Source organism: Garra rufa, chromosome 16, assembly GCF_049309525.1.
Source record: "Garra rufa chromosome 16, GarRuf1.0, whole genome shotgun sequence".
NCBI lineage: Eukaryota > Metazoa > Chordata > Actinopteri > Cypriniformes > Cyprinidae > Garra > Garra rufa.
The window spans coordinates 42,290,463-42,362,551 of NC_133376.1; the positions used below are offsets into that span (position 1 = coordinate 42,290,463).

Sequence of the window (72,089 nt, forward strand, 5' to 3'; positions counted from 1 at the left end):
TGTTACATTGGCCATTCCAATTGAATCCATGTTTTTTTTCCCTTTTCTTTTGAACGCACTATTTTCAACATTTCTCTAAATATGATCACTGAAGTCCAGTCAAATTTCTCTTGAACTCCAGGGGCCTCATTTATTAACAGTGCATCGAAAAGGTTTTTATGCACGGTTGATTTTTTCCAAGATTTGTATTTTATCCTTATATTTACACACATTCCTTATATACTTTGCGTGAAACTGTTCTTATGCACTCAGTTGATAGCCCAGGTGAAAAAAAGTACACTTCCATAATGTACTTAAAGTGCTGTTTGCATCTGAGCAGACGTCTTTAAAAAAAATTAGGGAGTTGAAATGGCAGCTGCAGCCAATGATTGATCCTCTGCTGCCATCTTCTGGTCATATGGGTCATTTCATGTCATTTTTAGATTAAAAAATATGCTGTTTTCAGTGAAAAGACTTTTTTTTTTTCATGTTGTCTTTTTGAAGTGAATTTTATTGCACAGCTGTGGAGTTTAAAAATAAAAAAGGCTTTAAAATATTACAAGATTTAAAAAATGTGTTCATGACTATGAAGGCAAGATACTTAGGATGTCCTTGAAGTGAAGTATCGCTAGCTAGCTAATGTTAGACTAAACACGTTATGATAGTGTTTAGCTGTCAGCATTTAAATGCACAACTATGCAGGTCTCCTGGGATCAACAGACTCTGCATTGAAATGATATGTTGTTAAATAATATGAAACTGAATGTTCATGCCGCTTTCATTATTTACGATGTTGCAATGATAATTTTTCTCCGTTTTTGAAAAGAATGGGGCAGTAGAAGAGCCTCGAGTGTCCAAATATATATAGCACATATAAAATGAGCCTCAGCGGAAGTTTATGAACTGCTTATCATTTTGCGGAAGTTGTAAAGAACTGTCATATGGTCAGTTTTCTTTTATAGCATTTGTAAGGAAGTGCAATGACCAAATCTATTCAGCATATATAACACAATCTACAAATCTTAATTTTAAAGCATATTAATAAGTACTACAGAATAATTTTAGTGCATCAAGTACAAAATTAGTGCATGAAAATGGAGTACTTTAAGTACATTATGGAAGTGAACTTTTTTTCACCTGGGAAATGAGAGCCCAGGAGATTGAGATCAGACATGAAGCAGAGACTGATGGAGACCTCGTGTGGTGAACTTGAGTAATGACAATGATCTCTTCAGTGTATAATCTTAATCCTTTCACAACAATGAAAAAAAAAACACCAGCTTGCTCTAATATTTTTCTAAAAACCTTGCTACGTAAACTGCATTAATCTGAGACTTGTCATAGCACTTATCATAACTTTGCTCTTTTGTCGATTTTGATTGCTTACATTGTCCACATTTTTTAAATTAAATTGTAACTTTGGATAAAAGCATCTTTCAAAAGACACATACAGGTTTTAAAACTGACATTTAGCTGTTTTTTACTGTATATTTGACTCAGCACAGGTCACTTTGTCCCATGTATTTCCACAATACTCAAACACTTTAAAGATCCTAGATAAAATCTCTAATTTTCATTTTTTTTACTTGGTGGTCGATGCTTGTTAAATGTTCTTTTTGAGCCCTGCTGTTATAAAAACAGCCAAGGATGACAAAAAAAAACAAACAAACAAAAAAAAAACACTTATTAACATAGTAAATAATGTCTTTATCCCTCTATGGTACGCATTATGTTCTAACCATGAATATTTTTTTCACATAAGTTTTTATTACATGAAACAGCTTCAATTATACAAATCAAAACAAATTTTTGAAAAAAAAAAAAATAATAATAATAATTTTAGGGGGTATTTAGAAAAACGTTGCCATATGGCAACAGTGTACCACAATGGAAAATGGTCAAAATTTTGTTTTTCTACTAAATTATGATTTTATTTTCAATTCAAATGCACATTTGTTTTAGAAATCAATGCATCCAATCTTAATTTTCGTTAAAATTGTCACATACACATGCATTAACACACTCATCATTATGGTCACTGAAGATTAACTCCTCTTCATTGACATTACATGACATTAATATTGCTGTATCCATTTATTGAAAATAATAAATAAATGTATTTTTCATACACAAATACAACTCTACTACAATAAACACTTCAAATAAATAAATAACTACAATCAAATTATTGATGTTACCATCTATTAAAAAGAATACTTCAATTCCACTGTGGTACAACATATCAATATTGATATTTTCTTATTTTACAGTAAAACTATGTTAGATAATGTTGATTTGTGAATTAACATGTGTAATTTACTAACCAAATATGATGCAAAACAAATCCCCTTGAGAAGAAATGTTAAAAAATTAGTTTAACACAGCCATTTCTGGAGCACATCAACAGGTGTCTTCCATGTGAGGGTGACGGTGGGGAAAAGGTGTTTTAGAAGAACATTCAAATGTCTTTTGACTTAAAAACAGCACATCATTAACTACCAAAGGGCTGGACCTTTTAATTACCATATTCCAATATGTTGTAATTTTTTCAGAATAACAAGGAAATCAGTAGAAATGAATTGTTACCATATGGCAACTTCGTACTATAGAGAGTTATGAAAATTTAAAACTGTAGTAAATGGAAAGTTCACAACGATATAAAGTTTGCAGCATCAGTTCACATGCTGTTAGCAAAATAAACTGATCTCTGGCTAACAAGATTCCCTTGCTTCATATTTTATCCCAGCGCCTTTTTCTAACTTGTAAAACCTCAACTCTTTAGCTTATCAAATATTCTTACAATGAAACTCACAATATTGACGTTTGACAACATCTAAGACGTAAAATATTAAGAACAACTATACTTAAAGTCCCCCTGAAATCAAAATTAAAAGTTTTTTGGCTTTTAGTATGAATATATTAGCCTTAAGATTATCTATAGTCTAGTGTGCTTCAAAACAACGACAAAATTCGCGTTTACAAGATATGGGCATTCAAAACTTACAGTCTCGTCACTTCCGCCAATATGAATCAAGGATTTGGATGATATCACCGTGCACTTCAGTTTCTCATCAAACGTTCTGTCCAATCAAATGCTCCCTAGAGTCCGTAGTGTCCCGCCCCCTACACAGAGACGCGGAGCAGATCATAAGCGCTCATATGTGCGGTCAGCATGTATTAAACTACACAGCCTCAGCATGATAATGATCACTATTTCGTTTTAGCAAGTTTCATATTGAATCTGTGGGGTAATTTATTAGTCTGTGGCGGTCATAAGCTTACAAATGCGGCTTTACCGAGCTCAACGGCTCTGGCCCGAGCAGATAGAAATGGAACGCTATTGGCTATTCAAAATAAGTGGGCGGGGCTGGGCGATATGTTTTTGTTTCAGTTAAAAGCACGTAAACGCATAGAATAACGCTGCGTGTTTCAAGGCACTTCAGTGGACCTTTAAATGATTCTTAAAAATTTACTTTAAGATTTACTAATCTTAAGAATTTATACAAATAGCATTTCGCTTTCAATAGCTTTTAATTAACTCATTTGAACCTCAAATCAAACTCACCTGCCAGTAACTAACGTTAATCCCGAAGAGCTTGATTAACGCTTGCTTGTTCAGGTGTGATCGATAAGGGCTGGAGCTCAACTCTGCAGGAAAATAGACCTTGAGGGCCAGAGGCAAGAACTGATTATGTAATATTTTTGCACGACTGCGAGGAACACGGAAATTAAAGCTGTTTTTCAGCTCGTTGCAAATTTAAAAGTTCTTCTTCTTCTTATATTTTTACGGCGGTTGGCATCCAGCGTTTTTAAATTTGAAAGTTGCCGCTTTTGAATTAAAACGCTCATTGGCTCTCGCCTACTTCGTCACAGATTGAGACACGCCCACTGGACGAGACGTTTCGGGTCACGTGTTGAATGAGAAATACGCTCTGGATAATATTTTTAGCGTTTAACGATTTATATTTTGCTCTATTTCTCACACAAAACTGTTTTGACATTTGTTTGCAATAAATAAATTGTGTTTGCACTTGTCTGTTATTTTTTTCTTTGTGCTGTATGGCAGTTTAATCTCGGTCTACTCAATTTTATACTTGCTATAATATGTTTAGGTTAGGGATTCAATACTCAAAAAAAAGTAATTATCTTAATATCATATTTTTTTGTTAAATATCACCAAAAAAACTGAGTAATCCAAGACCATTTTGAATATATGTGACCCTGGACCACAAAACCACAATAAGGGGGTATTTTTTGAAATTGAGATTTCTACAAAATCTGAAAGATAAATAAATAAGCTTTCCATTGATGTATTGACAATATTTGCCCGAGGTACAATTATTTGAAAATTTGGAATCTGATAAAGCATGCAAAAAAAATCTAAATCTTGAGAAAATCACTTTTAAAGTTTAATCAAAAATAAGTTTTGATATGTTTATGGTAGGAAATTAAGTATCTTAATGGAACATGATCTTAATATCCTAATGATTTTTGTCATAAAAGAATCAATGTATTTTTGACTTTTGCTACAAACATACCCGTACTACTTAAGCCTGCTTTATGATCCAGGGTCACATATATTGGCCTTTAATTAAAAATTCCAAAATGTCTCTCTTTGATTAAGCTCAATTTCTCCATTACCTTTCCTAAATAATAATATTCACATGATCAATACATTGTATTCTAAAGCATCTTCATTCAATTCAAAGGTACTAGTACCTAAAGAATAAGCACTATATTTAATAGGATTAAGTAATATTACCTAATGGAATAGAAATCTAAAAATAGATTCTAGTAAGTTTTATAGAATTTTAAAATGGCTTGCCATACAAGTTTACATCCCTGATTTAACAGCTTTAACAATATTTTAATGATTACAGATTGACTATATACTTCTGTTGAACGTGCTTTACTAATTAAAAATTAATGATGCCACAATTGCAAATCAGCTGAGCTTAACTTATATTGTCCTCACTTCCTTGCATTGTTCTCTACTATTATGCTTCCTCATCTTCTTTTTTCTCCCAGAAGAGTGGGCACAGCAGTTTGTAAATTTTATGGGTCAGGCTTCTGATCTCATCCTCATCCAGCAGTTTTCATCTGTATTAACCCTCTGGGCCTCTTCGGTCATTTTTGACCGAAAAATTTTATGTTTTGAATTTTTAAAAATCGTAGCTTCATCAGAATGAGATGATACTTGGTGACTTTTGTTGCATTATCTATGTGAGTACACAAAAAAAAAAAAAATCGGATATGTTAAAGTGTCAAAAAATAATTAGTCACACTTGGCTCCTTCGCGGTCAGAAATGACCGACAAAGGAAATGAATGGGAAATACGAAAAAATGTGATAATTCAGATAATCTTTTGGTAGTACAAGCTACAAATCAGCCACTGTGCTGAAAAGAAGTGTTCAGCAAGCAAGGACTGACACTCTAAAATAACAAAAGTACAGAACTGACAAACACACGCACACACACGCGCACACACAGACACACACACAGACACAGAAATGAGCAGAAAAATGCAAAACCTGACACTTATCCAATCAAAAAAAAAAAATCTAAACCTTGCCAAAAGTAATCTTTTAGAATGTCTGAAAATATTTCTAAATGCAAAGCCTATTAAAATGAAGAAACAGTAAAAAAAACAAAAAAAACAATAGGAATCCCAAAGCCCCTTTATATATGTATATAGGGAGATACAGGAGGTTACATGACATTACACAAGTTTTTATTTTTTATGCCACTAGATGGTGCAATTTTCACTTAAAAAAATGGATTTTAAATGCTTTTACTCTATTTTAATGTGAAATGTTGTATTTATTGAAAAATAATAAATACATAGTTAAATTAAAAAATATAAAATATAATTCTAGAGGGAAGAAATTGCTCATTAAAACTGTATAAATATTGCATAGATTCATAAATGCTCAATTCTAAATAATAATTATTTATTGAACAAATGTATTTAATTGATTTTCCTGAAGAAAAAAAAGTTACTTAAGGCTTCGGTCACTTTTGACCGTGAGGGAGCCAAGTGTGAGCCCTAAATGAGGAGGCCCAGAGGGTTAAACTGCTTGATATTGCAAATTGGTGTTTTACCATGTTATTGTAATGTATTATCTTCATTATTAGTTTGTAGTGCACACTGTAGTATTAGTGTTTGCTGCATGTTATTCTTTGTTATTTTCCTAAAGAGGAGAATGAACCGGAAGACTCACCCATAAAACAGGTGGATAAAGACACTCTTCAGTCAGGATGTCACATGATAAGCCACACAAACACAGGGGCACTGAATCACTCACTGAACTTTTATTGCAATACAGTGATGAACATTTTGATAGCTTTAAGTACAAAACATGTTATCGAAATCAAAACATTTACCGAAGTGCAGTCTTACCATTTTGAAAAAATTGAAAACAAGAGGGCAAAACACTCTACAAGTAGATCTATCCACACTTCCCTGAATCATGTCTACCAAAACTGAAAAAAAAAAAAAAAAATTGAGAGCTTTACTGATGACACTCTCAAAGAAGGGAAAAATGTTACCCGTCTATTTCCAAGTTCTCAGTCTGAATGGAAAAATGCATGTGAAAGTGTGCTTGCAGGCACAGAAGTAGAAAGTCTTGGTCCGAGTAACCATCAGTTATTCAGTGTGAAACCTGAGATGTGGAAATGTCTCTGTGCTGTCAGTGTGACTTCAGTCAGATCCTGACTCCTCCTCTGAGCTGGCGGGTGTGGACGCCGCTTCCTCTTCCTCTTCCTCATCAGAAGCCTGTGATGGATAAAGCTGGTTAAATGATGCACTAGGGCTGTGCAATTAATCACAATTCAGTTTGGATTTCGATTTCGGCTTCAAACGATCATGAAAATACAGTAGATCAGGGTTGGGGTCAATTCAGGAATGAACTCAATTCCAATTCAAAGAAGGAAATGGAATTGGAATTCAACAACAATTACAGGAAACAGAGTTGGAATTAAAATTACAGGAAGTGGAATTCAATTCAGGGAAATTCCAATGAATTCCGTTTATTGCCATTTGAGCATTTATTTGTGATTACATTTAGAGACATAAATTTGAACTTTATTTATGATGCTTTACAAATACCATGTATGAAATAGAGTTGATCAAATGCAAGTAAATACAAATGAGAACTGTACATTATGAATTAATAATTGAATGACAGTGGTGATAAGTTTGTGGATGTACTATACATTCAATATTTGATTAGCACATAATATATGTCTCAACTCAAAAAATGAGTCATGTTCATTCATGCATTTCATTCACTTTTTATTGCATCGAATTATCATAATTTCCTGAAATTTGGCATGTGAAATGATCACGCTTAACATGCTAAACATACAGTACTTTGTGTTTCTTTTATATGTTTGTTGTTTATGTGATTTACAATATTACTATATAGTACTATAAACTATTAAGCAAATCAAGTCAAATTATTTTATTTAGCAACTCAAGTGGAATTTATTTGAATTAAATTCTGTTTCCTGACATTCCAATTCAATTCCAATTCCATTTCCTGTCAGCTGCATGCAATTCCAATTCCATTCCAGGAAGTGAATTGGAATTTACCATTCATTCTCAATTCAATTCATGAACGGCCCCAACCCTGATGGAGATGAAACGATTATTCCGTCCCCTTACCATTGGTGCAATTTCTTTTCTCCATAAAAGCCTAATTTCACAGGCAATGCAGCAAAAACATGTAACGTGACTTTTATAAAACAGGACGTGCTTGATTTATTAATGTTTCTTTGATGTTGTGTTTTAAATAGCGCTTAAAAAAAAAACTATTCTGTGTGTGCACTCAGAGACGGAGCAGAACACGGACTTGTAAAGTTATCTTTTAACTCAAGGTGACCCTAAACGGTGAAATACACACAAGAATATTTCTAAATGAGGCGCTTGGTGATTATCCACGTAAACCCTTGTCAGTTATGTCTTAAATTAGGGCTGCACGATATTGGGAAAAAATTACATTGCGATATTTTTTTTCATGCGATATATATTGCGATGTGTACAAATTCATTTATGTTCATCAGGTGTTTTGAACTGCTTAATCAAATAATAATTCAAAAATAATTGGGATAATTTTGTAAGCGTTTTCAAAGAATAAAAAAATTTAAAAGTATAATCAAAACCCTGAAATAAAATACTTTTTAAAGCTTATTTTGGGTTGTTTCAAAAACAGTTTGACTCACCTTATTCACTGTCAATTCAGGCAAATCAAGGCTCTAATATGTTATGAAAGTAATAATGTTGCTTTTACCCTGATGAAAGGAAACTCATTTTGAGAATGAAAAGAGGACACTTCATTATCACACTAAGGAATTAACATGAGTGACAAAATAATTTAACATTTTATTCAACTTCTTTTTTGAAAACAGATTAGTAAATATATTTGTCACAAAAAAAAAAAAAAAAAATATATATATATATATATATATATATATAGGCCTATGTCAGAAGATTCTTTTTTTTTTGTGCGTTTTACATACTTTGTTTAGCCAAAGTAAAACAAGTGTTGCTTATCAGCTAACAAAGATTAAACTTTTCAACAACTGGCTTCTTTCTCAGATCTGTTGCATAAAGTAAATATAAATATTCAAATACACCAATTTGGTGCTTCTGTATGCATTAATTTTTTCATTGAAGCGGTTGCATGCATGAAGTAAGTGAAGCAATGTGTGCTTTGTAGTTTTTAAAGAACCCTTAAATATGAGTTAGTTTATATTAGACAAATATAGGTCCGTGAATAGAAAGTTTAGAGATATAGAAAGTAAATTTTTAAACCAGACACACATAATTTAATTTTTATTTTGCCTAGCATCGTGACTGCCGCGATGTGACTATCGCACATGCGTACATCGCGATGACGATGCTGAAACGATGTATCGTGCAGCCGTATCTTAAATGATCATAAACAGTTGAGAATGAAAATACGTGTTTAACAGTATATTGGATCCGTGTGGCTCTTAAAGCGGCAACAAATACTATTCCTTCTGCCATCTCTGCTTAATATTAATAAAACGTAAAAATACAAATCACTCACTGCTCTTGAATGAAGTACTTTTGAAGTTTTAAAAAGAAACAAAGCATGTTTAACTATTACAGTGAAGACACTGTTTTATTTTACATTCAAATAATTACATTTAATTTATGTAGTATTGTTAGACTACTTTAGACTTGAATAAAAGTATTCAGTTTTTTATTTTATTCTTATAAAAATGTATCTTTTTTCAGCTGCATTGCTATCTTTAAATGAATCACTAATATAAAGTTTTAGACCCTGTCATAATCGTGTTAAATAATCGTGATTACAATATTGACCAAAATAATCATGATGATAATAATAATAAATCCAAGAAAAAGTGCATCAGTCACAAACCTTGCGTTTGCTGCCTCTGTCGTGGTCAGATTCAGATGAGCTCTCTTCGCTGGAGATGAACTCTTTACTCTTAAAGCTCTCGTTTCCTCCCTCCTTCTTTTTCTCCTTTTCTCCTCCACTCTTCCTCTTAGCTTCCACCTTCCCTCCTTTCTTTTTCTTTTCTCTGAAAGCACAAGGAACGACTGTGTCAACATAAACCAGAACTGCAAATAACTGCAATTTTCAAGTTTGAGGTGAGTGATAAACCATGTACAGCAAGGATGCATTAAATTGCTCAAAAGTGACAGTAATACATTGTTACATGTGGTTAAAAAAGATATTTTAAATAAATGCTGTTCTTTTGAGCTTTCTTTTCATCTGTGAATCATGAAAAATAAAACGCATCTCAGTTTGCACAAAAAAAAAAATAATGTGCAGAACCGTTTTTAACATTTATAATGTTTGTTGAGCAGGAAATCAGCATATTACAATGATTTCTGAAGGATCATGTGACTCTTTGATCACAGGAATAAATCACATTTTAACAGATATTCACACAGTATATGGTTATTTGGTAACACTTTACAATAAGGTTCATTAGTTAACATTAGTTAACCATATTAGTTAACATGAACTAATAATGAACTGGACTTACACAGCATTTATTAATCTTTGTTAATGTTAATTTCAACATTTACTAATACATTATTAAAATTTTGTTAACATTAGTTAATGCAGTGTGAACTAACATGAACAAACAATGAACAACTGTATTTCCGTTAACTAACGTTAATAAAGATTAGTAAATACATTAACAGATGTATTGCTCATGGTTAGTTCATGTTAGTTAATACATTAACTAATGTTTAACTAATGAACCTTATTGTAAAGTGTTACCGGTTATTTTAAATTGTAATAATTTGAGACATTCAAAAACGAAGTTTGAAAAAATTGATTATTTCCTTGATGTTCTCTGATATCTTGCCCACCGCCTGATTCCAAACAATGTGCAAACTGACATTTATATAAATGGTCACACAGTGTACAAAAATGTTTTAAATCAAAACAGTTGTAATATAAAGAGTGCGTCTGATGGATCAGTTTGCTCACTTAGTATTAGATGCTGCTGCTGCCGCCGCTCCTCCTCCACTCTCTCTGTACTCTTTCATGGCTTTCTCATATTGTCTCTTGGCCTCTTCAGCCTTTTTGTCCCACTCCTGCAAAACACATGAGACACATTGAGCTGAACGTACTGCTGAATCAAATAAACAAACCAACTGACAGCACCACATCAGAAGTTTATGCTTCAATCATCTGTCTGCGGCACATTAAATATCTTCAGTGCTGCAACTCACTCTGCATTTGCAGAAAAGAAAGCAATTCTGAAAAAACTAGACACCATGCATAAAATATTAAATTTGCCACAGAATTAAAATCCATAGTGTTTTTGATTGATGAAAGAATCAAGACTGTAAGAATTTAAATTATGAAAACGCAGGCATTAAATGATTGACATCCAGGGATTGAAATTAACAAATGATGTTGCAAATCATTTGGTGTCAGAACTAGAGGTGTGTGTTAATGACAAAAATAATCTCAATATTTTCCGTTTAATTTCTGGCTATTTTAATAAAGATAATTATACAATATTATGCGGAGTGTGTTATTGTGCATGGACAACTGACTCCTGAATTCTTCGATATTCTACATATTCTGTGTGGCCAGTTTACTGCAGTGATAGAAATTAATATTTCCAAGTTTATACAGATTTTTTTTAAAGTGTGCATCATCTTTTGAGTGAAATTCTTAGATTTAACCAGTCAATTATAATACATTTAGGCTGTTACCAAACAAATTAAATTAGTATCAACATAACTCATCTTTGCAGTTGCATCTGCAAAGTTGCATCTAAGGTGCCATTTAGAAGTATTAACACACGGTTTAATGAAGCCCAGAGAAGCATGGAACGTTTTAACCTGCAGTTACTAATGCATAAATAATGTTTTGATATTTTAAACATAAAACGTTGAATACTGATATTTGAAATTCATTTAAAAATAAAAAAGATACTTTAAATGACTCTTTGTGTGATATTATAACTATATGAAATGATAAATATATACATTTTCTGCCCCATATCTTGAATTATGTGATCGTTATTAATGCATATTAATTGATTCATGCAGTGAAAGGGGTCTAAATCCACACACTAACCAGACTTCATCACATAGCAGTGTTAATATACATAAGCTGGCATACATTTGCTGCACATCTCATGAAACATTCAAAAATGTCAGTATCTGGCAGTAAGAAAAGAACAGACATATGGATCAATTTGACGACGCAAAAGAGAACTCAATTTGGTCCGGTTTTCTGAGCACCTCTCACACAGCACACAAGTTATTCTTTCGCATCTCATGAACAGAAAAATACACAGACCCTGTGAATTGTCCGTTTTGATGAGCATTCACGTAAACACAATCGGTTACATCTTAAGTGAACGAAAACAATTGGGAGACTATCAGACGTGTATCAGTACATTGCATCCATGCGTTCGGTTTTAAAGGGACAGCAGCCTCATTTTGTGACCCTGGACCACAAAACCAGTCATAAGGTTAAATTTTACAAAACTGAGATATATACATCATATGAAAGCTCAATAAATAAGCTTTCTATTGATGTATAGTTTGTTAGGATAGGGCAATATTTGGCCGAGATACATCTATTTGAAAATCTGGAATCTGAGGGTGCAAAAAAATCAAAATACTGAGAAAATCACCTTTAAAGTTGTCCAAATTAAGTTCTTAACAATGCATATTACTAATCAAAAATTACATTTTGATAGGTTTACAGTAGGAATTTTACAAAAAAATCTTAATGGAACATGATCTTTACTTAATTTCCTAATGTTTTTTGACATAAAAGAAAAATCAATAATTTTGACCCATACAATGTATTTTTGGCTATTGCTACAAATATACCCCAGCGACTTAAGACTGGTTTTGTGGTACATGGTCACATTTAGTTGCTATTGTTTGTGGCATCGATATAATCAAGCAACAAAAGAAAGCCAGAAAATCACTCACTGCTCTTGACTGAGTCACTTTAGTAGCCCTAATTAAAATGTATCTAATTTTATATAAATAAACGTCTGTGTGTGGTAAACAAGTTGTTATGAAGAATGCATAATCAGCCTATATGTTCATGTTTCGGTATGAGAAGTGGTTTAATTTAATTTTAATATAAAAGGCATGCTGTGTATCACACCAGTTAAATCTGTGTCTATCATAATAAAACCTTAATATGAAATCTACACGAGTTTGGTAATTTTAGAGAAACTTTTCATAAATGCATTACACTGTAACTAAACCCATTCGATTTTAGCTGACTAAATCTAACAAACTAAAATATGACTAAAACTAAATAGCATTTTAGTCAAAAGACTATGACTAAAACTAAATCAAAATTTGCTGTCAAAATTAACACTCATAGTCGTGAATGCGTGCATTTCTGTAGGAGCGTTTTGTTTGTTTTTTGCAACGTACTCCAAAATGTCTCATGAGTTCAGTATTCGCGCTAAACCTGTGCAGATTTGGCTTGCATGAACTTCCCCAATAAATTAATGTAAATACACGAAATGTAACCTAGTGATTTGACAGCATTACCCACAACAGCTGATTTTTACCTGCATTTGGTGGGTTGTCGGATATTAATTTCAAACCCTGGACATATGTGACCCTGGAGCACAAAACCAGTCTTAAGTCGCTGGGGTATATTTGTAGCAATAGCCAAAAATACATTGCATGGGTCAAAATTATTGATTTTTCTTTTATGCCAAAAATCATTAGGAAATTAAGTAAAGATCATGTTCCATGAAGATTTTTTGTAAAATTCCTACTGTAAATATATCAAAATGTAATTTTTGATTTGTAAAATGCATTGTTAAGAACCTAATTTGGACAACTTTAAAGGTGATTTTCTCAGTAATTTGATTTTTTTGCACCCTCAGATTCTTGATTTTCAAATAGATGTATCTCGGTCAAATATTGTCCTATCCTAACAAACTATGCATCAATAGAAAGCTTATTTGTTGAGCTTTCATATGATGTATAAATCTCAGTTTTGTAAAATTTTACCTTATGACTGGTTTTGTGGTCCAGGGTCACATATTGTAAATTCAGATATTTAACGAAACATTCTGGGTGCAATGAAAGTTTATCTGGTTTCTGGTGTGTGCGCACGTGTGTGATTTTAACCCAGCTGACCTCTTTGCGGTCTTTGCCCAGCTGTTTCCACATTTCTCCAGCCTTCTTGGAGATTTCTGTGACTGATATCCCAGGATTCTCACTCTTGATTCGCTCTCTGTTGCCGTTCAGCCACAGCATGTATGCGCTCATCGGCCTCTTCGGGGCCCCGGCGTCCTTCACCTTCTTCTGTTGGCCACAAAAAGAGGCGGTGAGGGTTAATAAAGCGTGCTATCGGGGGTCTGGTTTCATTTTCTAGCAAACCAGTGTGAATCTGATGCCTTTAATCTGTGATATATTGATATGTAAATATTCAAATACTGTGCAATACCTCTTTCCGTGGTTTTCGCTCTTTCTTCTCCTTCACCACTTTCTTGGGCTTCTTCTCAGGTTTTTTCTTCTTGCCTTCATCCTCGCTGTCTCCATCTTCCTCGCTTTCGCTCACTGAAGCGTTACTGTCATACCTGCACAGACACAGTATACGCATTATATTGAGTGAAAGACTGACAAACCATTTTAAAATCAAAGGAAAAAAGGTTTGAGACGCTTACTCTTCTGGGACGTCATCATCCTCTTCTCCGGGGTTGAAAGACTCATCTACAGGAAGATAATAGATTTTAATTACAGTAACTACTTACTTTACTTGAAGGGTAAAGTAACACTTTTTTCATGCACCTGTCAAGTTTGAGATTTTGGGCTTTTTGCTGTTTCATAAAGTGTTTTTTCAGACTAGTGGAAAGAAAACACCCCAAAGACACTGTTAAGTCTTTCTTTTATAGCACTTTATCTATTTGTGTCAATAGATTTTAATCACAATCCATATTTTTAAAGGCTGTTTTCTCAAAATGAGTTTTTTTTCTCCTAGACTGAGTCATAAATCTCCACTCCAGTAGCACTTACACACACCAAACTTTACATTTTTATTCCTCTCTATATTCTGATGGTTTTTACAGAGGGATTTGTTCATATATAAGCTGCTTGATTTTATACATTTTATTCCCCCCAAAATGGTAAAAAGTCTGTTTTTCTGACTCTAATACGTCAAAAAAAAATTAAACAAGAATTTTGATACTGACTTCATCCAGTTTTTTTTTTTTTTACAAGAAATGCATGCAAATTAGCAGATATTTCATTGAACAATGGCTCATTTGTATATTTAAACCTAACATTTTACAAAACTTGTAATACAAAAAAAAGTTTGCAATTATCAATGCGACCAATTAACTGGGTAAGTAATGTGATAGCTATAAATGTTTTTACCCTATTCACCTGCAGCATCTCGCCTTAAAGCATTAATGACATTTTACTAATAATAAAAAATTAAATAGATCAAATAAATCAAAAAATAATATATAGCTCATATAATATATAGTTTTACCTCATGAACTAAGAAATCAAATTCCCTGATTTTTTACTAAAAAAATATCCTGTATTAGGGGTGTGCGATATGACGATTTTTGATCGTGGACGATTAAAATGTCTCCACGATCTGCTTTTGAATAAATATCGTAGTATCGTGCTACAGTGTGCCTCCATCTTAATATACTGTACATTCACTCACGGGACACTGCACTTATTCATATTCGCGATCACAAAAGTACATTATTTGAATGTGCTTCAAAGTCTTGCCGGTAAAATAACGCCATTTGGTCCGCGCGCTGTTCTGGCATGCGCTTCATGAGCGCGTAAACCTGAAGCACGTGCGCTAAAAGCCTGTCAAACAGCACCTGATTACTAAACTGAGCTATCTTTGGCGTTTAATTTGCTTATACTGTCAAAAACACGCAAGGATTACATATAAACACAGTCGGTTGTCTAAAGTGAAAGTAAACAGTTAAGAGAAAAACGGATGCGCGCCTGTATAGATGCCTGCAGCTCTGCGACAGAGCTAAACATGCTGTCGATTGTCATTAAAGGGACAGTACACCCAAAAATGTTGTCACTCACATGTCCTAAATCTCTATTAATTTTTTTCTTGTGCTTAACACAAAAGAAGATATTTTGAAGAATGTGGGTAACAGTAGCAGGTCCCCACTGACTTAAAATAAATAAATAAAATATATGGAAGTAACTGGGGACCCAGCAACTGTTTGGTTACCCACATTATTCAAAATAAGTTTTATGTTCAGCATGTTTTATGCTTAAAAAAATGCGAGAGTGAGTAAATGATGACAGAATTGTCATTTTTGGGTGATGATACACTAATAAAACAAAACACAAAAGGAAAATCACTCACTGCTCTTGACTGAAGAACTTCAATACAGTTGCTTTAAATGTTGCTTCTATGTATAATTTATGTATATAATGTATATAGTGTTTTATTTTTATATTTGTTAATTAAATTTCTTGAATGCTACTGATAAATACATGGACTGTACCTGAAAATTAAAGCACTGTTTGTTTTATTTGTATAGTATGTGTATTTGTAACATGTAGCTTATCTTTGTTCTTATTTTTTAAAAACAAAGAAAATAATGACAAAGATTTTTTGTCTTCGCCCACTTTGGCTTAAATATCTGCCATTCTTTTTATTTTATATTTTGTTACCTTGTAAGGTTTTGGTTTTAAAATAGAAAAATTAATTTGGCTGTACTACTCAGACAACTTGTAAAAAAGTAAAACCAACATGACAAAGAATCGTGATAAAATCGTGAATCGTGATATTTCTTGAAAAAATCGTGATATGATATTTTTACCATATCGCCCACCCCTATCCTGTATGTTTCAGAACTTAAAACTAGCTTTTATTGTGCAAAAGTAAAGTGGAAAGCACCCTATATATTTAGTTTGCGTTATCTGATTTAGTTGAAGTGTGTCCGTACCGCTGTCGCCCTCTGATTCGTCGCTGCCGTCTCCCTCCTCTCTGATCTTGCCCTCTTCTTTCATCCTCTCCAGGTAAGCGTCATGCTGGTCTTCATCAGAGTCGCTGTAGCCTTCTGCTCCTTTCATGCCCTAGAGCACACACACACACACTTCAATAAATAATGTCAATGTAACGCATGACTGTGTATGCTGCTGCTGTCCACAGGAAGTTCATGTAGTGAAAGTGTGTCACCATCAGGGGCACTTCAGTATAAACACAAACGGAGTCTGGATCAGAGAATTAGAGGTTCAAATGCCATTCCTGTTTATTCCCCATCAGCGCAGATCCATCAACAGCATAAGTTGTTTATTTAGTTAAAACTGGTTTCAGATTCTGTGTCTACCAGTGCATGAATACGACATGCACGCATATTTGGCATCCAGGGGGGAGAAAAGAAAATTAAGAAATTGAAAATAGACACTGCACATTAAAGGATTTCTTCACTTGCGGAATTTGTCACAAGATATTCATGCCTTTCTTCGGTCGCAAAGAAATTAATCTTTTTAAGGAAAACGTTCCAGGATTTTTCTTCATATAGTGGACTGTAATGGTGCTCAACGGATTAAAGGTAAACGCAGTTTCAAAGCAGCTTCAAAGGGCTCTAAATTATTCCAATCAATGAATGAGGGTCTTATCTAGTGAAACAACTGGCTTTTTTCTAAAAAATAAGAAAATAAATAAATAAATAAAAATGTATATAGTTTTTAACCTCAAATGCTCGTCTTGTCTAGTTTTGTGATATGCATGCTTACCCTGTGCACTCCGGTTCAATAAAGTTAGGTTATGTAAAAGAAAAAAAAACCACTCCCATCTCATTTTCTCCAACTTCGTTGTTTTACCTTTTTTTGAAAGTGTGTTTGACCTTCTTTGCTCGTTCACTCTGTACTTCTGCATTGATGCAGGTTGATTCTAAACAACTTTTGACGACTTGTTTTGAACCAGAGTGCACAAAATAAAATCATTTGAGCTTAAAAAGTATATACTTTTTTTTTTTTTTTTTTTTAATGACAGATTGAGACTCTTATTTCTCAGCTGTGATTGTTCAAAGCCCTTTGAAGCTGTATTTAAACAGCATTTTTAACCTTCGATACATTGAGCACCATTGAAGTCCACTATATGGAGAAAAAGCCTTGAATGTTTCTCAAAAAACTTCTTTGCAACCGAAGAGAGAGACATGAACATCTTGGACGACATGGGGGTGAGTAAATAAGGAAATGTTTATTTTGGAAGTGGAGTAATCCTTTAAGGCCTGATATAATCTGACTTAATATTTCTAATATTAAGTAACATTGCAAATATTGTGATAACTGATTCCTGCACTCATTCAGAAGCAGAAGAAACCTGGATTTGTTCTAATGGTGCACATACATTACTGTTCAAAAGTTTTTTTTTTTGATAGAAGCCTTATGCTCACCAAGGCTGTATTTTATTATAAATTGTATGACTACAATTTGAAATATCTGTTTTCTATGCGAATATACTGTAAAACGTACACGTTTATTTCTGTGATAAAAACTCATTCTAATATGAATATAAAGTTCAAAAGAACAGTATTTGTTTAATATAGAAATATTTTGCAACATTATAAATGTCTTTACTGTCTTTACTAAATTTATTGTATCCTTGTTAAATAAAAACCAAAAAAAAGTTATTCTGACCTTGACATTTTGAACAGTAGTTAAAAAATCCTTACGTTGATTTACTAAAAACTGTAAAAAGTGGCTGAATGATTTAGGTAGATTTATAAAGCACTGTTTGACTAGAATTCACTTTTTAAAAGGCTTGACTTTTACCCAAAGTAAACATATGTGACCCTGGACCACAAAACCAGTCTTAAGTCGCTGGGGTATATTTGTAGCAATAGCCAAAAATACATTGTATGGGTCAAAATTATTGATTTTTCTTTTATGCCAAAAATCATTAAGAAATTAAGTAAAGTTCATGTTCCATGAAGATTTTTTGGAAATTTCCTATTGTAAACATATCAAAATGTAATTTTTGATTTGTAATATGCATTGTTAAGAACCTAATTTGGACAACTTTAAAGGTGATTTTCTCAGTCTTTTTGATTTTTTTGCATCCTCAGATTTCTGATTTCAAATAGATGTATTTCAGCCAAATATTGTCCTATCCTAACAAACCATACATCAATAGAAAGCGTATTTATTGAGCTTTCATATGATGTATAAATCTCAGTTGTCAAATTTAACCTTATGACTGGTTTTGTGGTCCAGGGTCACATATTAAAAGAAACATTTTTTATAGATAGAAATGATCTCACAATAGACGTATAATTTTTAACTATAGTTAATTATAATAATAAATATGCACTGTCCTGCCCTGCTGTGCATATTTTTGCACATTTGAGCTAAAATCAAAACAAATGTTCTGAAAACATCAGAACTTACCTCTTTAAATCCTCTGTTCTTGATATTCAGTTTCTTGGCATTGACAAAGTCAAACAGCTTTCCGTATTCTTCTCTACATAAGACAGAAGAGAAGTGATTACTTGATGCTCATGCAAAGATGTTTTGAGAAAGAGATCTACTCATGACTGACAGCTGAAGGCTGTGTTAAAGAAGTGTGGTTTACCTCTCGATGTTGCTGAAGGTGTACTGGTTATTCTGCTTGGTCTCGATTTCGAAGTCGAAGGAGCGAGTGGTGGTGGTTCCTCTGGCGAAGTTGACGCAGGAGATCTCCTCGAAGCGCAGGTGAACCGGCGGCTTGTGCACATAGATGAAGCCACGCTCCAGAGGATACAGCAGCCCTGAGCTCGCCTTATACGCACACGTTATACACTGAGACCCTGAGTGACTACACACACACAAACGGAGATAAAGACTCACATCAGCAACTTCAAAACTTCATCTTAACTGCAATTATCAATATGAGAACTGAAGGTTGTTAATATGTGACCCTGGACCACAAAACCAGTCATAAGGTTAAATTTTACAAAACTGAGATATATACATCATACGAAAGCTCAATAAATAAGCTTTCTATTGATGCATAGTTTGTTAGGATAGGACAATATTTGGCCGAGATACATCTATTTGAAAATCTGGAATCTAAGGGTGCAAAAAAATCAAAATACTGAGAAAATCACCTTTAAAGTTGTCCAAATTAAGTTCTTAACAATGCATTTTACTAATCAAAAATTAACTTTTGATAGGTTTACAGTAGGAATTAAACAAAAAATCTTAATGTAACATGATCTGTACCTAATTTCCTAATGATTTTTTACATAAAAGAAAAATCAATAATTTTGACCCATACAATGTATTTTTGGCTATTGCTACAAATATACCCCAGCGACTTAAGACTGGTTTTGTGGTCCAGGGTCACATATGCGCTATTTGTAACCACAGTATTTAGTATAATAGGGATGTGTGAGATTTATCAAATACATAATTGTTGTTTTAATGACATGCAAGCTGTCATTGAGTATGTCACTCACTTTGCAAAAATCACATCTTGAGATTACAAAAGCATTGACTGTGTGATAAAACCTATGATCAGTGTTGGGGGTAACACGTTACGTATTATTACTTTTACATACATACATACATACATACACAAATACACACACACACACACACACACACATATATTCACATTATAAATAAATACGTTTTAATAAACAAGCTGCTAACTTGGCAATTTCAAGATATGGCGGCAAAATGTTCCTGACAGTTCAGCAATATGACACGAGCAAGATGTTTTAGTTTCGTTTCTGTGATCGAATCGGCGTTGGTTTGGGCGAATCACTGATTCCCTATGCCATTCATAAAAACAGTAATTTGATTCGCTCCTGAACGATTCAGCTGTTTTGAAAGAATCGTTTGAACGACTCAGTGATTCAATCGTGAACACTGCCTCCACCTGCGGGCGGATTTAAGTTTCCCATCATATTACATTATTTTCCAACATATTTCTGTATTCAGAGTTTTGTTTAAAACATTAATCTTATAACATTATTTATAAGTACAGTCTAAATTTAGAAATACTACATCTAAATGTCACTCCATGAAGCTTCTGTGCAGTGCTCAGATGAGTTTTGACATGATTTCATGGATAACAATAGCCAGTCATTCATTCACATTAATGAAGTATTCAGTGAAAAATCTTGTCTGTTTTCATTTACGTCTTTTTGTTTATGAAATTTAGATTCATTTTGTAGAACTGAATTTTAAATGAACAGAATACGTGATACTTCAGCTGGTATAGTATCGTAAGTCATTTTTATGGTATCGTGACAACCCTACTAATAAGCAAAAATTACTCAAAATAATCTAACATTTGTTTTCATTTTTTTAATGCTGAAGAGTTGACATTTTTTCTTCTGCCGTCTACTGTACAGACGTCAATTTACTTTTCTCTAAGCCTGAGGCTTTTGATGTAAAAAGGCTTTTACATTGGCCAAAAATAGAACTTTTTACATTAAAAACAAACAAGCAAGCCCTGCCCAGATTTAAAAAATGCAAAAGTAACGTAACGCATTACTTTCCATAAAAAGTAACTAAATAATGTAATTAGTTACTTTAAGGAATAACTCGATATTGTAATGCATTACTTTTAAAAGTAACTTTCCCCAGCACTGCCTATTATACAGTTAAAATGCTTATCTTTATAATTCAAGTTATATAAGCAAAAAAATAGCAACACAGCAGTGTTTTGTTCTTGAATTAACCCGTTTTGAACAAATCATCCGAGTCATTGATTCAATGATCCATTCATAAATAGAGCCAACTGATTTGTTTCTAAATGGATCATCCACCTTGAATGCGTTTTAGTGTCATTTATTTAATCATGACAGGTCTAAACCTGCCAATGTACTCAGCAAAATACGGTTTAATTATCGTTAACCAAAAAAATAGCTTTATTACTTTACAAAACCAGACGACTATATGAATTAAGGACCTTTCTGAACAAGGTATTACTCATTTTGTCTCTAAATGTAACAATGAGCCTACATTGTCCACCCCTAATGAAAAATATAAATGTTTAGAGTCTAATTTCATTATAATTGGTAGAATATGTGTTTAGTGCTTTACCCCTGGAAGTTTCCAGGCACCGTGATCTTCCTGTTGACCAGAGCCTTCATGACCCTGCTGACGATCTCATAGAGCGGCCCGGACATGTTCTTACTGAGCTTGCCTTCGTAACGCTTCGCCACCTCATCCCTAGAGACGACAGAGACAGGTCCAGTCAGCAAAGCTAATGGCAGTCAACCTCAGACAGAGAGAGAAAGTCCAGTGTACTCACTCGCTCATGTTCAGAGCAAGACTGAGGTCTTCATCTTTGGAGAAGAGGAGGATGAGGAAATGATAACGTGTCTGACCCTGTTTAATAGGCGGGTCGAGACTGATCTGGAATCAAAAATCAAAGAAACGATGAATCAGAATTTTTATACTGCATTTGGAAAGATATACTGAATAAAACCTATGATTCTACACAGCAGCACAAATGTATTATTTAGCATGTGACACAACAGGTATGTTTACATGCACCAATTTTTATCAACACAACATAATCCAATTCTGTTTATATGCATTAGAGGTGTGTGATATAGACAAAAAAATGTTCAAAAAAAGGATTTTTTCTATGACGATAATTAAACTGTTTTTGTATTGGTGCTTTGGATGGTTTGGACCTGTGACGGAAATAAATATGACACTAAAAAACACCAGAAGGTGCCGGAACGTCCCTTAATGTGTGATTGAATCAGTTATTGAATCATTCATTCAAAAAACTTGTTCAAGGTGGATGATTCATTTAGAAACGAAGCAAGTAACTCTTTATGAATGGATCTTTGACTCAAATGATTCATTAAGGAATGAAACGGCACATTTATACTCTGAGAGACAAATGTTCTGCTCTGGCTTCGATTGGAACCATTTTTGTTGGCAAAACAGAGAAAAACAGACAATATGTGACCCTGGACCACAAAACCAGTCATAAGGTTAAATTTGACAAAACTGAGATTTATACATCATATGAAAGCTCAATAAATAAGCTTTCTATTGATGTATGGTTTGTTAGGATCGGACAATATTTGGCTGATATACATCTATTTGAAATCAGAAATCTGAGGATGCAAAAAAAAATCAAAAAGAATGAGAAAATCACCTTTAAAGTTGTCCAAATTAGGTTCTTAATGCATATTACAAATCAAAAATTACATTTTGATATGTTTACGGTAGGAATTTTACAAAAAATCTTCATGGAACATGATCTTTACTTAATTTCCTAATGATTTTTGGCATAGAAGAAAAATCTAAAATTTTGACCCATGCAATTTATTTTTGGCTATTGCTACAAATATACCCCAGCGACTTAAGACTGGTTTTGTGGTCCAGGGTCACATATTGTCTCTAAAATGTAACTCAACATTAACTTGTTTGTTGAACTGCTGTATAAAATTAATATAAGGCCTTGGACTACAAAACCAGTCTTAAGTAGCACATGTAAATTTGTAACAATAGCCAACAATATAGTGTATGGGTCAAAATTATAGATTTTATTTTTCATTTATGCCAAAAATCATTAGAATATTAAGTAAAGATCATGTTCCATGAAGATATTCTGTAAATTTCTACTATAAATATCAAAACTTCATTTTTTAATAGTAATATGCATTGCTAAGAACTTAATTTGGACAACTTCAGAGGTTGTTTTCTTAAGATAAATTTTTTTTAAAGCAGATCTGATGCGTTTAGGTGTCTGATCAGTCCAATGCTAAACAGATTGAGTGCATGTAAACATGGGCCTTAAAGGATTAGCTCACTTTCAGAACAGCAATTCACAGATAATTTACTCACCCCCTTGTCATCAAAGATGTTTGTCTTTTTTTCTTCAGTCGTCAAGAAATTATGTTTTTTGAGATAAACATTTCTGGAAATTTCGCCATATAATGGACTTCGGTGCTCCGAAATGTGAACCTCCAAAATGCGGCTTCAAAGGGCTGTAAATGATCCCAGCCGACAAAGAAGGGTCTTGTCTACCGAAACGATTGGTCATTTTCTCAGAAAAATGTTTTTAATATACCTTTTAAGCACTAAAACTCGTCTAGCACTAGGGCTGTAATGCGCGCTCACAACTAATCACATCTATGTTTTCCGGCTCAAAAAGGTAGGGAACGGTGGGAAAACTCTATCTCATGTTCTCCTCAAGCTTCAAAATCATCCGACATTGTTGTACTTTATGTTGTACCTTGTTGGTAAAGAGTGTTTGTCTTTGCAAGTTCGCTTTGTAAACCCTTGGTCTGTAGTTCCACATACGTCGTTTCGATGTGATTGCATAGTACGTAACATCGCGAACACGCAGCACAGCCCTAGAACTAGACGAGTTTCAGTGCTTAAAAGGTATATAAAATATATTTTTCTAAGAAAATAAGCAATCGTTTCAGTAGACAAGACCATTCTTCGTCAGCTGAGACCATTTACAGCCCTTTGAAGCCGTATTTAAACTGCATTTTAGGAGGTTCACATTTCGGAGCACCATTTAAGTCCATTATATGGAGAAATTTCCAGAGATGTTTACCTCAAAAAACAATTTCTTGACAACTGGAAAAAAAAAAAAAAAAAAAGACAAACATCTTGGATGACAAGTGAACTAATCCTTTAAGTTTAGTTTCTCTTTCCTTGGGGCGAATAACACAAAACTCACCACAAAGAACATCTGCCTCTGATCCTTGTGCGGCAGCAGGAAGAGCCGCAGTACGGTGGTGTAGGGGATCTTATAGTCAAACGTCTTACCGTGCAGATGTAGGAAGGAGGGATAGATACGGATATCATACCTGAAAGACAGACACCAACTCAATCAAACTTCAGTCTCTCAAATACAGGCTGTTTGCATCACTCAGGAAGAAAAAAAAAAAAAAAACACTAGAAGCAGCTTAATTGAGCATATGCACGGATTCATTTCTTGTTTTAGACAAGTCAGCTCAGTCATTTCTGGTCAACTGTACTTTGTTGTAAAAAGGACTGTACCTTGCTCATCTTCTCTACATAATCAATTGACAATTAAAGAAAAGTTTTGTTTGTCTAAGAGGACCAAATGTCCATGTATACTGCTTCAAGAATGCAAACGCGAGTTTAAAAAATACATGAGTAAATCAGCTAAGAGTCATTGCTGTGATTAACAGTAACAACTGAACAAAACATCTGACAAGCTGATGAAAAAACAGAGCAACAAAACTACAGCAGTAACAAGTTTGTGTTGGTTAAATATAGGCTGTATAATAGTTTTTACAGTTCAAGATAAAGCTTAAAATATGCAGTTATTAAATGATATAAGATTTTAAATTCATATTGATTCATATCGAGTGCATTATTCAATTCTTATACCATTAATATTTAACTTATTTAATTTGTAGTAAACTATATGTAAGTATTGAAACAATTCACCCTTACAGTCTGTTTGTGTCTGAGCTCATTTATTTTAATGACTTTCTGCACTTCCTATACTAAATACTAGGGCTGGGTATTGTGACCAATTCGGCAATTCGATTCGATTCTTATTTTTATGGTTTCTATTCTATTCGATTCCGATTCGATTCGATATCGATTAGCTATCAATATTTCACTTGAAATGTTAGTTTTGCAGACATGGGATCCATATTTTGATATAAATGCTGGTAACTGAAACTCTCCTACTTAAGTTTATTACTGAAATACACATCTACATTAATAATAGGGTGCACACAGTTGTTTATTTTAAACAACTTTTATTTTAAATGAACACGGTGTACAATGGATGCACATATTTATGACTTCTTGTTACAATGTAAAAAAACTGCAAAATGCACATTACTGTAAAAAAAAAAATATATAAAAAGACTGTAAATGTGCAACAGTGAAATCTATTCTTCGAACATGTTTAATAAAACATTTTTCTAAATTCAAAACGTTCAAAACAGGCCCATTATAAAGCCCTTGTCTGCATATACAAAACATTCTAACTGTCCATAAAACTAACAGTTCTTAACTACAGCCTTAATTTTGATCACCAGATTTTTCTGCAAAAAAAAGCAGCTGATCAATATGTTCTGATCTGATATAAGGCAGCTCCTTTGCGCTGTGATTAGATCACCAGCAGTTGAGAAAACTCTCTCAGCAGGAACACTAGTGACACCTTCAGGACGAGAGGTGAATATTCATATCCTCTTACGTGAAGCACGTGCATTAAGAATCGATTCGGGGATTTCCTGAATCGATATCGTTGCGTTCAACTGAAGATCGATTAAAATCGGAGAATCGATATTTTTTACCCAGCCCTACTATATACTTTTGTGCAGTAAAAGTACTACAATTTGTTATACTAGTAATTTTATGATAAATCGAAAAGCAAGACGTCTTGAAAAAACTAGAGTTAAAATGGCAGCTGCAGCCAATGAGTGATCCTCTGCTGCCACCTTCTGGTTATACGAGTCATTTCATGTCATTTTCATTTTAAAGACGTTTTCATGAAAAGACATTTTCTTCCATATCGTCTTTATGAATGAAAACTGAATCTTTGAAGTTAATTTTATCACACAGCTATAGAGTTGAAAAAATTACAACAGCTTTAAAATGTGTTCATGACTATGAAGTCAAGTCAAGAATGTGATATAGATGTCCTTGAAAAGTAGTACCACTAGCTAGCTAAAGTTAGTGTAAACACGTTATGATAGTGTTTAGCTGTCAGCATTTAAATGTACAACTATGCAGGTACTCTCCTCTGCATTTAAATGATATGTTGTTAAAAGATATGAAACTGAATGTTCATGCCGCTATTATTATTTACGATGTTGCAATTATTGTTTTTCACAGTTTCTGATCAGAACGAGGCAGTAGAGGAATCTATATATAGCATATATAAAATGAGCTTCAGCGGAAGTTTACGAGCTGCTTATCATTCTGCGGAAGTCACTTACTACCTTATGTGCAACTAAGCTGAACTATAACAACTAGCCAACTGATCTGGCAAAAGATACTGTGTACTGTTGTAACACCAGTGCTTTGCAAACAACATACCTTCCTCTCGGCGTAAGGCACTGAAGCTCTTTAAAGACACACACAGCATCTCCAGTAGCCTGGATGACGTCTGCCTTTGACAGAACATTCTGAGCGAACGCCTGCGACAGCGAGAGAGAGATGATCATCATTAGACCCAACAACAGCAGCTCATACACTGACACAGGCACACACTTTCACACACACAGACCTCCACAGGGTCTGAGCCGTCGTCTCCGGTGTTGGGCGGGACATAGAAGCGGACCTCCATGAGTGACACCTCTGCATCATCATTCTGATGGAACTCCACAGTCACCTCGTTCTTTCCCGTTGCACACTGGGATACGCTGGTCAGAGGGACCTCAAAGACAGGACTGTCATTCACATCAAATGACAGCAGAGACCCTGAGCACAAACACAATATATCAGCGACCATGTCATACTGGGGAAATTTTGCTTTTTTTATTTTAGCCTAGCTATCTGAGATTTATTTTATGCAATACACACTTAAGCTTGTGCTCAAGAAGATTTTATGTTTTTGAAAGTCATCTCTTATGCTGACCGAGGCTGCAAGTATTTGATAAATAAAATTTAATTAAAAATTGTGAAATATTACAATTAATTTTATATGTTTATGTAAATAAAATAAATCTGTAAAATTGTGAAATATTACAATTTATGTAAATAAAATAAAATAAAAATAAATCTGTAAAATTGTGAAATATTAAATTTTTTTATGTAAATAAAATTAAAATAAATCTATAAAATTGTGAAATATAAAAAATTATGTTAGTAAAATAAAATTAAAATAAAACTGTAAAATTGTGAAATATTTAAAAATATTTGTTTTTTATGTGAATGTGTGTTAAAATGTAATTGACTGCTATGATCAAAGCTGAATTTTCAGCATCATTACTCTTCAGTGTCACATGATCCTTCAGAAATCATTCTAATATGCAGTTCAGCAGCTCAAGAAACATTTGTAATTATTATCAATGTTGAAATGTTGATTTGAACCTGATCCGAAATTCTGATCTTGCGATCCACGCTCCAAAGTCCTGATCTGAATAATGATTCACAAACCATCATTTCAGATCAGGATTTGGAGCACCGGATCATGAATCATTTGTTTCAGATCAGGACTTCTAAACTAATAATGAGAATCATTTTATTTGCATCATTCGATTCGCGATTTGAAGTCCCGATCTGAAACAAATGATTCCCTAAAACAAATGATTCGCGAAACGCGATTCGAAGTCCTGATTTTGAAAAGCTCTGTTTTAACCATCACTATACGTGCTTTTTAAAATCATTACAAGCGAATGGCTCTTTTGATCTGGCTATTGCTAGTGAATCGCTTGAAATGAATGATCGAAGCCACGAGTTTGAATCAATCGGAGCGGTTCCAGCATAAATGACTCAATTGATTCGGTTCATCTGCTCCCCTTTTCGCGTCTTCAGCCATGTTTACACGACACTGTCAGTATTATTACTGGCCTAGCTCACTAGTTTAATGGCATTAACTGAAATAAGAGGGAAAAAAAGTATGTTTTTTTAATTGTGTGAATTTTGCATGAAAAGATATGAGTTCACAGCAAAAATTCAACACCCATTTCAAATCGTCTTTCAATAATTCAAGCACTTTTCAAGTACCTTATCAGGAATATTGCTATTTTTCAAGGGATTTCCAAGCATTAAAAATTTCAACAAGTCGAATTAAAGCATTAAGCACCTTGAACAAACCCTGCATTAATTCCGTGCTCATTTCCCCTATTTTAGACGTAAATGACCTTTGCCATCTAATGCCGACTCAAAAAGTGAATCTTTATTTTCACTTACATCATACTGTACATTACAAAAGTTCCTTGCAGCATTTAAAATGACAGATTTTTAATATTCAGGTTTTTTTTTTAACTAGCACAGAATTTTCATATTGGTCATTTATCAGCCATGCTAAATATTAGTAGAATTTTATTGGACATGTAATCTCATGCATTGCTTGTAGCGTGTGCAGACGGGTTTGTACCTGTGAATTTAGCCGTGCCCCAATTCCAGCCCTTCACACACATGTCCCTCTCTGCCAACTCAACCTTGTAGTTAGTTTTAAAAAATGATGAGATCTTGTCAAAGTCCTGTGGTGGGGAGAAAAGAGCAAGAGAAAGAAGAGATAAACAGAATTAATGCCTCACTTCCCCCAACTCTCTCTCTCTCATCCAGTCGTGGGTTCATTAATAAAGAGTTGGCAGCGGCGCTCGGCCTTCTGGGACGGCAGAGGTGTGTGTAATCCGGCTGGAGGCTGATGCGGAGCACGCTCAATCAGCCTGTTTATTTATCCAGCGCTGCGCAATCGCTTCCACATGTCACTCCACCAGGTGTGCGCGCGTCCATCTGTGCGCTAATGAGCTTGGCACTGCTTAGCGAATCCCTCACGATCGCATTAACATTACACAAACCAGCAACTCTCACACAGTTTTCCCTGATCCCTCAAAACATGGCTTTTCCCCTAACGTAAAGACGAAACAATGATGCCGCTGTTGAAGTTAGTAAACGCACAGCAAACAAACACATTCTCATGTCAACTTTGTCTACGTTACATGTTACAGATTCTTCCGGAGTTATGATACACTGCTCAATGATAAACACCAAACACAATGACTTCATACAAACACACACACACAGAGCAAATCCATTATTGGAGACCAGTGATTAACCCCTGGAGAAAAGCATTCCTGAAACATCTTGAATTACACACACACACACACACACACACACAGCACTTCCTCTGACACAGAAAAAAAAAAACATTTCAGCAGAAGCAGAAAAGTAGCATTACAGTTAAGGCTGGGCGTTTAGCAATATCACATTTACATTGTAATCAAACTTATGTCAATAATGATAAACTCTGGACTTTTTTACTCGATATGTGACCCTGGACCACAAAACCAGTAATAAGGTTAAATTTGACAAAACTGAGATTTATACATACATATTAAAGCTCAATAAATAAGCTTTCTATTGATGTATGGTTTGTTAGGATACGACAATATTTGACTGAGATACATCTATTTGAAATCAGAAATCTGAGGATGCAAAAAAAATCAAAAAGACTGAGAAAATCACCTTTAAAGTTGTCCAAATTAGGTTCTTAATGCATATTACAAATCAAAAATTACATTTTAACATGTTTACAGTAGGAATTTTACAAAAAATCTTCATGGAACATGATCTTCACTTAATTCCTTAATGATTTTTGGCATAAAAGAAAAATCAAAAATTTTGACCCATGCAATGTATTTTTGGCTATTGCTACAAATATACCCCAGCGACTTAAGACTGGTTTTGTGGTCCAGGGTCACATATGGATTATTCTAACAGCAGAAATAAAGGCGACAGCAACAGTCAGTGCATGCCTTTTTGTGTCAATGAAAACTCAATCTCAGAGCTCCTCGAAAACTCATGTTAGCAGCTTTAAACCTTTCTTTTTTTTTGAGAAAAAATATTATCAAACATAGACTGAAACTGAAAGAAAAACTGAAAGACCTTTAACAACCCGGCAAAATTTTAAAAAAATCTTACCGTTCAAAAACTTTTGAACTAGTTGTTGTATTTTTCTATATATTACTAGTGCATGCTAAAAATAAGTTCTCTAAGTAATAATTATATTTAAGGGATATCTTACAACCAAGGTATTTTTCTTTCATTTATACAGTGCTGCTGTGCAGCATCTTGCTTGACAAAATGCATTGTTTTGTTGTAACTTAATTTCATTTGACTACGTTTCTAAAGAAAGATCAAGCTCTTAAAGTTGCATTAATATCATTAGAAACCATTTTAAATGATAAAATGGTTAGTAATGATGCGTCACAAAACAAAATCTAAAAAACATGCAATGAAAAAATAATTTTACACATCTCTAAAAACAAAAAGGGTTTATACTCTGAGTAAAACTGTGAACAAACAAAATTATGTTTACATTTATTCTCAAGCTGTAACAATGTGGACAGTATTTCCAGTAATGATACATGAATAAGGCAATGAATATTAATATTATATGATTGTGATAATATTTTTGGCCCTATCGCCCAGCTCTAATAGAGCGTTTTCATGATGCATGACGCAGTCGGCCATATTGGCAGCACTAAATGTAAACAATGGCACTGAACCAAACAAAACTCACATATTTTGCTGATCATCGCTGCTCAAAACAGTCAATTATTGTCATGTTTCGGGCAGAAAAAATTGTTTGTGGCTGGCCAAACTGAACCAGGATTTCCAGAACAAGAATCTTCTCTAAGTTCATGTTTATTCTTAACATTCCCAAGCAGTTAGGTGAAATATTAGGTTGATATTTTTCTTAAAACCGCTTGTACGCATCTTTACCACCTATTAACTTTAGTTTGTCAAAATATTGCGCCCTTTCCCGCTTACAAAGTCCTTCTCTACATGATTAAGCAACTTCCACACGTCATTCACGTGGTTTAGACTGCATAAATTAGCAGAATCCATTCTGTTATCTCCAATATGGTCGTGGATCAATGTAACTGACCAAATCGTGATGTAAGTGCAAACCCTTTATTACATTAATGGATATGCAGTTCTGAACAGTCAGTTATGATTTGACCAAAACACTCACTGTGTCTTTGAATCCGTCATATCTGTAGACGAGTCCAGTGCTTGTGGCCAGTTTAATCCCGTGACCCAGACAGACGCGTCGCCACTGGGCCGCAGAGAGCTCAGGAGCTGGGATACTGTCCACCTTCCCTGTTTTATGGCTTTTATAGACCACAGACTGCTTGCTGAACCTCAGACGACCATCATTCTGATAATAAACACAAACAGCAATGTGGGGAGAGCATTTAGAGATCATTTAGTACGCTACTGTGTTTGATCACATCTGAAAATATTACAAACAATAAAAGCAGGCTTTCTACAGATATGAAATTTAAGACCATTTAATACCACCTTACATGAAATTTAAGACCTAAACCTGTAATGGAAATACACATTAAATATTACATATACTGCATGTATGTAATATAATGTATTTAACGTAAATGTAATCCATTCATAAAGAGTAGAGAGAGTGTAAATAAGAGATTGATTGTGCAGTGGAGAGAGCTGCATTGATTATAATGGAACTTTGTGAGATTGCCATGAACTAAGATGAGTGATAGCTTTTAATAATTTTTAGATTGTAAATGAGATATTGATTTAATACAGCAGTTAAATCAACAAGAAGTTGTTATTAAGTGACTTACATTGTCTGACTATAACACTATTGGCTGATTTTGCTCCATTTCTTCGTCAAAAATGGTCTGAAACAAGTCACAACTGAGCCGCTGTGCATCTCCATTCAGACACAGCATTGTTTCGTTTATGAATGAATGTGCATTTTTAAACAAATCTAGTGAAATTATTCAATTTCCCATTCATAAAAACACACTTGCTTTATTCCTGAATGAACCAGCCGTTCAAACAAATCAAATGAAAGGTATGATTCAGTAATTAAACCTCTTTCCCCCACCTCCTGGCAGATTTTAAAGTATCTTTTCAGTTATATAAATCATATACAAAATTTTATATTTAAAACATTAATCTCAACATGAATTTATTCATTTGATTGCACTTATGCCACCTCTGAGCCTCATTTAACATGAAAATACACCTACAAGCCACTTTTGTGTTCTTCTGAGCCACCTCTGTAGTACAAATTAATTTTGTTAATACTGATTTCATTTGATTAGTAACTTAATCATATCCTACTTGTTCTTATTCTGTTGTTCAAAATAGTTTTTTTTTTTTTGACAAGATTTACTTTTAATAAAGTTAGCAAAATGCCATAACAAAGGTAAAAACTAAATTCCCCTGTAAATCACTTTAAGGAGTCAAATATCACCTTCTAATAGGAAAGTTAATTTCTTATCAGATTTTTTGATAATTGTTTAGAATGCGCTCCTAAAAATGACTGCGCTTCTAAATTTTTAGGAAGTACAAGCGCTCCTAACAAGAAAAGTCAGCGCAGAGCCCTGCATTTTAAGATGTTTCAAAGCCTTAGGAAAATGTTATGCAAGACATTTTAAGACTGTTTAGGGACCCCTAGTCACCCTGACAAGTTGTTTAAATCATAAAAATAAATAAATAAGTATCATGACCTGAAGAGGACATTTACATTATTATACTAATAAGACTTTTAGTTGCCAATACTAATCATTTAGAGTTAGTTCATGTATTACTGCAGTGAAATGTCAAACTGCGACACCCAGAGGTCATTTTAATGCTTTGCAGTTTATCCCTGTGTTGTTTAAATGTAACAATAATACAAATAAAAAATAAAACAATCATATTTTAGTGTAAGTTCAGCAGCACCTACCCAAGATCCTTTCACCTCTGTATGAATGTCATTAAACTCCAGAGTGTCTCCCATCTCTGTAAAACAAACATTAACATCAATACACAGCCATGAAATAAGACCACATTAAGTTTCAATCATTCTTATTAGAGTTTTCTTACTTTGAAGACTTTAATTCACTTCTTTAGGAGCTATAATTACTATCATTAATCACATTTAGGCTTAGAGTTAGACATGGAGATGTTATTAAAGTACGTCAGTGTTTGAGAGCTTCCACAATAGACAGCATTTTGTTCATCGAGGGGTGTGAGGGTTGAATTATTGAAGGTAGAGAGTATTTTTAAGACTCGAATGAACTAGTAACAGTCCAAATGTTGTCTATGTAGTCAAATTAAGGCTGTTTTGGAACAGCGCCGCACATGTGGAGCGAACGTGACTCCTTCAGCCGGCCTTATTAAAGTTTTATCAATAAACAGTGTAATAATAAACTGTTCTAAACAGTTAAAACGATTTTTGGCACTTACTTTGGGTGAAAAACGACTTTATGAATGTATAATCGTGTTTCCCGGTGCTGAAGATATTTGAGGTAAACACACTGAGATAACCGCGATGATCAAGCTCTTCTATTCTCCGGTTTCCCGCGTCAAACCTCCGGGTTCTGAACACAGCGACCCGGAAGTAGAGTTGAAGGGTCACGCATTTCCATAACATCGCATTCACTTTTTTTTTATTTTTTAAATGCTTTTTATTTTTAAATGGTCCCGTAGAAAAAATGGTGTCCGCGTTTTAATCAAAATTAATATTGTTCTAAAATTATTTATGTCTTTATTCAGAAAAAACCGAACTAATTAAAAAAAAAATATATTTACTGTAGAATTTATAGAACTTTCTATATTCACTTAAATAAAAAAAAAAAAACATTACATTATATTAAATGCTTATCATATGTATGGTTATAAAGAGAACCTTTTATATTCTGCTAACATTATTACCGTAATATGACTGTATAAAATAATATATTTAAAATATTAAATGTTATTACTAATATTAAATATAAAAAAACGATGTGATTAAATATTAAATTATAAAAAGTTGAGAAAAAATCTGTATTCCTTAAATGAAATTCATTATATTTCAATGTTTATTTCATTTTTATGGTTATAAAGATACCATTTAATATTATGCATTCATTCCTTTTATATTATGCTTACATTATTACTGTAATTTGACGGTAAATATAACAAAATAAATATATATTAACTAAAATATCTTAAAACATATTTTAAAATATTAAAATTGTATTAATATTAAATATAAAAAACAATGTAATTACTTATTAAATTTAAAAAAAAAAAAAAAAGTTGAAAAAGTCTGTATTCCTTAAAAGAAAAACATTATATTTCAATGTTTATTTCATATTTATGGTAATAAAGAGAACCTTTTATATTATGCATTCATTATAACCGTGATATGACGGCAAATGTAACAAAATAAAATTAATTATTATTAATATTAATATTAATGTTAAATATAAAAAACAATGTAATTAAATATTAAATTATAAAAGTTATATATGAAAAAAAATCAGTATTCCTTAAATGAAATGCATTATATTTCAATGTTTATTTCATATTTATGGTTATAAAGATACCCTTTAAGATTATGCATTCATTATTACCATAATATGACAGCAAATATAACCAAATAAAAATATATTATTTAAAATATATAAAAACATATTTAAAATATTAAATATTAAATGTTATTATTAATATTAAATATAAAAAACGATTTAATTAATTATTCAGTTATTTTAAAAAAAATTAAAAATCTGTATTCCCTAAAATAAAATCTATTACATTTCAATGTTTATTTCATATTTATGGTTGTAAAGAGAACCTTTTATATTATGCATACATTATTACTGTAATATGATGGCAAATATAACAAAATGAAAATATATTAACTAAAATATCTTAAAACATATTTAAAATATTAAATGTTATTATTCATATTAAATATAAAAAATGGCATAATTAAATATTAAATTTTAAAAAGTTGAATATTAAAAAAGTTTGTATTCCTTAAATGAAAAGCATTATATTTCAATGTTTATTGCATATTTACGGTTATAAAGAAAACCTTTTATATTACGCATGCATTATTACCGTAATATGACAGTACATATAATAAAATTAAAAACATATATTAACTAAAATATCTTAAAACATATTTAAAATATTAAAATGTTTTATTGTTATTTATTATAAAAACAATGTAATTAAAAATGAATTATTTTGTTTAAAATAAAAAAAAATGTTTATTTGCAAAAACAGATAACTGTTTTTTAATTAAAAAAAAAACATATTTTTTATTATGTTATCATGTTTTTGTTGTTTCATTGTGTTAGTTAGCTGTAACCTATTTAGGTTATTTTTGCTTAATCACAATAACCCAACTGCAGTTTGATTGAGATAAACTGGAATGCACAATGAAAAAATATAATATAATAATGAAGAGAAGAACCATAATATGCATGCATTATAATTTCATTATGAGTGAAATAAAACTAAAATATTAATATATTAAAAACTAGTTTAAAAATTAAAATCTTATAATCAACATATCTTTTATAAATTATTTATTATTATATTAAAATATTATTCATATATTAATAGTCCTATCAAACGATTTATCGCAATTAATCGCATCCAGAATAAAAAGTTTTTGTTTGTGTGTGTACTCTGTATATTTATTATGTTTATGTAAATGCACACACACGCAGGCCTGTATTTATTCAAGAAAATTAAGTTAGATGTATACATAATATCAATTACAATTATATGTATATATTTACAAAATATATACTGAATGTGTTACATAATCAATATATAAAGTATACACACACATATATAATGTAAACAAAAACTTTTATTTTGGATGCAATTAATTGTTTGACAGCACAAATTATTAATATAAAATAATAATTAATTAAATTCAGAATTGGGTGTTAAAAGCTTGTTCTGCAGTGATAAAATATAAGCCTACCTAACCAGATTTTAGCTTCTGCTATTTTTAATAAAAAAAAAACAATGTACTCATGTACTTTAATCATTTTTTTTGTGTGTGTGTGTGATGTCAAACGATTTATAACGATTAACTGCATCCAAAATATTTTTTGTTTACATAATATACGGCTGTGTACTGTGTACTTTTTAATTTTGGATGCAATTAATTAAAACAATTAAATTCTAAACTCAAGTCCTTGCGCTTCGGGCGTCCCGAGTTCGAATCCCGACTCACAGACCCTTTCCAATCCCTCCCTTTATCTCTCTCTCACTTCGCCTTCTGTCATTTCTGATCTGTCCTATCACAATAAAGGCAAAAAAATCTAAATTGTGTTAATAGCTAATTTCTAAATGCTGAATGGTTGTTGTTTTGAATTGTCCTGAAGATATATAAGCCTATATCTAACTTTAGATTTAAAAATGCCCCGTGTATTTTAATTATTAATATTTTTTTAAATCGTTGTCATACCGGTGTTGAACAGCAGAGGACGCCAGCATCACGATTCATCCAATCAAACACCAGCTGACAGCAAATCAGTCAAACATCACAGGCTCAGAAGTGTTATGCAATAATCTCACTGTTAATCTTCCCTGTTCTGTTAATGTCACGCTGTAAAATGAGGTGCTTATCCTCTCTTCACGCCTCTGAAAAAAACCCACGCATGTGTGTTAAACACACAATCTCAATAATCTCACTGTCAATAAAGGTAATACCGAAAGCGTGACGCATAAAACGAGCAAAGACTAGGTCAGAAAACACACCAGTTCTGAATGAATTACTCAATGTCAAATTACGATTGAGTCACCGAATCCGGAAGAAAAAAAAAACATACATACACACACATGCTGTTGCTGAGAAAATAATTGGATGAATTATGAAATATCTGTCAGAAGTGTAATTCCTCCCAGCTTTGTGGTTTCGGAGTCTCGTGGCAGGGTCCTTCACTTCAGAGAAGATGAATCAACACTGAATCACTGAAGAGAAGGAGGAGAGAGGGGAAGGAGGAGAGGGGGACAGAACTTTCTCTCAGGCATGTGTATAAAATCACTTCAGTCAGTCAGTCTCAGTGAGTTTCAGCGACAGTTACCTGGATATCAGAGCGCGCGCGCGCGGGTCGCCCAGCAGCTGTCAATCACTTCACGAGCGCGCTTTCCGTCTGAGAGATTCTATTTACTGCATTTTTTAATTTTTTAATATACCTACAAATATTTTTTTCTTTTTCTATATATAGTTTATCAGAGCGCCAGGCAATCCGCAAACTAATCGAAACGCTTTGGGAGAGTTTACTAAAGCACCGGACAGCGGATGAAAATACTGTTATTGTTTGATTTCATCCAGAACTCTTTCAAAACCTCAGAAAGAATAAACGGATTCCAACGGAAATCGAGGATTTGAGCCAATTAAAATGCATCGCGGGAAAGGTAAGAGATGAGCGGCTTTGGCTTTTCAGAGTTAATTTGGATTGATTGACTATTATTATTAGCCTGCTATTGTTTAATGAATATACTAATTATTAAATAATAATTAACATATGTTTCCGCGTTTGTCGGAGCTTTAAATCTTTAAATCCTCAATATTTTTTTTTTCAGTTATTATTTTTAGTCTAACTTGTCAGTTTAAAATATAGTGATTCAATCATTTGTTCTCATTAATATTTGACTCTGGACTGTTTCAAATCTATTAAAGATTGATAGACTGCTCTGAAAAAAATCAGCTTTTGAGTTTGAGAGGCCTAACAGTAAGTGTAGGAAAATTAGTTAACTTCGTTAAAAGTAGGTTAACGAAACATGTTTACTTCAAACATAGCTTTTCGTGTCAAATAATCGATTGAATTGTTGGCTAAAAATCTTCTTTATTATTTTTATTTGCATATGCTAACGTCATACCCTGGCGCGCAAGTTAGTATTTCCTGATTAAAATACTTCTTGTCAGTTTTAATGAACATATGTGACTCCGGATCACAAAACCAGTTATATGGGTCAATTTCTTGAAATTGAGATTTATATATCATCTGAAAGCTGAATAAATAAGCTTTCTGTCGATGTCTGGTTTGTTGAGATAGATGTTGATTTGGCTGAGATACAACTGTTTGAAAATCTGCAATTTAATTGTGCAAAAAATAAAAATAAAAATATTAAGAAAATCACCTTGAAAGTTGTACAAATGAAGTTCTTAGCAATGTACATTACTAATAAAAAATTACGTTCTAATATATTTACGGTAGGAAATTACAAAATCAATCTTAATGGAACATGATCTTTATTTAATATCCTAATGATTTTTGACATAAAAGATAAATCGATCATTTTGACTTTTAACTATTGCTACAAACATACCCTTTCTACTTAGGACTGGTTTTGTGGTCTAAAGTCAGATATTACATGACAAACAAGAATTTTAAAGTTAAATTATAAAAACATAGCTACATTTATAAATAGAAATTGGGGGGTACTTATTAACTATAAGTAAATCATTTAAAACACACAGTAGTTTTACTAAAAATATTAACACTACAATATACATTTATAAGAAAGCACTTCCAAAAAGTGGGAAAACTGTATTTAATAATAGTTTTTATTGTTTTCTAAACCATAACTCACATAAACCTGTTGATTTCAGAGAGCGTTTCAGACTTTTTCAAATGTCCTTTTTTATTCTTTCACTACATTTCTGGGGACATTTTCATAAATCACAAAGCACAATCTTGCTCTGGAGTGCATGCGGTTCACAGGGCAAACTCACCCCTGTCTTGTTAACAGATACTGATATGAGAAAGTACATGATTCAAGTTAGTCAGGGTCTAAACACACAAACCCACACACACACATAGCACCTGTCTTCGGGGAGCCATGCATGTCTGCGAAAAGGAGGAAGAGTGTGTGACGAAATGATGCGATTTGCGCCTGAACAAAGCAGCAGAGCAGTCTGTCACGCTCACACACACATATATTCTCTATTCTCTCTGTTAGAGTTCATCTTACCCCACATGCATCCATCATACCAATCATACAAAGCCCAAACTGCCAAATACACTCAAACTCACACAGATGGTTTGAGAAAAAAAGCCCCAAACCATTAACATGTCACAGCGCCCCGTGTATTTGCATTTTAATCCATGCAAAGATGCGGACAAGACATTTGGTTTAGAAAAAGAGAGAGAGCGAGGTAGAGAGATGAAGAGCTTTCGGAAGTGCAGGGCTTAAGGAGAAAGAGAGAGATGGAGTGATGGAGGAAAGGAAAGAGGGTTAACGCAGCCCAGATTCCCTCTAAAAGAAAAAGGAGCGAGCGAGCACAGGGGAATGATATAAAATGAGTTGGTCACGGTTTGAACAGTTACACATGCTGTTTACATTTTTCCCAAATTAACATGGCCCCTCGCTTCACCAAGCCCCTTTCGCTCTCCCACTTCTTTCTTTCTTTCTTTCTTTCTTTCTTTCTTTCTTTCTTTCTTTTCTTTTCAAACTGTTTGAGTTTCATATTTGATCTTCTAGATTGGACGTGCAGATAGTTGCTCTTCATTCTGTTGTATTTATTTTCAAGAGCGGCTCGTTGGGGACAACGTTAAATGAGAAACTTGAGTCTGAGAGATGGGGGAATGGTGAGGGGGGAGGGAAGAGATAATTAAAAAAAGCAAGAGTGAAAAAAGGAAAGGTAATTGCAGAGGTAGAGATATAGTGCGTCGGAACTGAACAGGGAAAAAAAAAATAGAAAAAAAATCAGAGATGGAGAATGTGAACTCTTTAAAAAAAGTTTTCAAAGAGTTTTACAGTGATGAACCATTTTGGTTCCCCAAAGAACCAAAGAAAAGTTAGTTTTTTCTTAATCAGTGTGAAGAATTTTTTAAATATCTAAACCCTTTTATACAACGGAAAGATTCTAATTGTTTAAAAGTTTTTCATGGAACTTTTAATGCCAATAAAGAATTTTTCAGTGAACCATTTGTTTTCTTAATGCCAAAAATACATCGCATTGGTCAAAATTATCGATTTTTCTTTTATGCAAAAAACCATTAGGATATTAAGTAAAGATCATGTTCCATGAAGATATTTTGTAAATATCCTATCAAAAATATATCAAAAGTTTTTAATTTTTAATTAGTAATATGCATTGCTAAGTACTTCATTTGAACAACTTTAAAGGCGATTTTCTCAAAATTTTATATTTTTTTGCACCCTCAGTTTCCAGTTTTTTAAATAGTTGTATCTCAGCCACATATTGTCCTATCCAAACAAATCATACATCAATGTAAAGTTTATTATTCAGATTTCAGATGATATATAAATCTCAATTTTATTTGAGATTTATTGATAAAAATTGACCCTTGTGACTGGTTTTGTGGTCCAGGGTCACATTTTCCATTATTAAGAACCCTTTGTGTAATAAAAAAGATTGAAGATAGAAGATAGAAAGAATCTTCATTTTGTAGAAGAATAATTTTTGGCTCCCCAAAGAACCTTTCAAAGGTCAGTTCTTAAAAGAACCATTTTCGTAGTGTAAAAACAATTTATTAATCTAACTAACCCTTTTTCACTATAAAGATCCTTTTGTGCAATTTAAATGTTAAAGGTTCTTTAGGGAACCTATTATAAAATAAAGAACCTTTCAGTGAATATTCCTAAAAAGAAGAACATTTGAATAATCTAAAGATTTTTTCATTGGCATTTATGTTCCATTAAGAGCTTTTAACATGCATAGAAACTTTAAGTTGCACAAAAAGTTCCTTATAGTGGATTACAATGTTCTTCGCAACAAGCAAAAATGCAGAATTTTTTTAGGGAACCAAAATGGTTTTTCTACACTCTTAATAAAGATTCTTTAATGGCATAGATGGTTCAAGAACCTTGAACATCCATGGAACATTTCATATGCATAAAAAGGTTTATTGTAGTCGAATATGGTTCTTCAGATTTTTAAAATGTTCTTCAAAATGGTTCTTTTAGGAGCTGTAAGGTTCTTTGGACATCACTGCAAAAGCATTTTTTTGGAACCTCTATTTTTAAGATTGTTAAAGGTTCTTCATGGAGCCAGTGATAAAGTAAAGAACCTTTTAGTGAATAGTCCTAAAAAGAAGAGCATCTTAATATGTTAAACTTAAAAATAAATGGGTCAATAAAGAACATTTAACATCAATGGAAACTTTCAGTTGCACAAAAGGTTCTTTGCATTAAAATGTTCTTCACGCCAAGAAATAGGTCTTTTAGGAACTGTTCACTGAATGGTTCTTCTATGGCATCACTGCAAAAACTTTATTTTTAAAAGTGTTAAAGGTTCTTCATGGAACCGGTAACAAAATAAAGAACCTTTCAGTGAATATTTAGATGATTTAAATGTTTTTCACGCCAAGAAAAAATGGTTCCTTTAGGAACTGTGTACTGAAAAATTAATTGGGGAACCAAAAATGGTTCTTCTATGTCATCACTGCAAAAACACCCTTTAGAAACCCTTATTTTTAAGCATGTAAATGGTTGTCCATGGAACCAGTGAAAATAAAGAACATTTCAGTGAATTTTCCTAAAAAGAAGAACTTTTTTCCCCACTATAAACTCTTGAAAATAAGGTTCTTCATTCACATTTATGGTTTCATAAAAAACTTTTACCATCAATGGACACTTTCAGTTACACAAAAAGTTCTTTAGATGATTAAATGTTCATAACATCAAGAAAAAATGGGTCTTTTCAGGAACTGTTCATTGAAAGATTCTTTGGGGAACCAAAAATGGTTCTTCTATGTCATCACTGTAAAAACACCCTTTAAGGACCTTTGTTTTTAAGATTGTTAAAGGTTCTTCAAGGAACCAGTGATAAAATAAAGAATTTTGTTATTGAATTTTCCTAAAAATAAGAAAATCTTGATGATTTGAAGATTTTTTTTCCCACTATAAACTTAAAAAAAAGGTTCTTCACTGGCATTCATGGTTCCAAGCAAAACGTTTAACATCCATGGAAACTTTCAGTTGCACAAAAGGTTTTTTAGATGATTAAAATAGGTATTTTAGGAAGGTTTTTGGGGAACCAGAATGGTTCTTCTATGGCATCACTGTAAAACACCCTTTAGGAATCTTTATTTTTAAGAGTGTTAAAGGTTCTGCATTGGCATTTATAGTTCCATTAAGAACTTTCAACATCCATGGAAACTTTCAGGTGCACAAAAGGTTCTTTAGATAATTAAAATGTTTTTTACACCAAGAAAAAATGGTTCTTTTAGAAACTGTTTACTGAAAGATTCTTTGGGGAACCAAAAATGGTTCTTCAATGGCATCACTGCACAAACAAACTTTAGAAACCTTTATTTTTAAGCGTGTTAATGGTTCAGAATATCTTAATAAGACCATCTTAATAATTTTAAGATTTTTTTTCCCACTATGAACTTAAATATTACATTTAAATATAGGTTCCTTAGTGGCATTTATGGTTCCATGAAAAAATTTTACATCCATGGAAACATTCAGTTGCACAAAAGGTTCTTAAGATGATTCAAATGTTCTTCACACCAAGAAAGATTCACTGAAAGATTCTTTGGGGAACCAAAAACACCCTTTTGGAACCTTTATTTTTAAGAATGTTAAAGGTTCTTAATGGAACCAGTGATAAAATAAAGAACCTTTCAGTGAATATTCCTAAAAAGAAGAACATTTTAATAATCTGAAGATTTTTTTTCCCAATATAAACTGTTAAAAATATAAGTTCTTCACTGGCATTTATGGCTCCATGAAGAACTTTTAACATCCGTGGACAAAAGGGCCTTTAGATCATTAACTGTTCTTCACACCAAGAAATAAAGTTGAAAGGTTCTTTAAGAAAACTAAAATGATTCTTCTATGGCCTCAACCCATTTTAAAACTGTTTTTCGGAGCGTAAAGAACATTTAGTGCAATAGAAAGATTCCATAGATGTTAAAGGTTCTTCAAAGAACCATCAGTGCCAATAAAGAACCTTCGGTTTTCAGGTATGAAGTTCATGGAAAAGTGAGGATTTTTCTCCTAACGCAGGTTTTATTGTCCATTCGTGCTTTGTTCTGAAGGTCCTTGGCACAGCCGGCAACATTTCCGGCCAACTTCCATCCATCTAAATTTCAAACTAAATATCCACAGGGCGATTGAGCAGTGTGTGTCGCCTTCTAGAGATCACGGGATGCATCGCTGGATGTGTGTAATGATGCATTTATATTCTAAAATTCATCTAGTGCCCTGTGTGTGTGTGTGTGTGTGTGTGTGTGTGTGTGTGTGTGTGTGTGTGTGTGTGTGTCTAGTCAGTGAAGGAATGCACATTTGATTGAGTGCAGACTGCACATAAATCTCTACTTTAACTGTACACAGACACACAACATGACCCTGACCCCCTTCACAAACACACACACACACACTCGCTCATGAATATGAAAGACTAGGCTCTTTGTGCGCTGAACTGACCAGCCCATCATATGGGCAATATAACTTTATATGATGTGATAGGAGGGGACATGTTTTATGATATTGCACCATAATGCTGAATTCTCGGTATTGTTGACTGGAGCCTCCGAGACTCGTCTGTTTAGTGTTAACACAGAGGCAACAAATCAGTCAGAAGATGGAAGGCGAGAGTCTACGTGTGCATGTGTGTGAGACCGAGAGAAAGACAGCGCTCAGCGTCAACTGACTGATATACCGATTTGACATCATATCATTGCTGCCAGCTGTAGGCTCCGTGCAAACGCACACTCACACACACACACACTCGCAGATCCGTCCTAATGAAAGCCGTTGTTATTCAATAAAGTCGCGGGGGATTTGTTTCAGGGGTTATGTAAATATGCCAGTGCTCTGTTTTTGAGCTGTTGTACTCACATCCAAATAAGCAACGGGAGAGAAAAACATTCTTCATGTGATTCTCGATAGGATCTACAATGCCATGAGAAAAACAGCAGTTCCTGAATCAACGGATTAATTGTTTGAGTTTGCTAAGAAACACCATGTTTATCTTTGGTCAAACTGATAGATAGCAAACTTAAGAAAATGTTGTAAATATAACAGCAAATCATGCTGATTGTTGAGGAGCAATCAGAGTTACGATTTCTGCCTGGCGGCGTTTGTCGAATTACTTTTTTACAGGCAAATCCTACAAAAAGTCTTCTGAAAAAGCTTAGAAAAACTCTAAAATGTATATCACAACGATGTCTTCAATATCTCAACTATATACTTCTCCAATTATTTCCAGAGAAAAAGACCTTTTATACTTTTTAGAAATAAAGATTAAAAGCTGAGTTTTTCCATAATTAATGCCACTGAAGAATTTTTGGTTCCTCAAAGAACTTTTTCTTAAAAGAATCTTTATTTTCTTTGTGTGAAGAACATTTGAATTATCTCAAGAACCCTTTGTCCATTGGCAAGGTTTTATGGATGTCAAAGGTTCTTCATGGAACCATCAATTTTACCTCAGTTTTTAAGAGTGTAGTCTCATATGTCTTCAGTTTATCTTTGATTTGTCTCAGAGAGTTTCAGAAGAGATCTCAAAATCTCTCAAGACACCAAAGCCTACAATCAAAATTCAGAGATCTCAAAATTTTCAGAGGGCATAAATCAACATAACTTAAAGCTTTGAGACCTCAAACTCTTAAAAATAAAGTGTAGTCTTATATGTCTTTGATTCATCTTTGATAGGATTCAGAGAGTTTCAGAAGAGAGGACATATATCAAACTCAAACTAAGATCTCAAACTCTTAAAAATAAAGGTTTCAAAGGTGTTTTTTGCAGTGAACGCATAGAGAAGAGCCGTTTGGGGTTCCTTTGAGAACTTTTTAGTAAAGAGTTCTTCAAAAGAACCATCTTATAACTTTTTTCCACTGTAAAGAATGTTTTTTTCAAATGCATGAAATGAATCAAAATTCAAAGCTCTGAGATCTCAAACTCTCAAAAATAAAGGTTTCAAAAGGGTTTTTTGGAGTGAACGCCATGTAGAAGAGTCGTTTGGGGTTTCTTTGAGAACTTTTCAGTAAAGAACCATCTTAAATCTTTTTTCCACTGAAAAGAACGTTTTTTTTTTTTTTTCAAATGTTAAGATGTTAAAGATTCTTCATGGAACCATACATTTTATGAACAAAGAACCTGAATTTATTAAGTGTAGTCTCATAAGTCTTCATTTCATCTTTGATTGATCTCAGAGAGTTTCAGAAGAGTTCTCCAAGTCTCTCAAAACCAAGATACCAAAGCCTACAATCAAAATTCTGAGATCTCAAATATTTCTCATCAAATTTTTCAGAGAGGGCATGAATCAAACTCAAACTAAGATCTCAAACTCTTAAAAATAAAGGTTTTAAAGAGGAGTTTTGCAGTGAACGCCATGTATAAGAGCCGTTTCGGGTTCCTTTGAGAACTTTTTAGTAAAGCGTTCTTAAAAAGAACCATCTTAAATCTTTTATTTCCACTGTAAAGACAATTTTTTCCAAATGATGTCAAAGTTTCTTCATGGAACCATCAATTTTAAGAATAAAGAACCTCAGTTTTTAAGAGTGTAGTCTCATATGTCTTTGATACATCTTTGATTTGTCTCAAAGAGTTTCAGAAGAGATCTCAAAGTCTCTCAAAATCAAGATGCCAAAGCCTACAGATCTCAGCAAAGCTCAAACTAAGATCTCAAACACAAAAATAATGGTTTCAAAAGTGTGTTTTTTTTTTTGTGAATGCATAGAGAAGAGAACCATCTTAAATATTTTTTCCACTGTTAAGAATGTGTTTTTTTTTCAAATGTAAAGATGTTAAAGCTTCTTCACGGAACCTCAATTTTAAGAGTGTGTCTCATATGTCTTCAATACATCTTTGATTTGTCTCAGAAAGTTTCAGAAGAGATCTCAAAGTCTCTCAAAACCAAGATGCCAAAGCCTACGATCAAAATTCAGAGATCTCAAATTTTTCAGAGTATAAATCAACATTATTTTAAAGCTCGAAGATATCAAACTCTTAAAAATAAAGGTTTCAAAAGGGTTTTTTGCACTGAACACCATATAGAAGTGTCGTTTGAGAACTTTTCAGGAAATAGTTCTTAAAAAGAACCATCTTAAATCTTTTTTGTCCACTACAAAGAATGTTTTGTGCAAAGATGTAATATATAAAGATGTTAAAGGTTCTTTATGGAACCACTGATGCCAATAAACCACCTTTATATTTATATTACACATTTCCAGTTGTCTATTACTATTTCTCTTTGGAAATTTAATAGCAGAAACATTTGAGACAATCGTAATGCTTTAATGAAGCGAAATAGAGTCTTTTGAGCTCTGAAAGAGAAATCTTGGAGCAATAAAATGTTCCTCAGGGTGCTCTTATCCAGTTATTCATTGGAACAAAAGCCAGATCTAATAAGAATAAGATGTCAGTCAATGTTTATAAGACTTTAATGCAAGATTTTAGGATAGCTGATGTTTCCAATAAGCCGTTTGCGTTGGATCAGGATCTTGGATGCATCTGAGATGCACTGTTGAACTCTTCCACACCCTGCTACCGATCTAACAGAGACACTTTGGCGATTATTGTGACCTTAGATTGGGGAAAAGGTGTGTCAGGAGTTTGTGTGTGTGTTTCAGGTAGTTTTAAATGAGTGTTTCATAAGAATTCCTCGCTCCTGAAAAAGAATGAGTGAATTAGACAGAGAAAAGAAAGGAACAGAGTTGAAAAGAAAAACTGGCAGGGCTAATCGAGGTTAATAAGCTGTTGTTATTTTGGCCGGGGGCAAAAAGGAGATAAACCACTTTAAAGAAGGGGAGGAAACTTAGGCGTGTGTGAGAAGATAAAAAACAACCTGGAAAACTTGACAGGGGGAATATAAGGGGAAGGAGAGAGAAACAATGTGTGACAGCGAGAAAAAAGCTAGGAGAAGAAAGGACAGAGGTAAAATGGACGTTGGGTTGACGGGGGGTTCGAGAAGAAGAGACGACCGGAGATAAAAAGGAACAGCGGAGGGGAGGAGGTGCACATATTTCACACCTGTTGAAAACACAATGCCTCAAACAAGTAATTACACATCTCTCCCATGTTCCTCTGAATGCTTGACACAAAAAAAGAAAGAGAAGATAGGCACGATGTGAGATGTGTTTGTGCCGGATGACTCCCTGAGGCTCACATACACTTATAATAGAAGCACTGCGTGACCCTTTTGCAAGTTCGGAGGCTCGTTCTCATTTGCTGCCATTTTCCCAGTGTGATTTCGGGGCTAAAAGGGTCTCTGGACAGGCACGTTCACACACACTCGCACTCAATGCCGAATGTAACAAATGCAGTGGTCTGTGCACAGGCATGTATATACACATAATCCAAAACAGAAACCTACAAAAACACACACACTGCAAAACAAAAACACGTCCCAGAGTTGAGGACCACACACACTCACACCCCTGAGCTCAAAGCAAAAAAAGAAAGTACTGTTACTTGTGATTAAAAGAACAGATACACTGTTAAAAACATTTTCTCACATTCTTTCACAAAAATAGCTCTGAGAAAAACAATGCAATTGCAAATATTATATTTCTGTAATGACTTTTGGACCATGTGAACTGTGGCTTGTGTGTTCAAATACATTTGGGGCCACTGCATTTATTGTTATCATGAACTGATCACATGAATTCTCATAAAGTCATCGTGAAATGGAAGTAGTGTCCTATTGTGACCGGAAAAATGTTTAGGCGGGGACTTGTCGGAAAACTGTGAAAGCCCATTTCCACCACTGAATTAAAAAAACAAACAAAAAAAAAGGTTATTGCTTGTTATATCACAATTCAGATATAAACTTATGTTTAGTAAGTCACAATTGCGTGATAAAAAACTCACAATTGCGTGATATAAACTCACACTTCTGAGAAATTAAGTCAGACTTGTGTAATTTAGACTCACAATTGCGAGTTATAAAGTCAGAATTGTGATATAAACTCACAATTCTGAGAAATAAAGTCCCAGTTGCATGATATAATCTTGCAATTGCAAGTTATAAAGTCAGAATTCCAAGAGATAAAGTCAGAATTCCCAGATATAAACTCACAATTGTGACTTATAAAGTCAGAATTCCCAGATATAAACTCACAATTGTGAGTTATAAAGTCAGATTTCCGAGATTTAAACTCACAATTGCGAGTTAAGTCAGAATTCCAAGATATAAACTCACAACTGAGAAATATAAAGTCACAATTCCGAGATATAAACTGGCAATTGCAAGTTGTAAAGTCAGAATTCTGAGATATAAACTCACAACTGAGAATTATAAAGTCAGAATTCCGAGATATAAACTCACAATTGTGAATTATAAAGTCAGAATTCCGAGATATAAACTGGCAATTGCAAGTTGTAAAGTCAGAATTCCGAGATATAAACTCACAACTGAGAATTATAAAGTCAGAATTCCGAGATATAAACTCACAATTGTGAATTATAAAGTCAGAATTCCGAGATATAAACTGGCAATTGCAAGTTGTAAAGTCAGAATTCCAAGATATAAACTCACAATTGTGAATTATAAAGTCAGAATTCTGAGATATAAACTCACAATTGTGAGTTATAAAGTCAGAATTCCGAGATATAAACTCACAATTGTGAATTATAAAGTCAGAATTCCGAGATATAAACTGGCAATTGCAAATTGTAAAGTCAGAATTCCAAGATATAAACTCACAATTGTGAATTATAAAGTCAGAATTCCGAGATATAAACTCACAATTGTGAATTATAAAGTCAGAATTCCGAGATATAAACTCACAATTGTGAATTATAAAGTCAGAATTCCGAGATATAAACTGGCAATTGCAAGTTGTAAAGTCAGAATTCCAAGATATAAACTCACAATTGTGAGTTATAAAGTCAGAATTCCGAGATATAAACTCACAATTGTGAATTATAAAGTCAGAATTCCAAGATATAAACTCACAACTGAGAAATATAAAGTCACAATTCCGAGATATAAACTGGCAATTGCAAGTTGTAAAGTCAGAATTCCAAGATATAAAATCACAACTGAGACTTATAAAGTCAGAATTCCCCCCCCCCCCCCCAAAAAAAAAAAAATTTGGAAACATATTCATCAATGAATTGTTCACAATAACATTAAAATAAGGGACATTTAAGCAGTAAAGACATATGGAAACTTAATGATATAATAAACTGCACATAAAATTTATTTCAACTTTTTATGACCTGTTTCAATATGAACATAAATCTCTTTAATAATCCTGGGCAGAACTTGTCTATCTCTATAAACACACTGTACAGAGCCAGTAGCAGAAGCAGTGCCAGATAAAGCCGCATGAAACTGTAACCTCTATAATCAAAGTTTAACATAAAACTAACTATTTAAGTTTGAATACCTCAAAAGGATTACAGCTACAACCACTATATTACAAAAATTCTCTAAAATGACACGCCGTAATTTGTGTGAACGCATATAAACCAAACATTTATCCGGAGCTGATTGCAGACAGATTTTCTCCACTTGCTGTTATTCCTCAAACAGTATCACAGGCTTCGTTTGAGTTTTTTTTAAGAAATGACAACATTGTTAAAGCATTTCACGCAAGGGAATGTCAGAAATGCACCAAACTAGAGAATTGGATGATAAATTGTTAATTGTGCATGTACTGAAATCCCTGTCTTCAGTCAATCAGGTCATTGTGTTGCTGTTGTTGGCGGCTGCGGTCGGGTTCGCTCAGGTGCTGGACCGCACACTCATCCTGTCCAATGAGAGGAGCTCCATAGAGAGGACATACGAGCTGACCAAATACCTGGACCACCAGCTGAAGGAGATCAGAGACACTTACGTGAGTCACTGTCTGTTTGTGTGTGTGTGTGTGTGTGTGTTATCAGTGTGTGGCGATAAATTGGACGCTTTTGTTTACAGATGTTTTCCTGTGCATGCTCTTCCCAGATTTTTTTTAGCTCCTGACTAGTTTTAATTAGTCCTTTGTAGTATATCCTATCTTACCCATTTAAATTGTTTAATAGCAGTTTTCTGTATTCTGTTTTATGTGCTGTGGAGGGACTCATTCAGGGCTTGTCCTATTTATTTTAACTAGCTGTTTTAGTTAGTTAACTTAAAGTTGGCATGAAATTGAATTCACCCTGTCTGTTTACTGAATTTATATTATAGATCTTACTGGGAATAACTCACTTGTGATTTTGGGCACACTTAACTTAATAAATGCCGATGGGGTAAGAAATAAATCTTATTTCAAACAGAGAACAAGATTATGTTTCTGACTTTATTTAAAGTCAAAATTCCGAGATATAAACTTACAATTGAGACTTATAAAGTCAGAATTCCGAGATATAAACTCACAATTGAGACTCATAAAGTCAGAATTCCACGATATAAACTTACAATTGAGACTTATAAAGTCCAAATTCCTAGATATAAACTTACAATTTAGACTTATAAAGTCAGAATACCGAGATATAAACTCACAATTTAGACTTATAAAGTCAGAATTCCTAGATATAAACTCACAGTTGAGACTTTAAAAGTCAGAATTCTGAGATTTGTGCTCACAGTTGAGACTTATAAAGTCAGAATTCCTAGATATAAACTCACAGTTGAGACTTAAAAAGTCAGAATTCCGAGATATATACTCACAATTGAGACTTAAAAAGTCAGAATTCTGAGATATAAACTCACAATTGAGACTTAAAAAGTCAGAATTCCGAGATATATACTCACAATTGAGACTTAAAAAGTCAGAATTCCGAGATATAAACTTACAATTGAGACTTATAACGTCAGAATTCCGAGATATAAACTCGAAATTGCGAGTTATAAAATCAGAATTCCGAGATATAAACTCACAATTTCGAAATACAAATATCAGAATTCTGAGATTTACTCACAATTTCAAGTTATAAAATCAGAATTCCGAGATATAAACTTACAATTGAGACTTATAAAGTCAGAATTCCGAGATATAAACTTACAATTGAGACTTATAAAGTCAGAATTCCGAGATATAAACTTACAATTGAGACTTATAAAGTCAAAATTCCGAGATATAAACTTAGGATTGAGACTTATAAAGTCAGAATTCCGAGATATAAACTTACAATTGAGACTTATAAAGTCAGAATACCGAGATATAAACTCACAATTTAGACTTATAAAGTCAGAATTCCTAGATATAAACTCACAATTGAGACTTATAAAGTCAGAATTCCTAGATATAAACTCACAGTTGATACTTAAAAAGTCAGAATTCTGAGATTTATGCTCACAGTTGAGACTTATAAAGTCAGAATTCCGAGATATATACTCACAATTGAGACTTAAAAAGTCAGAATTCCGAGATATAAACGTACAATTGAGACTTATAAAGTCAGAATTCCAAGATATAAACTCGAAATTGCGAGTTATAAAATCAGAATTCTGAGATTTACTCACAATTTCAAGTTATAAAATCATAATTCCGAGATATAAACTTACAATTGAGACTTATAAAGTCAGAATTCCGAGATATAAACTTACAATTGAGACTTATAAAGTCAGAATTCCGAGATATAAACTTACAATTGAGACTTATAAAGTCAGAATTCCGAGATATAAACTTACAATTGAGACTTATAAAGTCAGAATTCCGAGATATAAACTTACAATTGAGACTTATAAAGTCAGAATTCCGAGATATAAACTTACAATTGAGACTTATAAAGTCAGAATTCCGAGATATATACTCACAATTGAGACTTAAAAAGTCAGAATTCCGAGATATAAACGTACAATTGAGACTTATAAAGTCAGAATTCCAAGATATAAACTCGAAATTGCGAGTTATAAAATCAGAATTCTGAGATTTACTCACAATTTCAAGTTATAAAATCATAATTCCGAGATATAAACTTACAATTGAGACTTATAAAGTCAGAATTCCGAGATATAAACTTACAATTGAGACTTATAAAGTCAGAATTCCGAGATATAAACTTACAATTGAGACTTATAAAGTCAGAATTCCGAGATATAAACTTACAATTGAGACTTATAAAGTCAGAATTCCGAGATATAAACTTACAATTGAGACTTATAAAGTCAGAATTCCGAGATATAAACTTACAATTGAGACTTATAAAGTCAAGATTCCGAGATATAAACTTACAATTGAGACTTATAAAGTCAGAATTCCGAGATATAAACTTACAATTGAGACTTATAAAGTCAGAATACCGAGATATAAACTCACAATTTAGACTTATAAAGTCAGAATTCCTAGATATAAACTCACAATTGAGACTTATAAAGTCAGAATTCCTAGATATAAACTCACAGTTGATACTTAAAAAGTCAGAATTCTGAGATTTATGCTCACAGTTGAGACTTATAAAGTCAGAATTCCGAGATATATACTCACAATTGAGACTTAAAAAGTCAGAATTCCGAGATATAAACGTACAATTGAGACTTATAAAGTCAGAATTCCAAGATATAAACTCGAAATTGCGAGTTATAAAATCAGAATTCTGAGATTTACTCACAATTTCAAGTTATAAAATCATAATTCCGAGATATAAACTTACAATTGAGACTTATAAAGTCAGAATTCCGAGATATAAACTTACAATTGAGACTTATAAAGTCAGAATTCCGAGATATAAACTTACAATTGAGACTTATAAAGTCAGAATTCCGAGATATAAACTTACAATTGAGACTTATAAAGTCAGAATTCCGAGATATAAACTTACAATTGAGACTTATAAAGTCAGAATTCCGAGATATAAACTTACAATTGAGACTTATAAAGTCAGAATTCCGAGATATAAACTTACAATTGAGACTTATAAAGTCAGAATTCCGAGATATATACTCACAATTGAGACTTAAAAAGTCAGAATTCCGAGATATAAACGTACAATTGAGACTTATAAAGTCAGAATTCCAAGATATAAACTCGAAATTGCGAGTTATAAAATCAGAATTCTGAGATTTACTCACAATTTCAAGTTATAAAATCATAATTCCGAGATATAAACTTACAATTGAGACTTATAAAGTCAGAATTCCGAGATATAAACTTACAATTGAGACTTATAAAGTCAGAATTCCGAGATATAAACTTACAATTGAGACTTATAAAGTCAGAATTCCGAGATATAAACTTACAATTGAGACTTATAAAGTCAGAATTCCGAGATATAAACTTACAATTGAGACTTATAAAGTCAAGATTCCGAGATATAAACTTACGATTGAGACTTATAAAGTCAGAATTCCGAGATATAAACTTACAATTGAGACTTATAAAGTCAGAATTCCGAGATATAAATTTACAATTGAGACTTATAAAGTCAGAATTCCGAGATATAAACTTACAATTGAGACTTATAAAGTCAGAATTCCGAGATATAAACTCAAAATTTCAAGTTATAAGGTCAGAATTCCACGATATAAACTTGAATTTTCGAGTTATAAAGTCAGAATTCCAAGATTTACATACAATTGCGAGTTATAAAGTCTGAATTTTTTTTTTGCAGTGAATATGTGGCACTAATATGTGCTTTATAAATAAATATGCCAGTATGTTAATAAGCAACTATAGTTAATAATCAGAATTTGTCCCTAAAGTGTTACTGCGATTTTTAGATAAAAAGTAAAAGCTGTATCTTCCAGTAAAATGACGGACTTCTCTCTGGTGACGTATGCAGAACTTCTCAGATCATTTAGTGCACTTAAACTGCTGAAAACTCATGCTCATGTGCCTCCACTTTGAGTAAAATGCCAAAAATCCAATCAAAAACTGATGCATAAAACAAAGTCTCCTCCTTTTTATGTTTCAACTAATCTGTTGCATTCGGATGTCATAATCATAACAGAAGAAAAAATCTGTTGCTACTTCCATTTCATTGTGACATTAAAGAAATAGTTCCACCCAGAAATGACTGTTTTGGATACCGTTTATTTTCCATTTTGGCTTTTTCACATTTTACAAAAGAAAGTCATACAGGTTTGGCTCAACATGAGGGTGAGTAAACCATGACAGAATGTTTGTTTTTGGGTGGAACCGTCCCTAACAGGCCAACAACAGAAATACAAACAAACAGCATCTCCTAATCGACCACTTTCTCATCAAAGGCAGATGCATTTAATATTTAAAAGGACATTCTCAGACTAGTATGGAAGCTGTTCTTCTTAGCTCACAATTCTGACATTTTTTTGTTTGCATCTTGCAAATCGTATGTTTTTCTCACAATTGCAGGATATAAACTCACAAATTTGACTTTTCCTCTCACAACTCCAAGTTTATATCTCACAATTTTCTTTTTCTTGCCACTCTGACTTCTTTTCGCAGAATTTTAAGATATGAACTCACAATTTAGTTATAAAGTACAATTCTGAGGAAAAAAGAGTCTCGCAATTTTAACTTTATTTCTCAGATTTGCAACTATATATCACAGAATTCTGACTTGTAACTCGTAATTGTAAATTTATATCTAACAATTCTGAGAATAAAATCCAAACAAGTTTATATCACGCATTTCTTAGAAGAAAAGTCAGAATTACTATATGTAAAAAGAGTCTTATGAGATTATAACTTTACAATCACCTCTTTTATTTTTATTCAATGGCTAAAACCAGCCTCCATAGTCTTATTGTAGATCATTGTATGATTCCTTTTCAATATGTATATATTTATGCTTCTTTAGTCATCTTTTACACTCTTAAATATAAATCTTAAAAAATTGAGCTTTGTAGAGATGAACCAGAAGAACATTTCTGGTTCCCTAGAGAACCTTTCAGTAAACAGTTATTAAAATAACATTTTTTTCTTAATTTGAAGAATATTTTATTAATCTTAATCTTGTGCGCTTAAAAGATTTAATGGATGTTCTTCATGGAACTTTTTTTTTTTCATTGAACTTTTAGAGACAATAAAGAATTTTCATTTTTAAAGTGACAGATCACCCAAAAATAAAAAGGATGTCATCATTTACTCACCCTCAAGTTGACAAAAGCCATTGACTTCCATAGTATTTTTAGATTAGATTAGATTAGTTTAGATGTACATGTACAAGTACAAGGCAATGAAATGCAGTTTAGGTCTAACCAGGAGTGCAATAAGCAGCAAGTGCAGGATATAGGTATAAGTTATAAGTTATAAGTGCACTTTTGTCCACACTATGGGTATCAATGGCTATTTGGCATCTTTAAAACATCTTTTTAATTCTTTAAAACATCATCTTTTGTGTTCAACAGAAGAAAGAAGTTCTTCTGAACTGAGAAGTTTTAGAACAATTAGAAGGGCAAGTAAATGATAAGAGAATATTCATTTCTGAGTGAACTGTCCCTTTAAGAGTGTACTCGAATAGTGGTTTTCAACCCCTAAATGCTGCACATTTTGCAGGTCTCCTTTGTCTGACCCATTTCAGCTCTTGGAGTCTGTACTAATGAGGCGATGACCTGAATCAGATGTGTTTGATTAGGGAGACATGCAAAACATGCAGTGCTGGGGGGGATCCAGGAATGAGGTTGAAAACATCTGCACTAAAATAAAGATGACAAAACTCCAGTTTTAACAACTTTGGTCTTATATAGGGCTGCGAATGTGAATTCCATGCACATTTTGTCAGTAAAACCAGTTCTGTAATTAGCAGTAAATCTCCATCACATACTTTCAGATGGAGCAGCATTTACTACACTGGGGTGCGTTTCCCGTACAACGATGCAACTCGCTGGTTAACCTCCATAGTACGATGCATTGTTGTGGAAATGAACTAGCTAGTCACGGCTGTTTCCCAAACACGGTCGCATCTCTGTCGTTTGAACCACATTAGCTCAACAATGTAGGTCCGTTGTTAATGACGTCACCGATTAATAACTTATACTATTTAGCTAATTAGAAATCTCAAAAATGCAGCTATATTGAGCATGGCACATAATGACTAATTTACTGTTTTTTGTAATTTATCATTTGATTCATCACGGGTTCCCTCTTACGTCATACTCTGGGGTTCCCATAGGCATTTATGCACATGCCCACTATTCAAAAACGGCGCTTATAGAGGATGCACAAAGATACATAGATTAAAATGCATTTATATTTAGATTGAATAGAGTATATAGATTGTACTGCATGTTTGTTTGATTATTGTGCCCAAGAGCATAATTTATTAAGCCCAAATGTCTTACTAACAAGAAACTATGCTTCTAACCACAGGTCAAGAGCTGTAGTTCCAACCACATAACTTTGCGACGCTGTTTGCGAATGTTCGTTTGAACTATGGTTTCGGGAAACACAGAATTGTTGAACTATGTTGGTAACGACGGAACTTGCGACCATAGTTGGTTGGCGATGCTTTTGGGAAACGCACCCCAGAGCTGTAGTTTGCTGACAGGTTATGCAAAAAAATAATAGTAATAATAAAAAAATCGCAGACGATATTATTGTGCGATTATGAAATCCCCAAAAAATTGCGATAATGACAGCTGGACTATGGTTCTGTGTAGTAAATGCTGCTTCATCTGAAAGCATGTGAAAATACCACATTTAATAACATGTTTTCACTCCAAACTTACTTTGTAACGTCAGTTGAGTGTTTGAAATAAATCCTTCTGTGAGATGATGTGGCTTTTTACACAGGATAAGTCACACAACTTAATTCATAGTATTCTAAGCAGTGATAAAGGCATTGCATTATAAATATACTTTATTGCAATGAAAATGATAATAAAAAGAACACAGATAAACCATATATTGCCATGTGTTTATTAGTCACGTTGAATCAATGAAAGCAGTTAAATCTTCTGTTTATTTAGCTGCAGCCATAGGAATTTACTGGGTTTCTTTTTCGGGGCGTATTTGGAGTATCCGTGTGAGAATGAGAGCGCCCTCTGGCCTTCGGATGTAGATTTACTGCTGATCACAGAACCATGCTTCACTGAAAGATACGCATGACAACCACAGCTTCTGCCTAATCGCAAATGCACAAGCCTTTTAAATTTGAATCAAGTCTGATTAGCTGTCAGTGTTTTATCGTTCATCAGCTGTAAAAAAAAAAAAAAATCATTCTGAAAGTGATCCCAACGATATCGTTACCCTGTATCGTTATAGTTGTGGTGTGAAAACTAAAGGTGCTATAGAATGGAAAACTGTATTTACCTTGGCATAGTTGAATAATAACAGTTCTGTATATAGAAATGACTTACCTTGAGTCTCAAACACCATTTTTTCCTCCTTCTTATATAAATCTGGTGTTTGCAAAAGACCACTGAAAAATAGGCTAAACCTAACATAAACTATTACGTGACGTAATAGTCACGATCATTAATAGTTACGCCCCCAACATTTGCATAGACCAATCATCAGAAGTTCTGCAGCTAGGCTATTGTGAAAAAAAAAAAAAAAAGCAAGGACAATAGTGAAAATGTCAGTTCACGGGAATAAATGTTATGTTCTTGGTAGTGCAGGAGATGTTAAGTGCAGGGATGGTTGGTGTCTGTACTCAGAAAGGCAAGGAAAACAAATAATGCATTCTAATAAAATAAAGCCAGCCACTGAAGGGACATGGTTAACTTATTACTAGTGGTAGCATTGCAGTTACATTACAGATCCTGAGCATCACTAACAAGCATCTAAACTTCTAAAATATGTGGTTAGTACTGCCGCTGTAGTATAATGTTACACAGAGCACCTGCGATCGCAAAAGTGAAAGTAAAATGATCGTGCATTCAAAACAGCAGTTTCAATCAGCCGCATATCAATAGCGGCTCCAGCTCCGTAATTAAATATATATTTTCCTCCATGTGCAAGCTACTGAAATGAGCCACTTTGTGAAACAGCCAATCAGAGCAGAGCTCATCATCATTATTCATGAACCTTCCAAATAAGGTAATAACAGAGCGTTTCATTCTAGGGACAAATCCTAGGGTTGTAAATGGACTTCTAAAACCATTTCTAGAGAATTTTTGCCCTTACCTAAGCCATATACCTTCTATGTAGATATCAGAGAACAATTTAAATTATTGTATCAATGCATTCTATGGCACCTTTATCTTAATAGCTGTTGTTATCGTGCTTGGTGTGAACAGGCCTTTAAGGCTCGTTCAGACTGTCATCCCAAATCCAAATTTTGTCCATATCTGGATTGAATCGGATTTGAATAACTGACTGTCCACACAGTCCTATCGCAATTGTTCAAATCGATTTGTGTGTCCATAAGCACTCTTGTGTTTTACGGAATGTGCATTGGTTTCTATGGCAATGCCGTTGCGTTGTAATGCCAACGCTAAAATCGACAATAACAGCGATACAGTTTGCAAAATAGATGTTGTCTTGCGATATGACAACGTTGCCGTCACACTGTATTATATTTGTCTTCTAAAGCAGCGGCAGGAAGCTGGAATATGCGACTTTATTCTGTGCTGCCGTCTCCGCTGGTTTCCAAACTCAAAGAGGTCCGTATACTAGCCGTATATAGTCTTTTCCCGCTTGACTTGCAGTTCGCAACAACACAAGCTTGTTTCTGCAAAGACGTTTATGATGTTTCCCACAAAAACGTCTGATGTGTTTATTAAAATCAGATTTGGGTTGACAGTCTGAACGAGGCTTTAGTCTTATAAATCTGGACATCAATTGATCTCTAATATGTTCTCTCCTCATCTCTGATCCTCAGTTGTCCTATCTGGGGCCTCCATTCAGTGATCCTGGCTTCTCTCCTCCGCGTCCCAACAGCTCCTCTCTATCAGTGCCAAGCGCAGCCACGCGGGTGGACCTGTGGAGAGGACTAGAAAATGGTGCCCGTCTGGCACAAAACCAGCGTGCGTACAGCGTTCTCCTGTGCGCCGTGAGGGAGCTGGCGCGCTCCACCCTGTGTCCGTACCTCCAGAGCTCCCTCCTGCACTTCTGCTCCGGCCTCAGCGGGCTGCTCGGCTCCATATCCGGCCTGATGAACGCTCTGGGCTACACCAACCTCCCACCCTCCACGGGATACGCCACGACCGCTCAAGGATACGCCCCACTTCTGTCGTCACAGTTTCAGGGCGTGAGCGAGAACAGCCCCGCCCCTCTCCGGAGTTACGTGCCTCGAAACCAAGGTACTCAGCCCATCTCAGGCGTGAGAGAAGGAACGACTCGGGCTGATCTCAAGCGGGACAGAGAAAGGGGCAGAAGAGGAAGGAGAAAAGAAGGCGAGAGCTGGGCTGCCAAAGAAGAGGGAGAGAAAGAGGAAGGAATGGAGAGATGGGGGAAAAGGAGAAGGCTGCTGAGTGTGGACGAAGAGAAACTGATAAAACTAAACATGAACTACACAGCTTTAAAATTCGGAGATGGATACAGAAAGCAGCCTGTACTCTTTTCATCTGCATCTTTACAACATCGTCGACCTGTTCGTTCAACTCATGCCGGTCTTTCTTCTCTCTCACTTCTTTATCAGTATGGCGGGCCAGCCACTGAGGTTCACACTTTGCTGGCGGCCCCTGTGTTATCGTCCCATCCTACTCCGAATGACTTCTCGAGGAAGGTGGAAGGATTCTGGGTACTTCGAGAGCTGCAGAGCTGGCTGTGGAGATCTGCTAAAGACTTCACCAGACTAAAAAAACGACTGCGTGTTTGAGACACAACGAAGGCTCCATTCCAAAACCTAGCAAGCTATCTAACAAGCCAACAAATTTCGCAAACAAAAAAAGTTAATTGCGACACCGAGGTCTGGGCCTTGGTAAATTTTTAATCTTCAAAAATAGCATCAGAAGTTCTCTGAATGATTGATTAGCACTTTAAAACTCCTTAAATGAGTGTCTGCAAGTATAAATAAATTCTAGACAGTTTGCCTAGATTGTTTAGCATCCGTGGTGAGAAAATGATGGAGATCGATTCATGTGAGTGAGGGCTAGGGCGCAGCCTCTGCTGTGTTGCCAGATCCAGTTATTACAAAATTATTGCATTTTAGGGTTAGCGATATCTTTATCATGATATTATCTGTAAGAAACGGTAGCAATTAGGGATGTAACGATATTATCAATATCGTGGTATCGCGATAGCAAAACTGTCTCTATATTTTTGCGGTCACATTACGATATAAAACGATAGGCCTTCCGGACAAAAAGTGTTGTTTTTAAAAAATAATTAAACTTCTTATTCACATTACCGTTTGACAGATGCTGTGCCAACGCATAATGGTCCAAAACACAACTTTAAAGATGGTTTATGTTAGAATAATAACATTACAATATAAAACAATAGGTCTTCCAGGCAAAAAGTGACGTATTTATTTAAACTTCTTATGTGAACATAAACTGTCTTTAAAGTTGTGTTTTGGACCATTATGCTTTGGCACAGTATCTGTCAAACGAACTAAAACTGAAAGCTCAATATAACTTACAGTAATCCCTTCATGCACGTTTCACAGTGAAGCATGTGCTGGATCTGTGGTGTGAAAATGAGATCAATTCATGTGAGTGAGGGCTTAGGCACAGCTTCTGCTGTGTTGCCAGATCCAGTTGTTTTAAGCATCATTAGACTTGTTTTTCCACTTAACGTGATGCTTTAAAAAGTGGAGAATTGCATTTTAGGGTTAGCGATATCTTTATCATGATATTATCTGTAAGAAACGGTAGCAATTAGGGATGTAACGATATTATCAATATTGTGGTATTGCGAGAGCAAAACTGTCTCGGTATTATCATAGTCACATTACCGTTTGACAGATACTGTGCCAATGCATAATGGTCCAAAACACAACTTTAAAGACTGTTTATGTTAGAATAATAACATTATGATATGAAACGATAGGTCTTCCAGGCAAAAAGTGACGTTTTTAAAATATATTTAAACTTCTTATTTGAACATAAACAGTCTTTAGAGTAGTGTTTTGGGACATTATGCTTTGGCACAGTATCTGTAAAAACAAACCACAACCGAAACCACAATATGACCTTCATGCATGTATCACAGTGAAGCATTTCCGTCATTCAGGCGATCAGCTTTTCATCCTGTGTTTTCCACATCTCAGAATGGCTCAGATTGTTCAGCATCTGTGGTGTGAAAATGATGGAGATAGATTCATGTGAGTGAGGGATCGGGCACAGTTGTTGCCAGATCCAGTTATTATAAGCATCATTAGACTTGCTCTTCCACTTAACGTGATGCTTTAGAAAGTTAATGAAGTGGAAAAATAGGGTTAGCGATATCTTTATCTTGATCTTATTTTGGTTTATTCTATTTTTGGGTGGCTTGTTTTTGTTTGCTTCTGTAGCAATACCTGTCAACACTGCATCGCTGGCACTTAAACTGACAGTAATCAAAAAACTGGCATGTTTCCACATTGCTAATAGGATACCATATTTGATAAAACAAACTTTATGAACTTCATGATATTATCTGTAACAAATGGTAGCAATTAGGGATGTAACAATATATATGAAGCGGTCTTCTAGGCAAAAAAGTGAAGTTTATAAGTGAACTTATTCGAACATAAACAGTCTTTAAAGTTGTGTTTTGGGCCATTATGCCTGACAAACTAAAACTGAAAGTACAATATGGCTTAATCCCTTCATCAAGTCTGTTTTCGCTGTGCATTTTAAGGTGAAGCATGCATGTCATTTAGGTGATCAGTTCGTGATCCGGTGTTTTCCGCACTTTAGAACGGCTTAGTTCACAGTGAATGCATGCACTGTGAGTTTAGCACGTTTGAGAACGCAATGGCCACTAGTTATGCTTTTTTCCCCCATAGCAGATAATAACAGAAATTTTACTAGATTTGTAGTGAGACATGTTTTTGTAAGCCTGTTTTCACTGAAGCTGGAGTCTTCCTTCAAAATAAAAAAGCTCTACTGCCGTTTCTGTCAAAATAAAAGCTTAAAAGTTCAGTTTGAAATGTTGACAGCGAGCGGTTTAAATGCAGTCCAAATTCAAAATATCTCTTTCAAGTGTAGAAATTAGAAGTAAAAAAATATATACCTATGAAATATTTATTATCGTGTATTTTACATTGCAATTGTTTTACAATATATGGCTATTTCTGCCATTGTTGTTGATGTTATTATTATTATTATTATTATTATATTCTAATTAATTTGGCTTCCAAAGACGCCAGTGTAAATGTAATTTAGACTGAGACAGTATATCACAATTAAAAAGAGGGTTGAGTCCCCTTTAAAGTTCAGATACAAGTCAATTCACTTTTTTCTGATTTAAATTTTCTTAGTTAAGAACATGGGTTGGAGATCTTTATTTAGAACTATTAAAGTGCATTAGATAGAAGAATTTACCTTTAACAATTAACAAAATGTACATTTTTATCCCAATTCTATATTTGCTTTTTTTAAAATATCACATCGTGAACTTCATATCGCAATATTACCGTGAGGTTTTGATATTGTTACATCCCTAGTAGCAATGCTATATATATATATATATATATATATATATATATATATATATATATATATATAGGTTACAGAATGAAATATGCCAAAAAAACAGCCATTTCATTCAGTTTTATTAGTTTTGCAAAGTCATGCTGAAACGTTCATAAGAGCAATAAACAAAGTTCTTATCATACAGCAATGCTTACTAATGTAAACTATTACAGTAATAAGTATTGTTGCATGGATAATAAACAAGTCATAAAATGATCCACCCCTAACCTATAGTAAAGCATAAACAAACTTTGATACTATAAATAAGATCCTAATTAAAGTTAAAGATTTAATTCCTCCAAAACAGAGACAACATCTGTTTTGTGTCCAAAAATGTAGATCTGTGTTATTATAACACAATTCTTAACACTCGCTAATTCAAACCCTGGTTACAGACATGGATGCCCAACTCACACAGAAGTCACTTTCAAACCAAGCAGTTTTATATTGGTTTGAAGTCGTTGTGAAATCTACGTGGGGAGATCAGCTCGCTAGGTTTCGGCGTGGAGCGGAAGTGTGTGCGAAACAGACTGATTCACGCTCTGTGGATGAAGATCTAAGGATCTCAGATGGTCACGCTTTGCACTAAATCACCAAACAGAAAAGAGCCGCCAGTACGTCACGGACAAAGGGAAGAGAGCGCTCATTGAGAGCGCCAGACGTGATTCAGCAGAAGGAAAGTGAATCATGCTCGGCGTCATGCAGTAGTGAAAGGGTCAACGGGCGAAAACCAGAGGAAATGTGGCACAATCAAGAAAACAATGGAGAGTTTTTTTTGCTGCCTCACAATCTGAGTCAGTAATGCCTCACTGAAACTGACTCGTCTTTTTCCAGCACACGCAAACACACACACACCTACACATTTGGAAACAGATGCACGGATCTGATGTTCAGATGGCGTGTGTATGAACAGAAAAGGAAACATGTGATAGTGTATCAGACAGAAACTTTATCATATGTTTATCTGGATGTGCTTTCTGGAAATGTACAATAGTAATACCATGGTATTTTTCTACAAACACTGAGTACTGTGTACAGTAAATACCATGGTGTGTGAATAAGGTCACTATGTACTAAGTACTATGGCATTACTATGTTTTTGGGCATGGCACTGTCGTAATATTATGTTGTTTTAGGTTGTTGTTTTTTTACAATGTAATCAGAGTTTCATGTTTTTAGATATGGTACCATGGTAATAGTAGGAAAGTAGTTTGGATAACATGCAAATAATGTGGTATGTGAATATGGTAAGGATTCAGAACCATATTCCCATGTTTTTAACATGATAGCAGTGTTCTTGAAGATTTATTGGGGTGTCACATAAATACCACAGTATGTAATAATATACTGAGGTATTTACTTGAAACTTCAGTGTACCTCCAAGAATGTGATTTAAAACACACACACACACACACACACACACACACACACAAAGTACCATAATAACACAATGTTTTGTTAATGTATCATGGTAAGTGTTGGGGGTAATGCATTACAAGTAACGCAAATTACGTAATCGGATTACTTTTTTTCAAGTAACTATTAAAGTAATGCATTACTTTTTTTAATTTAGAAGAAATCTCTGAGTTGCTTTTCTAAAATAAGTAATGCCAGTTACTTTGTTTTCCCATTTATTGACTGATAGCTCTCCTGTCCCCATGTTGAAATTAAAAACATTAAATAATGCAAATATCCTTATATATCTATTTAATCCCAATTTATTAATCAACTTCTTTGCTGCAGATCTTTGACTTTAGATAAAAATCACATTTATTTTTTATTGACGAATTGGCCAAAAATATTTTTTTCATAAAAAAAAAACAATCACAAAAAATAACGCAAAAGGATAAAAAGTAACTATGTAATGTAATTAGTTACTTATTTAGGACGTAACGCAATATTGTAATGCATTACTTTTACACTGACCATAGTATTCTTGCCTGTAATTTTAGTACCATGGTATATATCAAAGTTTCAAGGCATTATTGTGTTTTTGAACATAGTTTCACAGCAGATGAGTTTTTTGAAATGATATACCATGGTATTTCTTTAATGTACTGTACCTTGGAGATAATATCTGAGCCTGGACCACAAAACCAGTCTTAAAGTAGCACAGGTATATTTGTAGCTATAGCCAAAAAATACATTGTATGGCTCAAAATTAACAAATTTTCTTTTATGTCAAAAATCATATTAAGATCATGTTCCATTAAGATCTTTAGTGAATTTCCTACTGCAAATATATCAAAACTTAATTTTTGATTAATAATATGCATTGCTAAGAATTAATTTGGACAACTTTAAAGCAATTTTCTCAATGTTTAGATTTTTTGCACCCTCAGATTTTAGATTTTAATTATTTATTCAGCGTTCAGATGATGTATAAATATCAATAAAAAATACCCTTATGACTGGATTTGTGGTCCAGGGTCACATAAATGCAACTATATATAAATATGGTAATCATATATCAAAGTACTATAGTTTTACTATTCAGTTTACCATGGTACCACCACAGTTCCGTTTCCGGTTTTGTTTTTACTCAAGGGATTATGAGAGGGTGTATAAATATGAGTGTTTGTGTACAGTCTGTACAGTGATTTCTGTATGTGTGTATATGTCTGTTATATTTATTGAATACTATTTATTTCTCTGGGTTTTATCTGTATGATGTCCCTTTTTTGCAGAGTACAAAAGATCTTTACTAGCTACACTATGGGTGTGTGTGTATATGTGTGTGTGTGTGTGTGTGTGTGTGTGTGTGTGTGTGTGTGTGTGTGTGTGTGTGTGTGTGTGTGTGTACTCTTACCCCTTGAGGAAAAACCAGAGGGACTGGGAGGATAGCGAGAGTTTTATTCGTCTGTCTGAGCTAAATTTATGACCACTCCGTTCTTTCATGTAATCCCACATCCTCTCATCCCTCTCTTCCCTTCTATCTCTCTCTCTCTCTCTCACGCCTCTCCTCTTCCCTAGTGCTCACCTACTGACACACACACATTCACACACGTTTGCATAGACTTCTATTGTTTTGATATAGTCAGAAACCCTACTCCTTTTTACTTTGTTTATAGACTTTTTATGTTTTCAAAAAAAAGTTTTTATCAAGTTAAGTTTACTTTCAGGTATCTGTCTGCAAAATACAAGCAGGATACACCAACACACACACACACACGACTAGATAAAAACAAAATGTCACATTTCATACAGACGCCTATGGCATACCCAGATGAAAAAGAAGTGCACTAAAATACTATTTATTTAAGTGCACTTAGTGCACTTCCCTATAATGTACTTAAAGTGCTCTATTTTCACGAACTAATTTTGTACTTAATATACTAAAAGTTATTCTTTAGTACTTCTTAAGATAAACTTAAGATCATCTAAATGTACTCAACTGTGCTATTTTGAGACACTATGAAGGTGGACTAAAATGTGCTTTTAACATACTATCTCAGCAATGTTAAAATGTGCATTTTGGTACAACACATATTAACACTAATTTATCTGTCTATACTTAAATTCAATGTAAGTGTAGTACTAATTAGTGTATTAAATTTAAGTCCACTTAAGTAGCATATTTTGGAAAATGCCATTTTAACTATTACATTACTTATATATTTTAATTAAAATCAATTTAATTCTGATTTATCTGACTACACTTAAAATATATTTAAATGTTAGTGCTAATTAGTGTATTAATATTAAGTCCACTTAAGTAGCATATTTTGGAAAATGTAATTTTAACTATTACATTAATATATTTTAAGTAAAATCAATTTAATTTAAACTAAGGGTTACAATCTACAAGTGTTCTAACATTGAACTAATTTTTAAGAAATACACTAAAAAATTATTTTTGCAGTAGTACACTGTTGCTATGTACTACAAATATATTTAAATAACAGTTTTATTTAGTATACTTTTACAATTGCACTACTACAAACGTACTACTAAAGTAAAACTATACTTTTAACTAGTGTATTTATAGTGTATCATTTTTACAATTATATTTAGCACAAAAGATACGATTTTTTTTTTTTTTTTTTTTTTTTTTTGGTGCACTCAAGTACACTTTATTTTCACATGGGTAAACATCGCAGTACAAACACAATCAGCCAGCATTGAAATGAACCAACGTTCAGGTGCTTATTGTTTCTTTTCCTCAGGCTATGTTTGGGGTAAAATTAAGGATCAATGAGAATTTGTGTTTCCCTTTGAGCAACACACCTGCACTGCAGTTATCACGGCACCACACCCACCTACACACACACACACACACACACACAATCACACACACACACACACAATCACAGGGGTGTGACACGTTCTTTATATGCAATTATCACAAATTACGGGAAAAGATGAGTTAAGTGAGGGGGAACAAACTCTCAGAGTCACACAAACACATGGTCAAAGACTCAGCGAAATGCGTAATGCAGAGTCCAGTCTGCTTCGGCCCCTAAATGGATGACCACACATCAGCAACAAAGGCAGCATTGTGCGCCTCTGCGCGCGTGCGCGTGTGTCATCACGTGTCGCTTTTCTGAATCAGCCCGACTGTGTGACTGTTTATGCATCTGTGCGACTGTAAAGTAGTTTTATTTGTTTTACTTTAAAAAGCCCCTCTCACATCTCGTGCCACGGATCTTTCTGCCATATGTGCAGCAGAGCGCGAGTCTCTCCTGCCAATCACACAATAAATCAGTCATCTGTCACCAGTTCATCAGCAGCAGCCTATTTAGTGAGTCTTTATCGCTCCCATTCGGTCCATCACTGTCCGGCACCCCCTCTCTTTTTCTTTCCCTCTCTCTCTCTCCATGTCGAGATCACCTGCAGCACATAAAAATTCCTTTTTTCTCTCTCCAGAGGATTGCGCCGCTGCCTAGGGAGTTTCTGCATTCCTGTTTCTCTCTGTGTTTCTCTCCCTCTCTTTTTCTGTATCTGCCTCCTCCTCAAGTCTTGGCGTTCTTTCTCCTCGCTGCTTTGTCTTTCTCTCTCACCTGTGGCCCAGCCCTTCCTGCTCACTCTCGGCACCCACCTGCCGCGCCTGCGCGCCCCCGCCGCGCCGCGCCACGCTGCTTCTTTGGCTGCAGGGCTGGGCTGACTCTCCGAAACCGCTCGGTGCGGGGGAAACCTAGGGCACAGGTTGACTGATTTATTGCCTAATCAATTGATCCTCCCAGATAAGCGTCGGTAACCACAATCACCGTGCATTTATGTTGTGTGAGTGTTGCCCTCGAGGAAAAACAGACTTTAATGTACCGTGGCATGTTTTACTGTTATCCAACATGCTTTCAGAAAAGATTATGGGTGATTGTTTTGGATCGCCTACAGAGAGTTTGCTGTAGCATGCGTGTGTGAATGTAGGTGAATGAGTCAACTATGTGTGTATAAAGTTGCACCTAATGTCGGTCGCCTACATAGAAAGCATCTTACCTTAGAAGTGACTAATTTCAAATGCTCTACATACAAATTGTGACCCTGGACCACAAAACCAGTCATAAGGTTCAATTTTACAAAACTGAGATATATATACAACATATGAATAAGCTTTCTCTTGATGTATGGTTTGTTAGGATAGGACAATATTTGGTCGAGATACAACTATTTGAAAATCTGGAATCTGAGGGTGCAAAAAATCAAAATACTGAGAAAATCACCTTTAAAGTTGTCCAAATTAAGTTCTTAACAATGCATATTACTAATCAAAAATTACATTTTGATAGGTTTACAGTAGGAATTTTACTAAAAAATGTTCATGGAACATGATCTTTACTTAATTTCCTAATGATTTTTGACATAAATCAATGATTTTGACCCATTCAATGTATTTTTGGCTATTGCTACAAATATACCCCAGCGACTTAAGACTGGTTTTGTGGTCCAGGGTCACAATTGGTCTGTAATATCTGGAGAAAGCTATGTGTTAGCATATCCCTCTGCGCTTGTTATTGTTTTCATATTTCCCTGAAAATCTGACATTAAATATACAAAAATACTCTAAAGATTCTCTTAACTAGTTGTTCATTAGCATGCATATTACTAGAATATTATTAAGCACATATTAATGCCTTATTCTACATCACTAATCCTAAACTTAACAACTACCTTACTAGCTATAATAAGCAACAAATTAGGAATTGATCGAAGTAAAAGTCGTAGTTAATAGTGAATAAGTGTTAACTATTTTAAAGTGTTACCAAAAATACTTTTAGAGTCCAAAAGGCAGCGTTAAAGGAGTAGTTCACTTTTAGAACAAGAATTGACAGATAATGCACTCACCCCCTTGTCATACAAGATGTTTATGTCTTTCTTTCTTCGGTTGTAGAGAAATTATGTTTTTTGAGGAAAACATTTCAGGATTTCTCTCCATATAATGAACTTCAATGGTGACCCGAGTTTGAACTTCCAAAATGCAGCTTCAAAGCTCTCTAAATGATCACAGTCGAGGAAAAAAGGGTCTTGCATCTAGCAAAATGATGGGTTATTTTCTAAAAACATTTACAACTTATATAATTTTTAATCTCAAACTCTAGTCTTGCCGAGCTAGACAAGACGAGCTTTTGAAGTTAAAAAGTATATAAATAGTAATTTTATTTTAGAAAATAACCATTTTTGCTAGATGCAAGACCCCTTTTTCCTCGACTGTGATCATTTCGAGAGCTTTGAAGCTGCATTTTGGAAGTTCAAACTCGGGGCACCATAGAAGTCCATTATATGGAGAGAAATCCTGAAATGTTTTCCTCAAAAAACATAATTTCCTTACGGCTGAGGAAAGAAAGACATAAACATCTTGTATGACAAGGCGGTGAGTACATTATCTGTAAATTTTTTGTTCTGAAAGTAAACAACTCCTTTAATGCTGCTGGCAAAATTAGCAGTACCTATTTCTTTTTCAATGTAAAATGAATTTTGGTGACAGTGAGCATATTGGAAAGAGCACTTTTATGACCAAGACCCACAAAAATGTACAGATAATGTACTCAGCCCCTTGTCATCCAAGATCTTTCTTTCTTCAGTTGTAAAGAAATGGTGTTTTTTGAGGAAAACGTTTCAGGATTTCTCTCCATTTAATGAACTTCTATGGTGCCCCCGAGTTTGAACTTCCAAAATGCAGCTTCAAATGGCTCTAAATGATCCCAGCTGAGGAAGAAAGGTCTTATGTAGCGAAACGATTGGTTATTTTCTAAAAACATTTTACAATTTATATACTTTTTAATCTCAAACGCTCATTTTGCCAAGCTACACAAGACCAGCATTTGAGGTTAAAAAGTATATAAATAGATTAACAATAAAGCCTTTTTTTTACCCACATCCATCAAGACATTTACATAGAATAACCTTGAAAAACATAACAGAAATATATGAAAATGCATTTCATGACCCCTTTAATTGAGATATGTTTCACATTTAAGGTCAATGGAAAATGGCAGCTAACTGGCTTATAACACTTGCACAGATGCTTAATAGAGCTCTCCAGGAAAATATTCTAGCACTGGCAAAACGTCCTAAATTACATTCTTAGGCTTATGGGTCATTCTACACTGTAAAATCCAATAGTTAACCTTACTTAGATATAGTTAGTTATCTTTAGTTGCACAGTTAGCTTTCATTGATGTATGATTTGTTAGGAATGGACAATATTATTTGAAAATGTGAAATCTGAGGGTGCAAAAAATCCAAAATATTGAGAAAATCGATCAATTACCTGCAAATAAAACTTTTTTCCCCCTGAAAATGCAATAAAGTTGTCATATATTTACGGTAAGAAATTTAGAAAAATCTTGGAACATGATCTTTACTTGACATTCAAATGATTTTTGGCATAAAAGAAAAATCGATTATTTTGACCAATACAATGTATTTTTAGCTATTGCTACAAATATATCCGTGCTACCTAAGACTGGTTTTGTCATACAGGATCACAAATAGCTAATTAGGCTAAATACTTAATGGTATCTTTAGGAAAATATATTTATAATCAACGCTTTTCTCCACTGTGGTGCAAAATATCAAAAAATATTGAGAAAATCACCTTTACGGTTGTCCAAAACATGCATATTACTACACTGTAAAAGTGAACAGTTGGATCAACTTAAAGAAATTATTTCTAAAAATGTAAATTTTTTTACTTATTTCATTAGGTCAATTACACTTACATAATTTTTAGTTCATTCAATACTAATATTTACATTAGACTAACTTAATTCAACTGTGTAAGTAAACAATTGGATCAACTTAATTTTTTAGGTGTTACCAGTAAAAGTAATTTTAAAAAGTTTTTCAACTTAATTACATTTTATCAATTTAATTTTCCTACACTGTAAAAAGTGAACAGTTGGATCAACTTAAATTACTTTAATTGGTAAAACCTAAAAATGTTAATTTTTTCAACTTATTTTTCTAGGTCAATCACACTTACATAATTTTAGTTCATTTAATCTTAATATTTGAACAGTTGAACAGTTGGATCAACTTAATTTTTTAGGTGTTATAACTGAAGTAATTTTAAACTTAATTACACTTTATCAACTTAATTTTCATAAGTCAATTCGAATTTCTCATTGAACCTGAATGCATTCATTTTCCCTAAATATATTATTCAATTACCTGCAAAATAAAAAAATGAAAACAATTCCTGAAAATGCAATAAAGTTGTCAGCAAAGACTCAAGTTAGTCAGAAAATGAGTTTTCCCACTGAGCTTGTTGAAAAGCATTTGGAGACTGGCTTTTTGGACATAATGCTGTAGGATTTGGAACAGAGCTACAGTTCTAAATGAAGATAAACTGGATGATAGAATTAGTTTAATAGCCAATAGCTTGGTTCGAAACGCATGCTGGCAGTTTCTCAGAAGAAAAATCCGGTTAGCATGTGTTTGTGTGTTTGAGCGTGTGAGGGGAATAGGTGATAGTATGGGAATCTGAACTCAACTGTAACATAAAGGACACTCAGAGTTTGATGAACACAGAGACGTCTGTCTGTGAACGTATGAGCGAGAGGTAAATAAAAAGCTTTTAGTGTCAGAGATTACAGTATCAGATCTGTCTCCACACACGCACATGGCCGGGCCTATTTTTGGAGGCTTTTAAAAAGTTCCAAGAATCCTCAACGTAAACTAATGAACTGTAGCGGTTCCTTAAAATCCGGATGAGCATGAGATGTTCTTCCATTCCGTTCTGCTTCTTCTCTCTCTTTCATTTCGCTCTGTTGTTTTTCCGTGACCCAAACACGAGCTGACAGGTGAAGAATGGCTTTCTCACGCTGCGAGAGCGAGCGAGTGATTGCGCGCCCGGCTCGACCCGGGCGGAGGAGTTCGAAAGCGCAGCGCATGCCCTCGAGTGTTTCCACTTCTACTGCAGTCAAATTAGGCTGGCTGAGAGCCAGCAGATCATTTAAGAAGAAACTCATTTCTATTTTTGGTTGATGACCGATGTTGGGGGTAACACACTACAAGTAACGCAAGTTATGCAATAATATTACTTTTTCCCAACTAACTAGTAAAGTAACACATTACTTTTTAATTGAGTTACTTTTTCAAATAAGTAACGCCAGTTACTTGTATCCCCCATTTATTGATTAAAAGCTCTCCGGTCCCCATGTTGAGAGAAATTGTTACTTTAAATGTTACTTTAGTTCTAGAATAAATGTGAACATGCATTAATTCATCTCACTCACTAAAAAACAGATACAGCATTCCTCAAAATGAATAAACAAACCTGCAATAATTAAATACGTTAAATAACACAAATATCCTTTGTATTCAAAGGATGTATTCAAAGCCATTTTATTAACCGATGTCTTTGCTGCCGACCTTCGATGATCCAATTCATCCATACTAATAAGCAAAAATTACTCAAGA

The 72,089-nt window shown here is 33.8% G+C and overlaps 2 protein-coding genes across 3 annotated transcripts; one reads left to right on the top strand and one right to left on the bottom strand.

Moving 5' to 3' along the window:
- Positions 1–6,269: 6,269 nt before the first annotated feature.
- ssrp1a (structure specific recognition protein 1a) lies at positions 6,270–36,831 on the bottom strand. Of its 2 annotated transcripts, none has more exons than XM_073820688.1 (18): positions 36,725–36,831; positions 32,841–32,896; positions 31,104–31,289; positions 28,497–28,602; positions 26,682–26,875; positions 26,492–26,592; positions 24,144–24,273; positions 21,741–21,844; positions 21,530–21,658; positions 19,068–19,289; positions 18,884–18,956; positions 16,435–16,564; positions 14,164–14,209; positions 13,944–14,076; positions 13,634–13,801; positions 10,479–10,585; positions 9,390–9,552; positions 6,270–6,754 (listed from the first exon to the last, which is right to left on the bottom strand). In XM_073820688.1, the coding sequence occupies exons 2-18, from the start codon at positions 32,892–32,894 to the stop codon at positions 6,680–6,682; spliced, it is 2,121 nt and encodes a 706-aa protein (XP_073676789.1). In that variant the 5' UTR covers positions 32,895–32,896; positions 36,725–36,831; the 3' UTR covers positions 6,270–6,679. The 2 variants fall into 2 exon arrangements, with proteins under 2 accessions (XP_073676789.1, XP_073676788.1); XM_073820687.1 differs by lacking the exon at positions 36,725–36,831 and adding an exon at positions 33,344–33,477.
- On the top strand, positions 33,429–59,609 carry clcf1 (cardiotrophin-like cytokine factor 1). Its single transcript, XM_073820260.1, has 3 exons — positions 33,429–33,510; positions 49,496–49,656; positions 58,487–59,609. Exons 1-3 carry the CDS (start codon positions 33,429–33,431, stop codon positions 59,423–59,425), a joined length of 1,182 nt encoding a protein of 393 aa, XP_073676361.1. The 3' UTR covers positions 59,426–59,609.
- The last annotated feature ends 12,480 nt before the right edge of the window (positions 59,610–72,089 follow it).

Excerpts from the sequence above, each read along its gene's own strand:
- ssrp1a (XM_073820688.1), bottom strand. The coding sequence starts at position 32,894 with ATGGGAGACACTCTGGAGTTTAATGACATTCATACAGAGGTGAAAGGA. Across the intron at positions 26,876-28,496 it reads GGGCACGGCTAAATTCACAG|GGTCTCTGCTGTCATTTGAT; the intron begins GTACAAACCCGT and ends GTTTGTGCTCAG. Across the intron at positions 14,077-14,163 it reads GATGATGACGTCCCAGAAGA|GTATGACAGTAACGCTTCAG; the intron begins GTAAGCGTCTCA and ends GTGTCTGTGCAG.
- clcf1 (XM_073820260.1), top strand. The coding sequence starts at position 33,429 with ATGATCAAGCTCTTCTATTCTCCGGTTTCCCGCGTCAAACCTCCGGGT. Across the intron at positions 33,511-49,495 it reads CCCGGAAGTAGAGTTGAAGG|TCAATCAGGTCATTGTGTTG; the intron begins GTCACGCATTTC and ends CCCTGTCTTCAG. Across the intron at positions 49,657-58,486 it reads AGGAGATCAGAGACACTTAC|TTGTCCTATCTGGGGCCTCC; the intron begins GTGAGTCACTGT and ends TCTGATCCTCAG.